This window comes from Sturnira hondurensis, unplaced genomic scaffold (assembly GCF_014824575.4).
Source record: "Sturnira hondurensis isolate 20B ecotype Veracruz unplaced genomic scaffold, ASM1482457v3 Scaffold0009859, whole genome shotgun sequence".
In the NCBI taxonomy this organism is placed as follows: domain Eukaryota; kingdom Metazoa; phylum Chordata; class Mammalia; order Chiroptera; family Phyllostomidae; genus Sturnira; species Sturnira hondurensis.
This window is the reverse complement of record NW_028082490.1, coordinates 902,760-974,848: the sequence shown is the minus strand read 5'-3', so window position 1 is coordinate 974,848 and position 72,089 is coordinate 902,760. Positions and strand designations below refer to the sequence as shown.

The 72,089-nt window shown below is 35.8% G+C and overlaps 1 pseudogene; it reads left to right on the top strand.

Annotated features, from left to right (window-relative positions):
- Positions 1-23,019: 23,019 nt before the first annotated feature.
- Positions 23,020-51,101, top strand: LOC118995146 (serine/threonine-protein phosphatase PP1-gamma catalytic subunit-like; annotated as a pseudogene).
- Positions 51,102-72,089: the final 20,988 nt, after the last annotated feature.

Below are 72,089 nucleotides of genomic sequence, written 5' to 3'. Positions count from 1 at the left end.
TGTGTACACTAATTCATTTTGATAAGCAATAAATAAATGTCAGGATATGAACAAAGTATACCTGAGCAGCAATATTGAAACTTTTTTCCTTTTGTGTTTACTTTAAAAATCAAAGTGGGAGAATTACCTTCTAATTGTTTCTCACTCTAATAGTGGAACTTTCATTGTTTTATTTAGGTTTTTCCATTTGTAACATTGATATTTCTGAGGGTTTCATAGAGTATCCTCAGGACATTACATTTACTTAAATGGTACCAAGAAATTGCTGAACAGGGACTTAAATTCAGTCTCTTGATTGAGATAACTTAGCAGCAAATATGTATTCAGCACTTACTGTGGGAAACACTACACTAAGTGCTTTATATATCAACCCAATACGCTGTCCAGATATGCCAAGGTCATGGATTTGATCCCCTGTCAGAGCACATACAAGAATCAACCAATGAATGCATAAATAAGTGGAACAACAAATCATTGGCTCTCTCTCTTTCTTCCTCACTCTCTCTACAAAATTCAACAAAATAAGTTTAAAAATATAATACAGTCTCAAGAAAACAAAAGAAAATCTGTATATAGCAACATGTATAATGAATAAATTCTTACATTTTCATCCAAGGGCTTATATACTACATGAGAGTAGAAATGTTTTAATTCAGCTATGGTAATCACAGAATTTTGAATGGTACTTGGTACCTATTCCTTATGCACTCAAATCACAGCTATACATTGAAAATGCCTCTCAAATACACACTGTAGTGTTTTCACAAATGTAAATAGTACACGGTTGCATTCATAAGACTTGAGTCAGTGTATGTGTGTGTAAATGATATACAATTGCATTCAGAAGTCCTGAGTTGAAGCTACAACCCTACTCATCTCGTAATTGTATATGACCTTGGATGAATGATAATGATTCTCGGTCTTAACAATAAAATAATACAATAAGGCATATAAGAAGGTAGTTGAGAATAATAAAAGAAGATAATGGGAAAAGTGGTTTCTAAAATGCCAATGAATCTACAATTACTTCTTACTATAGTCTTATCATTTCATATGCTTTAAAAGGTATGGCCAGGAACTCATCCCAAAGGTGGCAGGAGATACACTGAAGAGAGACTGAGAGGAGATGCTTCTGTAGGGAGCGTGCAGCAAGTGCTAGAAGACAGCATCTGTCTACTACTCAGAAAAGCCATACAGCCTGACAGAGAAGAGCAAAATGGATGAGTTCACTAATGAGCACTAATTAACCTGCTTAGGTGGAAAATTTGGTTTAATTCAGTGGATCAACCACATGCTGACAAACTGAATTTTAACACTAAGTAACTTTCACTAATTTAGCTTCAACCCTAACATTTTTAGAAATAAAATGTTTGATTTTTGCTTCAGTTACTGTTAGTACACAGTGTAAAACCTCTTTTATGTTTTTACCTTATTAGAAATACTTAGAAATGGAGTTCAAATACTTCCTGTACATAAAAAGATTGGGGGTTCAATTCCCAATCAGGGCACATACCTAGGTTGCAGTTTGACCCCTGGTTGGACCATGTACGGAAATCAGCCAATCAATGTTTGTCTCCCATGTTGATTCTTCCTTCTTTATCTTCCTCCCTTCTTCTCTCTCTAAATTCAATAAACACATTTAAAAAGAAGAATCAAGATTTGCAACTTTGGAAACAAATCTTGAGAGGAAAAAAAAAAGAAATGTTACAGTATTTTTAACTTCCTGGAGTCCTGTTCCGTTCTCCCCAGCTTAGTGGTGACCATGAAAGTAACAGCTTGTATTTCTGGCAACAATAACTGAAGAGACACAGTGAACCTTGTTTTCAAAGAATTGTCATTTTTTAAAAATTTGGCAGATCCCCGAAAGACTAGCTCCGATGGGTTGCCTTTATGTTGTCTGACTCAAGTAAGCTGGGCCCTAAAGCTGCTACTCAGGAAATGTTTGAAGAAATCTGTAGCAAGTGCCCAGGATGGCTATGAATGAGGCCCACTGCAAAATCGTAAATTTACTTAAAACTTTTTCTCTCTCATTTTTCATTACTGTTTGTGTATTTAATGTGCGGTCCAAGAGAACTCTTCTTCTTCCATTGTGGCCCAGAGATGCCAAAAGATTGGACTCCCATGAAAATTTTCACTTGACATCATCAATAGGTTCTACAACAACAAGCAAAATGACTTTTAACAAAACCCATTATACTATAAGTTAACTGATAAAAACAAATGTTAAATTCCAAGAACATCTCATCAAAGTCATATTAAGATGAATGAAACAATGCTATTTGAGGACATGCTGTATAAGCAAATGTTTTACCAAATAGTTAGCTCTATGCGAGGTAGTAGATGAAAGTTGAAGCAAAAAGCAGATCAAACAAAAAGATTGGGAGGAACCCCTGGGAAATGAGATGTTGGGGAAATAAAGATTTCAAAAAGTGTTGATAAATTCTTGGGAAGTTTTAAAGCCTGGTGTGTGCCTAGGATTGGGTGCCTCCTCCGGACAGACCTAAGGAAGTCCTAATGCCTTCCCTCTGGTTGGCCCTGAGGATACGTGAAAGCAGGAATCAAAGAATAAGGCAGGGCTCTAATCTGTCTGGCTAAGTGTTGCACGCATGCTCAACACATATGCAGAGTCATTCTGCGGAAACTGGGAGTTAATTTTTGCCCCAGTCATTTAAGGTATCTTCTGTCCAGTCATTACATGGCTTTAAACAAATGGAAGCAAGATTTCTCTAGCCACATGCAATAAAAATATAGACTTCACAAAGTTAGTTCAAAAATCACTAAACAAATGAACAATAGCTATGACAGGGAGAGGGAGAATCTGATTTTGAGAGCTCTACATAATAGTAATCAAGATGTCATGTTCTCAAAAAAGTACAAGATATGAGAAAGATAAAAATGTATGATCTAGGCTGTAGAAAAATCAAGAGAAACTAAATTGTTCCTGATGATTTGTAAATGTTGGACTTACTTTGAAAAAACTTAAAATCATCTACTTGGAATGTGTTCAAAGAGCTGAAGGATACCACATGTAAAAAAGTAAGACACTGCATGTCTTACCAAATAAATTATGAATTATTAATAATTAATTATGCCAACAAATAGAGAGTATCAACAAAGAAATAAAATGATAAAAATATAAATTTAGAATATAGAATGTATAAGAACTGAAATTAGAAAAAAATAGAGAAACTCAATTACAGAGTTTAGCAGATTAGGGGAGAAGAATCAGTGAACTTGAAAATAAGTCAATTGAGATGGTCAAATTTGAGATTTACCAAAATTAAGAAAAAGGAACAGAATTGAAGGCAACTATAAAATAGTCTAAAACATATCAACATATAAAAAATATTTGAAGAGATGATTCATGTAAACACCCCAAATTTAATGAAAAACATAAATATACAAATTTAAGAAACTCAAATAACTCTAAATACAAAAACTTAGAAAGCTATGTACAGACATATCATAGGCAAACTGTAGAATGTTAAAGACAGAGCCTGGAAAACAACCAGTGTCTTGTGACACGTAAGTTTCTCATGGTAAGACTAACAGCTAATTTCTCATCAGAAGCCAAGCAGGCCAGTAGGCACTGGGTTATAATATTTAATGTGCAGGAAAACAACAACAACAAATGAAAACAAACACTGTACACCAATACCGTTCTCTTGAAATTTTTCTTTAACAATGCATGAGGTAATCTCACCCTCTTTAGTGTGGATGGGTTTGTGAACACCATACCACTCCTTTGATAGGTTGCAAAATATGGTACAATGCATGGTACAAGTGACTTTAATAAAGAAAGATTATCCTACTCATGTGAGCTCATTAAGAACATAGTCTTTTTCTGCAGGTGGTTGCAGAAGAGACATGATGTTCCTTATGTGACGATCTGACCCAGGCATGGACAAAAGTCACTCCTTGGTTCCTACTAAAGCTGAAACTTCTTGGAAATTTTTTCTTCTTCTTCAACCTTTTTATCTTTAGGAAGGGAATTTTTAAAAAAATAATTAATTTAAGTTTGTAAATGAGTAATACATAATTATGGGGCAAAAATCAATGGAACAAAATATATAATGAAAACTTTCCCAGCCACCATTACCCTTTAGATTATGGTTCTAAACTGTTTCACTACCCAGGTAACCACAGCAGTTAATTTATTGATATAGTTCTAGAGATATTGAAAAATACATGTTTGTGGAAAACACTCTTTTTTTCTTTTTTGTATAATACAGTTTATTGATTATGCCACTATAGTTGTTCCATTCCCCCCTTTCATTCCTCTCCCCCCTGAATACCCCTCCCACCCACATCTCCCCCCTTTAGTTTATGTCCATGTGTCATAAGTTCTTTAGCTTTTACATTTCCCACACTACTCTTACCCTTCCCCTGTCTCTTTTCTCCCCACTGTCTATGCTACATATTCTCAGTACCTTCTCCCCACCCCCCGGCTCCTCCTCCCACTCTCCTTTGCTAACCCTCCATATGATCTCCATTTCTGTGGCTCCACTCCTGATCTAGCTGTCTGCTTATTTTGCTTTTGTTTTAGGTGTGGTTGTTAGTAACTGAGTTTGTTGTCCTTTCATTGTTCATATTTTTTATATTATTTTTCTTAGATAAATCCCTTTAACATTTCATATAATAAGGGCTTAGTGATGATGAACACCTTGAACTTGACCTTATCTGAGAAGCTCTTCATCTGCCCTTCCATTCTAAATGAAAGCCTTGCCGGTTAGATCAATCTTAGATGTAGGTCCTTGCATTTCATGACTTGGAATACTTCTTTCCAGCCCCTTCTTACCTGTAAAGTCTTTTTGGAAAAATCAGCTGACAGTCTGATGGGAATTCCTTTGTAGGTGACTGTCCTCTTATCTCTTGCTGTTTCTAAAATTTTCTCCTTTGTTTTAATCTTGGGTAATGTAATTATGGTGTGCCTTGGTGTGTTCCTCCTTGGGTCCACCTTCTTTGGGACTCTCTGAGCTTCCTGGAATTCCTAGAAGTCTGTTTCCTTTGCCAACTTGGGGAAGTTCTCCTTTATTATTTGTTCAAATAAGTTTTCCACTTGTTTCTCTTTCTCTTCCCCTTCTGGTACCCCAATAATTTGGATGTTGGAACATTTAAAGATATCCTGGAGGTTCCTAAGTCTCTCCTCAGTTTTTTTTTAATTCTTGTTTCTCCATTATTTTCTGTTTGGTTGTTTCTTTCTTCTTTCTGGTCCACTCCATTGATTTGAGTTTTAGTTTTCTTTCCATCACTACTGGTTCCCTGTACATTTTCCTTTATTTCACTTAGTGTAACCTTTATTTTTTCATCTTATTTGTGACCAAAATCAACCAGTTCTATGAATATCCTAATCACCAGTATTTTGAACTGTGCATCTGATAAGTTGGCTATCTCTTGGCCACTTAAAAATATCAGCTCTGGGGCTTTGATTTGTTCTCCTGTTTGAGCCATAATTTTTTGGTCAGGTCACACCTGTCATGTATGAAGGGCGGAGACTTAGGTATTCACCAGGGCAGGGCTACCCAGTTGCTGGGTTGTGACACAGTATGTGGGATCAGGGTCAGAATTTCAGTCCCCTCTGCTGTTTTCCACAAGCAAATTGGGCCCTTCTTGTGCTGGTTCCCAGGTGGGTGGGCTTATGTACATTCTAGGACCCTGTGGGTCTCTCCAGCAAATTCTTCTGTGAGTCTGGGAGTCTCTCCTAGCACCTTTTCAATTGGTGCTTTTAGGCTTTTTTAGGCTTTATTTCCCAGCACTGGGGCCCTGGGTTGCACGGTCTGTCTCACTGCCCATTTTTGTCTGTTTTATCTGCTCACGAGTGTGTGACCACCATCAGCCAACCACCTTGTGTGCTCTGCTAGTTTCCTCCCTGTGCTTCGGGTCTGCTAGCCCCGTGCTACCTGTGCTCCCTAGTCTGGCGGCCACTGCCTTTTCCTGCCACGACTCCTCTCCGCCGGCCTCTGACTCTGCCCCTCTTACCCGTCCGGTTGAATGGTTGAACTGACTTCCGTACAGTTCAATTTTCTGTCTGTTCTGGTTGTGTTTTTGTTTGTAAGTCTTTGTGGTCCTTAATTTTGGTTGTGTGAAGAGGCACAGTGTGTATACTTCTGCTTCCATCTTGGCCGGAAGTTGAAAAGGCTCTTAATTACTACCGCTATTCATTCTCTTCATTTTAAATAATACTAAAAATTTTAGTTGGACACACAGGTGCAAAGAAGAAATACTATACGCCCTAGGTTCCTTTACAGTTAGGTGTGGCCACGCTAGATATAAAGATAAAAATTAAGTGGCGGCTCCCAGGAACATTCCTTGAAATATGCTTTTGGCTTCTTCTGTTTTCTCATTCTTAAAAAATATATACATATATATTTATTTTTTGAGATATTATATTTGATATATATAGATTTGAGCTATGTGTATTGAGATGAAAATAAATATTATTTATTTATATTATTTTGAGAGGGTGATGGAGAACGAGAGAGAAAAAGAGAAACATCGATTTGTTGTTCACTCATTATTCATCCATTGGTTAATTCTTGTATGTGTCCTGCACAGGGATCAAACCCACAACTTTGGCTTTTCTCCATCTTGCTGCCTTCAAAGTAAATATCAGACTGGACCCAAAGACAAGGCCATGATCTAGGGGTGGTGCCTGGTGCTCACAAAGTAAACTGGCCCCTGAGCATAGCTTTAATCTCAGTCTTGTCTGTCTTCCCCTGGACATTAGCAGAGAAAAATCAACCTACCTTTAAAAAGTTTTCTGAAATAAGCAAATCCATAGGAACAAAAAAACTATTAGTGATTTTCAGAGTATCAGCTGAGGGGAGAATTGAGAAGTTCAGGAAAAATTTGGAGGTGTAAGGAAAATTGTTCTAGAATTAATAGTAGTTATAAATGCATATGATTATGAATTTGCTAAAGCGATGAACTGTATATTTTAAATGGTTAAAATGATGAATGTAATCTATGTAAATTTAGTCTCAGCATACAAACTAAAATCGAATTCAGTGGTACCTCGGTACTCATCATTACTTTGTTCCAGAACTCATGACGATGAGTGCCCAGACCAACCAGTGGTGAGCAAGTGAGGAGTGCTGAAACATTTTTTCTTGTGGGGTGGTGTGGTAACCCATATAAGCTCCACCAAGTGTGAGTAGNAGCTGAGGGGAGAGTTGAGAAGTTCAGGAAAAATTTGGAGGTGTAAGTAAAATTGTTCTAGAATTAATAGTAGTTATAAATGCATATGATTATGAATTTGCTAAAGCGATGAACTGTATATTTTAAATGGTTAAAATGATGAATATAATCTATGTAAATTTAGTCTCAGCATACAAACTAAAATCGAATTCAGTGGTACCTCGGTACTCATCATTACTTTGTTCCAGAACTCATGACGATGAGTGCCCAGACCAACCAGTGGTGAGCAAGTGAGGAGTGCTGAAACATTTTTTCTTGTGGAGTGGTGTGGTAACCCATATAAGCTCCACCAAGTGTGAGTAGTCCCTAGCAAGTGCCAAGTGCTGAAACAATTTTTTCTTGTCAATGTGACAAGTACTGGGTTTGAAGAGGTCTGAAGCCAAGATGTACCAAGATATGACCGTACTAATAACTCCCTCACTTCTATCCAGTGTCTGTATATGATGTGTGTGGAAAGATAGTACCACAAAATCACTATTAATAAGAGACTCATTAATGTCTAAAATAACATATTTTTAACCATTGCAGACCTGAGAAATTTCCTGTAATGTGGGGCTATTATTCCTGTTTCCCATGACACAGTTTCTTCCCTAATTTAAGGAAATTCAGGGAACAGGAGGAAAAGATGGGAGACATCTGATGTTATCAGATTCCTCCTTCACAGGGGAAAAAAGACTGTTGCTGTGTATGTTCCAGTAACATTTTAGGATATCGACATGCATCAGTGAGCAGATATATATCCTTGTCCTAAATGACGTTATAGTATCATAAAGAAATAAAAACAATACATTGAAACAAGAAGTTGGTGTCGTATAAGATGGTATAAACTGGTAATAACTATGAAGTAAAAGAAAACAAAACATATTAAATGGGCATTGGAAGAACCTGGCTAGCGGGGAAACGAGACATGAAAGAAGCACAGAATTTGGTGCTTTTGTTTCTGGATAAGATGCTAAGGGTGGCTCAGACCAGCCAAAAAGTTTTCCTCTTCTAGGAAGAGAAAACTTATACTCTCATCCCCCACATTCTTGATTATGCTCATTGACACTGGTACCTGAATCCCAGTATAACAAGTATTCTCCACTCCCTCTAGATTGTGTGTACAAATCCTTCTTTCTTCTCTGGCTTTACTGCCTAAGACAGGTTTTGAGGTTTTGCAAGAGCATCCTGATATGCCTTCCTTCCTCCCTTCTCACTGTTTTTGTTTGTCAGACTTTTAGTCAAAGTAAATAAAAACACAAGTTTGATATGAATGTCTCTCTCCACTTACTTTGAAAGCATCCAGTAACTAAATTGCTCACATCAAGTTTTAAAGGGCTTCACAAGGCACCTGTGGCTCAACTCATTTCTTGTCACAACCCATTTCACACTCTTCTCTCTCACATTTACCTCCTGCTGAGATCACATCAAATCCTATTCTCCATTCCATATCAGTGTTTTGTCACTTTTTATATTAGGAAATTATTGTCCTTATACCTGCAATGACTTCTTTTTTCTCAATCTTTGTTTTATGGATTGTAAAAAGGGTCACATTCACTTATTCATACAATTAAATATTTAATATTTAATATTAATATAATATATTAATATAAGTTATTAAATATACTAAATACAACATCACTAAAGTGTAATTATAAATCATACACCCATGGACTCTCCTCCCAAGTCAAGAAATAAAACACAGATTCATTTATTTCAACGGTTGAACATTTGGGTTGTGTCTCCTTTTTAGAATTATGAAACTTTCTGATATCAGTTTCTTGAATGAATCTATTCTAAAATTTCAAATATATGTACTCAGCATGGGTTCTCCAGATAAAGTAAGGACTTGCTCAGCCATAAAATGTGCATATATTCTAACGTTCCCCAAATTGGGTGAAAAGGTGTATACTACAGACTACAATGAATAAGAGATCTCAATTTTTTGGCATTTCCATGAGAGATGATGTTAGAAGTTATTATAAATTTTCAGTCTTGTGTATTTGCAATAGAAATGAATTGTGTTTTTTACATTTGAGGTATAATTACCCACTATAAAAGTAACCCTTTGAAATATGCGATTGAATAGACTTAAGTATTTAAAAATATTTGCAGAACCACCAACACAATTCTAGAAATTTGCCATCACTTCAAAAGGAAACTAAGTATGCTTCAGTGTAGAGATCACCCCCTTAAGCTTGATTTTTTAAAAAAAGTCCTTAGGTGAGAATTTAAAAAACAACCACAAACAATATCATTGATGTCACAGTGTGAAAGCTTGAGCTTGAATTGTATAAGTGTACATTTACTTTATATTTGAATTCCACCTTCAAGAATGTTAAAAGATGCTTTAATATTCATTCCATTCACTTCTGTCATATTATTATTAAACAGAAAGCTTAATAACAGATATATTAGAATTGGCTTACTCAATTTTTTACTGAGTATCTTTTGGTCTTTATGTGTCTAAAGGGCTGGGGATTAAAAAAAGAAGGAAAGAAAGAAAGAAGTATGGAAGGAAGGAAGGAAATGAAGGGAAGGAGGAAAGACGGACAAGAGAGAGGATAAAAGAGAAAAGGACTCATCCTACGTATGCCTTCTAAACACTGGGATACCCTCTTGCCTACTGTATTATTATGAATATATGTCAATGAACCCTTTATGTTTCATATAAAGAAAATGAGTCATTGACATGTAGGTGATATGTATGGAATGATTTGACAAATTTTTCCCCATAAGAAGTTAGATGGTAATATCTTACACATAACATAGCTTACTTTTTTCTTGCTCAAAACATTTTATTTTTAATACTTTTCTCTTTAAAAATACATTTATTGAGGTGACATTGTTGACTAAGATGATATAGGTTTCAAGTATACAGTTCTGTGATCCATCATCTTATTTTGCATTGTGTGCCCACCACACAGTCAAATCTTCAGTCACCATGTATTTGACCCTCTTTCCCCTTTATTATCCCCCCCTTCTCTCTGGTACCACAATGCTATTGTCTCTTTCTACGACTTTTTGTTTGTTTTATTTCTTCATCTGTTGCTTTCAGCTTTATATTCCACAGATGGAGGAAATCATACGGTTCTTGACTTTTTGTTCGATTTATTTTGCATAGCATGATAGTCTCTAGGTCCAACCCTATTGTCACAAATGACAGTATTTCATCTTTTCTTATGTCTGAATAGCATTCTATTGTATATATGTGCCATGTCAAACTACAGTGAGCTACCACCTCTCACCCATTACAATGGCTATTATCACCACAAGTGATAACAAGCGTTGGAGAGGTTGTGGAGAAAAAGGATCTCCCACTCACTGCTGGTGGGAATGTAAACTGGCACAGACACTATGGAAAATATTACTGAGGTTTTTCAAAAATTAAGAATACAGCCCTGGCTGGTGTAGCTCAGTGGATTGAGTGTGGGCCTGCAAACCAAAGGATCACAGTGTGAGTCCCAGTCAAGCCACATGCCTGGGTTGCAGGCCAGTTCCCAGGAGGAGACCCATGAGAGGCAACCATACACTGTTATTTCTCTCCCACTCTCCTTCTCTTCTCCTCTAAGGATAAATAAATAGAATCTTAAAAAAAAAACAAAAAAAATTCTCTCCAAAAAATTAAGAATACCCAAATGACTCAGCAACCCCTTTTCTGTGTATCTACCCAAAAATTTGAAAACATTTTATTTATAAAATTATATGCATTCATATGTTCATTGTAGCATTATTCATGGTAGCCAAAACATGAAAACAACCAAAGCCTTACTCTTAAAAATAATAATAAAATATTATACATTGCAACTACACAACAAAAATCACAAACTTTTAATACCTCCATATCACACTATTCTTAAGGTAATTTATAGAAAACAAAGAATATTTTCTCAATATTTTGCTTCCTCTGAGCCTGAGTTTTTCAAGTTTCTGTCACAAATGTTAAGAGTTATGAATTCTCTTGACTTTCAAGGTAACTGCACACCCATGATCTTTACACAGACAAAAGGAAAATAAATATTGTGATTTTTCTTCCATTGCTTGATCTATCAAAGACCAGTAATGATTGTCAAAAGTTTGCTTGCATGATTATTGTCTAATCTTTGCATAATTGTTTCTAGGTCATTGCATACATTTATATTCTTTAGCATTAAAATAGAAATTTGACAACAGAAAAAATTGGTCCTCTCCTTTTAGATCTTAATTAAAGTTTTAGCATATTTTGAAAAATGTATAAAATGCTATAGGTGGCAGTTAAGAGGGCCCATATGGACTTCTAAAATATAAATGATTAAGTCATTTTGTTTTATGGGAACTATATGACCATGTTACACACAGTCACATGTGTAACTCACATGTTTGTGTCCTCACTCATGCAAGAAAAAAGTCACATAGTGAATGTCCTTGCTCATGCAAGGACACAAGTTTCTGAACTATCAGTATGCTGTTCCATCCAGTGCCCTAAGTGACTACAATATTATGTGCATTACTATAGCTACCTTACCTACCTTAGTATCACAGTTATGTCCATGTTTTTAGCAGGATGTATTTGTATCTTTGTCATCCTGCATGTGTTCAGAATGTAAGTACTTTCCATTGGTATCCCATCTCTGTTATTTTTATGTGATTAATTCCATCTTTCATATAGCAGCTATGATCTCTCTCACACATGCTCCCTTTATTATTTTCTGACATGTATCTTTTATTTACCTGTCTATAGTGCACAAAAGCTTTATCTGTTATAGTGATAATTTTTTAAACGCCAATAATTACCTCCATTCAACAAACTTGTAAATACATATCTTTATGTAGACACTCTACCTGTTCCACAAAATACATTTAAAAAAGATAGCTTTTATTTCACCTAAGTGTCTTTTATTTATTTTTTATTTTTTTAAAGATTTTATTTATTTATCTATAGAGAGGAAGGGAAAGAGAGGAGAGAAATATCAATGTATGGTTGCCTCTTGTAAGTCCCCTGCTGGGAACTGCAACCCAGGCATGTGCCCTGACTGGGAATCGAACTGCTATCCTGTGGTTCGCAGGTCCGCGCTCAATCCACTGAGCTACACCAGCCAGGGCAATTTCATCTAAGTGTCTTTTAAACCTAGAATTAATACCTTAATATGTTTTCAACATTTTAAGACAGAGGGACTTGAATAACATGTAAATGTCTGGGGAATATTCATAGGTAAGGCTCAAATGGGCATTGCTAATGTTTCCATCTATATTTAAGGATATCTTAACTCAAAATCTTCATAAAGAAAGAATAGTCTCTCCAGTTATTATTTTAGTTTCAGAAAAAGTGGTACTTTAATGGAAATACAAAATGTAGTGGATTTTTTTCTCTGTCCATCCTCTGGTTATTTTTTTTCTTCAGTGTTCTGAGAATACAATATAGAAGCACTAAATTGGAAGTATTGCTTGGCTTAACCCATAGGGAACAAAAACAAAAGATGAGTAAAAAATTAAACTCAGTAGATACTAAAAGTAATTCTAAAATGATGTATATTTACAGTAGTATTTTCAAATGTTCTTTTAAGTACAAAGTAATCAGATGTTTTCCAAAGAAACAGGTAAGCTGAAAAGATTAAATTTAAAAATAGCCCAGTTTAAAACCAAAAGTATAATAAAGGACTAAGAACTCATGTTAGGTCATATATCAATTTTCACATTGGAACTGATACATTATTCCAATAAGTAGTAATTCACTGAGTTCCCTCACTGTGTCTGGCACCTTTGGTAAACTACAACTAAGCTAGAATACAATTTCTGAAGTCATATTCTATCTATGTTTTATATCTTATGACCTTACTATTAAATTGTTTAATGTGACTGCATCAGCATAGTACAATGAATCTATGTACTCCATTTAAAGATTAATATGAAGATATTTATTGGTCCAAAATAAAATGTATGATATTGTATAAGATCTCTACAGGCAAAGTTGCATTATCTAGCACAGTTGGAAATTTGGCTTCTGTTAATAGCATGGTTCAGAAAATGGTGTTGATTATTCACATTGGGAATTAGTGACTCAAAGTTGCATCTTCTTGTTAGGCACAAACACTTAAGCCATGTCACTTGCATGCTGGCTTCTCTGGCTGCACCACTGTATTGATTAAACTAATGATCTGTTAAATCAGACTATAGTTATGAAGATTTGAAATGAACATTTGCAGACTGAATAAGAATGTGGTAGAAATAAATTACGGTAGAAAAATACTCATTTTTTTGCAGTCTGATATTATGCAAATTAAAATTCATTTTATTAGATGGTAACATTTTAAAATGTTATTTTAACAAAGTGAATGTGTGTTTCTTTTGCAATCACATATTTATGATGTTTTGTATCCTTACTCCTTCATAAAATAAAAAAATAAAACATAATTTGAAGTAAAATAATGTCCTTTCTGTAATATATGTAACACCAGTTTAAGTTTGCCTTTTACCATAAGATATTTATATTTCTGTTTCTGTTCACAATTTCTAATAATTATGTTATATAAAATATTTTATATTCTAAGAAACTAGAAGGATCATAAATACATAATTATATTAATATTTATTGTCAAATAAGTGGGAGTCAAAACAATTATTTCCATTCCATAGCTAAGAGATATAATGTGATCAATTATTTGCTAGTGTCTAATCATAGGAATATTGATATGAATATTGTCCCATAATTTTTCATATTCAATTCTTGTTTTTAATACATCCTACACTGAAATAGTTTTTTAAAAATATTTATTTATTTTTAGAGAGAGGGGGAGGGAAGGAGAAAGAGTGGGAGAGAAACATCAATGTGTGGCTGCCTCTCATGAGTCCCCTACTGGGGACTTGGCCTACAACCCAGGCATGTGCCCTGACAGGGAATTGAACCAGTGACTCCTTGCTTCACAGGCCTGCACTCAATCCACTGAGCTACACCAGCCAGGGCTGAAATAGTTTTAATATTATACATCAAGGAAATTTTACTCTGTCTGCAAACTTCACTTTAGCCTTGGTGCTATACATTACTATCATTTTTCTCTCTACTAACCTTTAGCTCAAATCAGCGATACTATTTCCAACAATTAAACATATTTTAACCACTTGTCAAAGTCAATTGATGAGTCCACTTAAGATCAGTCTAAATATTAGCAACTACCATCTAACTGGTCACTTAGTTTAAAATAATACAGTCACTTATTTTGTTGACAGCATTTGTAAAGAGCCTAAGCTAGAATACACAAATGATTTCAATTAAAATACTGGAAAAGAAGGGGGAAGGGTCAATTCAAGGACTGTGTATGAAGAACCCATGGACAAAGTAAACAGGGAGATTAGATGTGGGCAGTGGGCAGGGCAAGTGAGAGTAATGGGGGAAATGGAGACAACTGTAATCGTACAAAAATAAAAAAATATTTAAATATGCACTCTGAAAATCTACATAAGCAACTTCAAGGTTAATTTAATTTCCTATTATATAAAAGTTCTGACATGAGTAAGGTATGGGACCATAATAATTTCTTTTATTAACCTATTCAGGAATACAGTAAGTATCAGGCTTCCAAAAGACCCAGTGAATGCTACTTCTGAATTGTAGTAACAACTTGCAGGAGGAAATAAGACTCGTATGGTATATACAATTTTTAGAAAGGAGCACAACAAAGACTAGAATCGATCCACAGAAACTTTCTCTCTTTGCCTCTCCCCTTTCATGTCATTAGGAATAAAATAATGTTGTAAGCTTAGCTACAATCTTGAAATCATTCAATGGTCATACAAGTTTTGCTGTGTTCTTAGGTAATTACGAAGATGCACTTCTCAGACATTACTTAAGTTTTCCAAAAATAAGATGCCACACACAATTTTCTAAAGCTTGCTTTTTGTCCATCATCATCAATACAATGTAAAAAAGCCCTTATGCCCTATTAATAATGATTAATAATGAATCTGTCTGCTTAATAATCACATGATAGTCCCTAAAATATATGTAGCATATTTATCAGCTTTTCCCATATTAATTATATTTTTACTTTTATGAAAAAATATTTCAATAAGTTCAGTTATATATGTGTTCTGGTAAAAATTGATATATATTACATTTTCTTAAATGTACACCCTATTTTTAAATATAATAAATTTCAACTAAAACAGCTACAAATTCATCACACTTCACTCAGCAATGTATAGGGCATTATTTTTTCCTCACTCTTGCCAAAAAAATGCAGGTATTATATAGAAATATATTGTAACATGTTAATCTTATAAGTATTAATTATTATTAATTATATTATAACATGCTAGTTTCATTAATAGTAATATAGTATTGTTGCTCTAATTTGTATCCCTAATTATCAGTAAACTTGATATGACTCCATGTTTGTGTTGATTATTTGGCCTTGGCTTACAGTAAAAGTCCTTTGCATATATCTTGTCCAATTCTCTTTGGATTTAGTTATTTTCTTCTTGTCAATATATATGTGCTATTTGTGCAGTGTAAATGTCAAAGTGTGGTCATATTTATTACAACAATACTTTAACATTTTCTCTTGACTTTTTATGTGCACATTGAGTTTTATATTACATATCTTACTTTTTTATAGTTATCCTAATTCATATAAAAACTCTTTCATACTCGCACTGGCTTTACATATCTTGAAAATATTAGAGAAAACATCTGTTTTTCCAAGGCCATTTTATGCCAAGGAATAATACTTACCGCATATCCTATGAGGTTGACTTTAGGAATATATGTGAAGGTCAAACAGATGTTGACTCTAATTGAACTTGTCATTAGATAGATTAGGTCATTTTCTCCATCAGAGATAAGAAAAATAATATTTTAAATGTACCTCTGATTACTGTTCTTTCCATCAATCACAAAAATGTCCTGTCATCTGATATTACTGTACCCTGAACCTAGGCAGTTGCTCCAAGAGTCTCATACTAGCCCATAAAATCCAGGTCTCCTTAGTCAATCTGCTTCTTTCTTCTCAAAAGGTCAGTTGAAAGATTCCGAAGATGGTAGAAATATATTCACAAAAGAACAATTAACGTAAAAATTTTGAGAGTATGTTTAAATGACTTTCTCAGTATCTACAAACATGCATTTGAAAGAATATACATGATCATCATCTCTCACAGAAATACCCATGTTAATAACATTTAGCTATTTAGTTTTTATAGCTGCATAACAAAATTCAGATTTTTAGACCTGGTTTTCATAAATCTCTGCAGATTATTTTTTGGGAAAACATACCTGAAATTACTTAATTGTGTTTTAATAAACAGGCACAATGTAAAAGTGTATAATGTGTTAATTAACACAATCCCCAAACTAGGGCAATATCTGAGATAGAATTGTACATGAAAAATTTATATTGTCATACACAGTGCCCTACCCAAATATAAACTGAGAAGTGTTATAAAATATGTTAATTACATTAGATTTATAAATATTGAATCTAAGTAAATAATAATCTTAAACTATAACAATGTTTTTTATTTTTTTAATAATTTTTTTCTATATTTTATTTATGTTTAGAGGGGAAAGGAAGGAGAGAGAGAGAGAAATATCACCTCTGGTGTGTCCCCTGCTGGGAACTGGCCCGCAACCCAGGCATGTGCCCTGACTGGGAATCGAACCTTGATCGTGTGGTTCGCAGTCCCGCTCTCAATCCACTGAGCTATGCCAGCTAGGGCTCTTAAACTATAAAAATGTTTTTAAACAGGATGTGTTATTTGCCTTGTTCAAGAGAAAAGTGATATTGAGGGTAGGAAGGAAAAATGGTTGAATTCTTTCATTTATATACAGATTACTTATATGTAATATTTAACATATATATATACACATCTAATACATGCATATTTTGTTTTATATGTTAATCTGTATAATATTTAGACATCTAATGCATTTTTAAAAGATTTTATTTATTTATCTTTAGAGAGGAAGGGAAGGAGAGAGGGAGAGAAATATCAATGTATGGTTGCCTCTTGTGGGTCCCCTGCTGGGAACTGGCCTGCAACCCAGGCATGTGCCCTGACTGGGAATCAAACTGTGATCTTGTGGTTCACAGGCCTGTGCTCAATCTACTGAGCTACACCAGCCAGGGCTAATGCATGTTTTTATAATATATATAATAATATATTGTTTGATGACATTGCATAAATGTAGTAATATCGAAAGAAAGTAAAAATTGGATGTAAAGAGTACTTTAAGATTTAAACCAACCATGTCCTCTGTCTCATTAATGTGCTAAGTGTTAATAAAAGGCAAAAAGTCACCCAGTGGTTATTACTTTCAGGCATGAGTATACATGGCATCTTTCTAAGGTATAAAAAGTTCATTTCTAATCTGACAAGATAGTGATGAAAATTAACATATGTGAATCAATTAAAATGATTAAATTGTTTTAGTGATAGCAGTGTGGTGATTGCCAGAGGGCTGGGAAGTAGAGAGGGGTGGAGTGTGGGATGGGGGTGTAAATGTTGGTGGACGGAGACTTGACTGGCAGTGGGGTCCACACACTGCACAGAGCACAGATGATGTGTTGTGGATCCGTGCACCTGAGACCTGCATAATTTTGTTAACCAGTGTCACCCTAATAAATTCCAAAGAAAAAATGAAAAATAATTCTTATTGAACAATAAAATAACAGAAATACATTCAGATACCTAAATAACTAAGATTTAAAATAAATCTTCACTTGAGGAAATTTGTAATAAGTGACTAATAATTGTCTTATAAAGCTTCAGGACATACTCATTTTCAAAGAGATGGTATAAGATAAAATTACGTTCAATATTTTTCTAATTACTGAATAGCTACAGAAATGAAAATTTAACCTGCTTCATAATTAGTTATTTTATAAGTTTATGATATCAAGTAGGCACAATTTGGATTATTATTTTACTTTGTCAAAAAATCTGCAACTTTTATTTAAAAATATACAAAACAGAATATTTAATAACCCCCCAAAGGAACTTCTTTCTTATATTTTTGGACCGAAACCAAGCAGAGAACCTGGGAGTCAAATAGACTGTGAAGATACTGAATGCCTGTGCTGGTCAACCAAATCCTGTGCAAGGTAAATTCTCCATATTGACATTAAGTCCAGATACTCAGGTCCCTGGCAATGACAATTAAAAATTTGTACTCGATGTGCAGCTTTCAATACAAAGATATATTTTCCACTAAATAGAAATGCTTTTCTATTTCATGTATATCAAACTCATTTTTTAGTGCCCATAAGCATCTGAAAATCAAGACTGGGTAAATATACACATACTAGTCATGGACTCAGAGATTATGCACACCAAAATTTAGTACATAGGCATCACTGCCCTTGTGTTCTGTGTGTGCGTGTCCATTTACCACAGCCCAATATACCACAGTTCAATATAGCCCACATTGATATAGTTTATTGATCTTTATTTGAACAGATGAGGCATCCATGGCTCAGAGAGTTGAAATATCTTTCCAAGCTCATACAGCTTGTAAGACCCAAGAGAAGAAGTTCAAGTCTCCTGCCCACCTGAAACATTCTAGCTTTCTTCTTTGGCCCAAACCACAAGAACTTAGTGAAAAATGGATATAAGAATGTCAAGTCACTGAAATGGAACTTGACAATCTTAAATGTAATTTTATTTCTCTCATTCCAAACTTTTTAAAAAAATCAGACACACATCCATCGTGCTCTACAGAAGAGTCTGGTATTAGAACACTACTTTTCATTGGTGATATGTCTCTAACAAGATAAGTGACTATTTATATTAAAGCTGCCAGTTATTTTTTCTTTTTTTTAATTTTTTTTCTTTTTTTTAAAGATTTTATTTATTTATCTTTAGAGGGGAACGGAAGGAGAGAGGGAGAGAAATATCAATGTATGGTTGCCTCTCATGCGTCAGCTGCCGGAAACCGGGAACCAGGAACCAGGAACTGGCCTGCAACCCAGGCATGTGCCCTGACTGGGAATCGAACCGCAATCATGTGGTTCACAGGCCCGTGCTCAATCCACTGAGCTGCACCAGCCAGGGCTAAAGCTGCCAGTTATTTTTTCTTCATTCTGACCCAGCAGACATTTTTAAGTCCACATACAGGTTTTTGTTCTCTCTCCAAAATCTCCAGCATCACAAAGATAAAAACTTCTTATCACAGCACATGAATTTAGCTATTGATAATGCCCAAGTGTTGAGTCCATTAAATCCATATCCCCCTTCCAATTCTAGGAATCTCCTTCATGTGGAATAAATGACTTATTAAATTACTTATAAAACCCACTACACAGTGTATACATTTACATATATAAATGATTAATTTATTTGTTGAAAGTACCAAATAAAATTATGGCATTGCATTATTATAGTATTTATTGTATACATCTAGGTTCTATAATAGTTGTTTTCCCTCTGGCAACTGTCTAGGAAATTTTCTGTAATATACCTACATTAAAATATCTGATCTAGAAAACACAGGTAAGATATCCAAAGAATACATCTTCTTGTGCACACATTGCTTCTAAAATACATCCCTTTGGGAGAAAATATCTTTCATTTATGAACCCCTCCGACTCTCTGGGATTAACATTCTCAAATACCCACCTTTTAAAATGAGTGGAAGAGAAGAACCAGAAGACTTAAGGATAGACCTCTAGAATTTACCTGAGACAAAATCAAGTGCTTAGACAGCATTAGGATGAGGATGGAAGTGAAAATGCAAAGTGACTTTTTGGAGAGGCTGAGAACTCTGATATGATCTCATATCATATCTGATCCGGAAAATTACAAAGTAACTAGTTTGTTTCCCAGGTCTTACTGGGATGCTCCAGTGTCTACATTCTTTTTTTTTTTTTTCATGTTTACTATAACAAAATTTACTCCATTCCTTACTTGGACTATTTGATCACCAAACTCTTTGCAAAAAGTAAGAATGACTAGTAAATAAAACAGAAATGGCAGTCTCATTCATTGTTAACATTACATTTGGTTTTTTTACGCCATAACTTATGACAGCTGATCATGGATTATTCTGTTAGGCATATTCCATAATTCTCCTCTAACCCAACCTCCACCACAATCTCAGCCAGAGACACAGACTTGATTTTTTCCCCGTAATCAATAATTGCTGGTAGTGCCATAGGTGACTGTATACTCTCGGGCATGCACATTACAGTGTAAAGGACATGGTCTAGACTTTTTTGAGATGCTTTTGTTTCTCTCCTTGCCCTTACTATTGCCCTCAGTGAGTCTTTCTCAAATATCAAACCTTGGTGTTGCTAGGAGCTTTGATTGCTGCTTTTAACTATTTCTTATATTTTTGTGGCTCTGGAGTAGAAGAAATAAACTTATGTAAGAATTATGCCTTGTGGACTGTTTTCAAACTAATATTATTTTGAAAACAAAAACAAAAGAGTAGTGTGTTTTGAAAAGGCTTAACATTCTTTTTGTCTTCTGTCCTTCCATCAATAGTATCTGCCTTTTCCAACTTATAAGCATATGAGGAAAACAGCTAATGGACTGAGCTTGGCTCCACATTTACTAATATATTTGAGAGAGAGAATACATCTAAACTAATACAATAAGCAGACTTCTACAGAGTCTGACCACTGAGAGTAACTTCTGTATCTTCTCCATTTTAAAAAATTCTTTTGCTGGAAAGGAGGTTGGGGAGATTAACCGATGGAAATATGTGCATAACCCACAGACACACACAGCAGCATGGTGACGGCTGGAGGGAAGCAGGGATACAGTGGAGGGGAGATGGGCAAAGGGGAGTTGAATGGGACAAACGTAATACTGTAAAACATAAAAACAAAGTTTAAAAAAGTTTCAAAAAAGTGAAGATAGAATTTTTTGAAATTTTCCTTTGGCTCTGTTTGGGAGGTCGGTTGGCCATCACTTCTGTGATCTATCTTTGTCTATATAATCGCATGACCCTGGTGTCAAGCATGGATGAAGGCTAGATAGCTAACGCTAAGTAGAGGAGAGCTAGCAGAGGCACATTTGCTCATTCTTGTTAATTGAATAGTTCTTTTCTCTGACACCAGTGAGTTTGTCTTCGATAAACATGCATGCTCAGTGCAGTGCTGAGTTCTGAAAATCTGATCTTTTTAGAGGGAACTAATTATGGGCCTGTGAGAAATCCCTACCATTTTAGGATTTGTTTCAAGAAGAGGTGACTAAGTAACCAAGAAAAAAAAAACTGCATTTGGGGACAAAACACCTACACAACTCTTGCGCAGACAGTTGTGACAAGTTTAGCTTCATCGGCACAAAATATTTTGTATTAAGAAGAGGATTGCATTTCAGTGTCACAATATGTTTCACAGAGAATACAAAATGAGTATAAATAGAAATTCCTTCTCTTCAGTTAGGAGGTTCTTTGGGACCAAACAAAGTAAAGACAGTCTCCTTCTCTTGGACGCTTAAAGGAAATTAGACATCTTTGGAATCACAGTAGATTGCTCAAAACAGGATCCTTGCTACCAGTCGGGAAGATTTAACAGCAACTATCAATACAAGACAATAGTTAACAAAATCTCTTCACTGTATTCTATTTTCCTGACTGACTTTGCAGAAAATTAAAATAGCCATTGAGTGCAAAGCCAGGTACTACCACTTGAATGGTATTGTAACAACCAGATTTCAAAAAATAAAAATCTGTGAAAGTATTACTTCATTAAAAATTATGGACATAGATAATCACTCCTCTTTATGTTGCAGAAGACATAGACTCTTGTTTTTTTTCAGAGTACAGAGAAATCTGGTGACAGCACAATTAATTTCTTCAGAGGAGATTCATTTCAATTAAATTTATATATTTAAATTTTGTGGGGTATATGAAAAATAGTAAAAAGGTGATGTTCATAATTCTTGTGATATTAATTTTGTTCTTGCATTTAGTTTTCTAATTTCTCAGTAATAAAACAAATTATTTTATAGTAACTTAGCAATTTATGGAATTGGATAATAAGACTTAATTTCTACATCTGACTATGATTTTATTATTTTATATTTTTAAGTGTTAGAATATAAGACTCTCTAAGTACTTTTAACAACAAAGAAAATATTTTTCTGTGAAAATCAGAGGAAAAATGTTCATTGAGCTTTTTTTTTATTTTGAATAGCAGAAAAAATGTACTACATCATATAGGGAATAAACAAAATTTCCAGATAATTATTTACTTGACAATGAATTTCAAATATTATTAGGCTACATTGTAAAAAGCACTAAGAGAACATAACATTTTTAATTAAAATGTGTCAACTGTCTTATTTATTCTATTATTCTCTAATTTGTTTTTAGCATTTAATTTGAAAACATACTCAAGTCTACTCTAAGATTCAAAATAAAATATTTTTAACCCTGGCTGGTGTGATTCAACTGATTGAGCACGGGACTACCAACTGAAGGGTCACCTGTTTGATTCCCAGTCAGAGCACATGCCTGGGTTGCAGGCAAAGTCCCCAGTAGGGGGTGTGTGAGAGGCAATCACACATTGTTGTTTCTCTCCCTCGTTTTCTCCCTCCATTTTCCTCTCCGAAAACAAATAAAAAAATTTTCAAAAATAAAATATTTTTAAAGTTTTGTAAATGTTATATATTTACCTTCACTATTCCTTATTATTTAGGGCTATTTAATAAACTGGTTTGGGTGTTTTGCCCAGATTACAGGCTAAATGAAGATGCATGGTGTTATTATAAGTTATAGATATTGAAATATCTTTCAATAAAATATTATTTTGGAAGGTTTAAAAATAATGTTATGAAGTCCTTTAGCAAAGAAGAAAATTAGAGTTGGCTTATATATTTTCTGAATCCTCGTTCATGTGTTAAAGCATTTAACGTTAGTCCTACATGCTTGATGACGAAACAGTTCCAATCGTACATTCAGCTACAATTTCCTCGGAAGCCATTGGTTATTTCACCATCTCAACAGTTATGAAAGCTGCAGGTAGTTCTGTGGTTTCTAGAATGGTGGCCTCTAACTCAATCTAAGCCTGAGTGACATGAAAATGTCCTCTAATACACATGAAATGTGCTTAATTACAGTAGGAATATGGAAGATAAGTTTTATCTAAGAAAATAGTGGTTCCTGAGACGTCAGTGCAGCTGGTCATCCCCAACTGCATGATATCCAAATGCACACAGTGAATCACGATTAGGTGATTCCACTTGGGAGGGGAGGGGAGAGCAGGGAGCTTCCGTGTTCCTGGTGTAAGAAATGAGGCATGAGTCTCCGGGCGATAGCAGCCAGCACTGCAGGAGTGTAAATGGGGGGAGGCAATGGTGATACAAACTCAACAAGGATTGCATCATCCAACAGCTGCTGGAAGTGAGAGGGTCCAAGCCCGAGGACAATGCTTAGGAATGAATCAGAGGGCTGTGATTAAAATCCCAGCAGATCTTTCTCAGCAGGAAAGATCTGCTAGAATTTGAAGCACCGTTCAAAGTATGCGGTAATATTCATGAACAACGTTACTGGGGAGACCTGAGTTAGGGGGCTCCCTCCTTCTCCGTCCTTGTCTTGGTGAGAAATGAATTAAGCGAGAGACAACGTGTATACTAGACATGAGTTAGCATGATTATTCGTGAAATACACTTGAGCATGAAGCTGCAAGTGGGCACCAGGCTAGTCTGAGTGCACTGCCTATTGGGGTTTTGGGGGTTTTATGCTTGCAGCCAGCTTCTGGGATCCCCCTCCACCTCCCTTCTCTGGACCTTAGCATAAACACACAGTTTCGAAGTCTTGCTTTACCAGATGGTGAAAACAATACCCACAGTACTCCAAAGGCTTTCCTCCTGCACTGTTATGCTCTCTTTGTGATTTTTACAACAACTTTCAATCTTACCTGACTGGGCTGAGGACAACGGACTTAATGGGTGAGACGTGTCTCTCTTCTCCTCCCTGCCTTGGCTTTCTATCTGTTCTGCCTGAAGGCAATAATAGCACTATGAATTGTTTTGACTTTTTGTACATGGTGGTTTTCCACCACGAAGCAACTACCTGTTTCTTGGAGACTGTGTGGATAGTGAGAAACAGTCACCAGAGACTACTTCCCTCTTAAAGGCATTCAAAATCAAATATCCTGAGAATTTCTTTTTTCTCAGAGGAGACCACAAATGTTCCAGCATCAATAGAATTTGTGGGTTTTATGAAGAATGTAAAACAAGATAGAACATGGAAAACTTTCACAGAGTGCTTGCACTATTTTCCAATAGCAGCCATTATGGGTAAGACAATATTTTGCTGTCACTAAGGTTTATCCCCAGATTTTCAATTTATGGAGCAGATTCAGCAATTTATGCAACCAACAGATGTCCCAGATCAAGATATGATTTGTGACATTGTGGTCTGAGCCCAATAAATATGCCTTAGGCTTCAGTGAAAATGACACAGGAGTGTCCTTCACATTCAGTGCAGAAGTGGTTGCAAAATTTCTCCACAAGCACGATTGGAACCTTATACGTGGTTGAAGATGGATCCCTTTTTTTTTTTTTTTTTTTTTTTTGCAAAGAGGCATTTGGTCACTCTGTTTCCTCCACCCAGTTGTTGTAGAGAGTTTGACAATGCAGGTGCCATGATGAATGTGGAGAAAACACTGATGGGTCCTTTTCAGGCTTTAAAACTTGCAGAGAAAAAGAAGCTGAATGTCTTAAGACCCTTTAACACCTCCAAAGGGTATGGTCACAAAGCAAGTAAAAAAAATGTCCTTTTCACACTGCCTAGTTGGGAATTGTAACATATAATCTTCATTTTAAAAACATAATGTGTATTGCTCAGCTTAATCAAATTGTGTGTTTGTGGTACCTTCTCTTTCACTTTTTGAGTTAGTGAATGACATTTGCTAGTTACACCAGCAAATAAAAAACTTCACTCCTAAGGGGGAAAAAGTTTTGTTTTGAAATTCTCTCTTCCTCTTGCAAACAAGTTTAAAGACATTGTTAAAGCTGTACATCCCAGGACAGGTTATCCTGTCTGAGAGGTAAGTGTGCAATTTACTTCTTTTTTTAAATTCATTATAACACAGGAAAAATATAAATGCTTGTTTCTTTTAGCATATAAAAGGCACCTTAGGGTATTCAATCTGTGCAGATTATTGTCATAAAATGCATACTATTGATTAAAACCACTGTGAACTTTTTTTAATTGAAGAATTTGTTTCAAAGGGCATGCTTATTTCTCTCATTGTCTTGTCTTGTACAAACTGGTTTTTATAGCTATCAACATTATGAGTCACTTTTAACCTTGCCAGCATCACTGGCATAATGTACATTTAATCAAAGTACTTTCCTCTGCTGTGTACTTAAAATGGTGATTAAACCTATTATTTTTTTTAAAATCACAATTATAGATAGACATAAACCCAAAATGACTATCAGCTAGAACTTTGTATCTAGTTTTACAGAATCTGTTTTATACAACTTAATATATTTTTATTCAACTTGAACAAATTCTCTTAACCACCGAATGACTAAATACATAATCACTTTAAAAAACATTTATTTTAAAGGAAAAATTTATTTTTACTTATTCTATGTTTCAAATATAAATTGCATCTTAAATATGTGTAATTTAGAAGTAGAGTATGATGTAAAATTATCATTGCTGAGGTTGAACTATTTGTAAGTGAGAAATAGAGGTAGCAGGAAGACAGAAAGGCATCCTGTTTACCCAATACAAACAAAGATTTAAAGGAACACTTTTTGGAGAAATTGTTGTAGATAACAAGACTGAAAGAGACAGGGGTGGAAGAGATCAGAGAAGGAGAAGGAGACTCTGAAGGAAGAAAACAGGCGGTGGGGTGAGGTTATGTGCATTGTTGCGACTACAGGAGTGTACGTTGCTAAGGTCCTAGCGTTTTTCCGTCTGAGAGCCCCTGGGCCCAAGCTGCCATATCCCATGGCTCATTGTCTTGGTAATAGGAACCCCACTTGGTGGCAATGACATTACAAGGGGAAAACCAATGTCAATAAAGCTGGAATGTGAGCAAGTCTATATACGGCCTGTTTAGTTGCACCTTCTGAGAAAGAATAAAGAAAAAGGTTGGTTAGAGTTTTCCATGTAAAAAGGTGCCACCCTCTAGAGGGGAAATATGACTTATGTTTCTAAATATGTTGACTGGAACCTGTGGGCCAGGGGAATTCTTCCAAGTATGGTCCTCTTGCTCTCTTGCACGGGAAAGCTTATTCAGTGTAATGTTAAATCTACCCATAGTGTATTGTGTGACCGAATTTTCTCACTGATGCTTTTCATACATTGTTTTTCATAAGTAAAACCTTAAATATTAGACACAGTGTTGGGAAGACATGGTGCTTCCTGTCCCAATAGTCAGTGCGGAGTGCAGAGTAATCTAAGCAGCCTTTGACTCAGAAGGTCTTCTCTGCTCTCATCTTTACTTTGAAGGCCTGGGTCTGCTCATAGAGAGGACAAAATGAGTCCACAGCTTGGAACAGTGGACACACTGATGGTTACCCAGTGCTTACAGACTGAAAGCCATCCTGTGCTGATGGGAATAGAGATAGACTCTGTCAGAGTCCAGCAAGCTTACCTGCGATGTGGTTGCATTGGAGATTCTACACCCAGATCCACATCTTATTAATTTATTTCAGGAATGTTTTAGAAATGGGAGACATTATTTTCCCTGAAGAAACTATAGAGGAGGAGTATCATGTTATTAGAGGAGAAAGTATTTTATCAAAGGAGGAAAAATTCTTAAAAGGATAGGAGTTATAAAAGTATTTCCTTGTCCAAGTTATGACCCTCATGATGTCCAGGAACCTCATGGTCTGTCTAGCATCCAGAATACCTGTAAGGTAATAGGAGGCTCTTTTTAAGTGATGTGTGGGACATAACCACTCTCCTACTTTTCCGCCTGTTCTTCCCTGAATGTGTAGTTTACTAATTATCTATGGGGTTGCATTATTGGCTATGTTTAATCTGCATAATTGTTTCATTATTACATAACCATATGTCAACTTAAATGATACTTTCTGCTGGTTTTATTCCTCAACATGTTTTACTACTAGCTAATCTTCCTGCTTTTCCCCTCCTTCTATAGAATCGTCTCCCTGTAAAATATCTCACAAAGTTGTTGCACTGCTATATCAAAAATAATGAGAAACTACATTTTAAGATGTTTGCATACCTGGTAGGGAAATCATATTTTTCAAAAGCTGTTTTTATTTAAGTACAGCATAAAGGTTATAAAGTGCACATATATTAAGTATAGTGTTCAAAGAATTTTTAGAAACTTAAACCACACATGTACCTACTTTTATTCACCCTATGCATGTCCACTTGTTATTTTTCTGTCATTACCTCACCTCGGTACTAACTGCCATTCTATTTGGAATATTTTATGAATGTAGTAATCTCAATACGTTCTTCTGTATGTCTGACTTTACTCAGGCAATATTATGTTGTGAAATTCATCTATGATTTTTTTTTATATTTCAGATTCACATTCAGTTATAGGAATAAACCTCAGGTATTGTTTTAATTTATTCTGCCATTGAAAGTGTTAAATACAAAATGGAGACCAGAATTGAGGATTCCCTGAGCAGATGAAATAATTTAGACACATAAGCAAAGCTAAATCTAACTTATTACATAGACAATACCCACAGTACTCCAAAGGCTTTCCTCCTGCACTGTTATGCTCTTTGTGATTTTTAGAACAACTTTCAATCTTACCTGACTTACCTGACTTATGAAACTTAGGTCATTTCACAAATGTCTCTGATAATCATAAAAGAAACTTAAGTCATTGTCCTCAACAGTGGTATTATTTAAGATAATCACTTCTAACTAATCCCTTCTTGTCTAGAATCCCCCAATGTAATGTCCAATTACTGTAAAGGTTAAACAATTTCCTCATTTTACTCTATCATAAGCCATCAGATAATGTGGTGACTCTGAGTTTCGTATGAGGTTTCAGTTTGAAGACTCCCACTTCACAAACTGTTCTTACATGCCGAATAAACTCTTATTAAGTACTTACTGATCTAATGGTTTTAATTTTGTTATTTCTGAATTTCGACAATAGGGATTTGAAAGTTTCAATTTTAAAGCTGTATGAATATTGCTTTAAACATTCTTACACAAGTATATTGGAGCAAATATTTATATATTTCTCCTTCATATATGTTTGTAAAAGAATTCTGAGCCATAAGGTATACACATGTTGGTCTTTACTAGTTACTGCCAATGGGTTTCTAAACTGCCTATATAATCCATAGTCCTAGTACTGTTACACTGGTAGTCTAGTTAATATGTTATTTAACACGGTATTCAAAGCTATGTTTTGTTCTAAATTTAGCCATGTTAGTAAGTTTTTATAATTTATTAGTTTATGTTTTTCTGTTTCTCCATATCTTTGTAAAACACTACATGGATTTTATAGAATTAAATTTAAGAATCTATTGTTTTTAGTTATAGAATCTTACTTATTGACTTATTTTTCATATTTTTGTGATATTCTAGATATCATGATATGTATGATATTTTAATAAATTTTTAATCTATTTAGAAGTAATATTTGTAAAGAATTTATTTATTTATCTTGAGAAAGGAAGGAGAAAGGGAGAGAAATATCAATGTATGGTTGCTTCCCATGTGTCTCTTGCTGGGAACTGGCCTGCAACCCAGGTATGTGCCCTGACTGGGAATTGAACTGTGATCCTTTGGTTCATAGGCCCGTGCTCAATCCACTGAGCTACACTAGCCAGGGCTATTTAGAAGTAATTTTATACCACTTCACACAACATATGAAAAACTTCAATCATACAGATCCTTGTATGGTATTTTTAATGCTATAGTTATCATAGACATTACATCTATAAACATTGTAAGCCCCACCAAACATAATTTTTGCATTAGCAACTATATAGATTTTAAAGAAAATAAAAGAAAGCCTAGCCTTTCATATGTATCTGGCTATTTACATTTGTGACACTCTTCATTCATTTTTTAAAAATGAGTTTTCTCCTGGTGCCATTTCGGCAGGACTTTCATCACTCTAAGTGTGTATGTGGTGACCAAAACTATTCTTAGACTTAATTTATCTGAAAATGTGTTTATTGAATTTTCATCATCAAAGGTTGTTACTGGATGTAGAATTTGGGGGTAAGTTATTTTTTTATTTTACCACTTTAAAGGTATTTTTGGACCGTTTTCTGGCCTGTGTGGTTTTTATTAGGAACTGCAGTCATTAGAGATTTTTCTTCTGAGATAATGTCATGTATTACTCTTTGTCTGCTTTCAAGATTTTCCCTTAATCCCTGTTTTTCAAAGATTTGTCTATGTGATGTCTAGAATTAATTCTCACTGAATCTGTCTTATGTGCAGGTCACTGGGCTTCTCAAATCCATACGGTTACACAATTCAACATATTTTGAAATTTTAGCCATGATTTTAAATCTTATTTTCTAATTGTTAGAAGAAATAAATGTTATAATTCATTCAAGATCTGGCCACCAGACCTGAAAGTAGGATTAATTCTCATCACCTCTGAAATTTGGTGCTCCCCAGGTTTCTTGAAACTTTTATATTATGTTAGCTCTCTTTCTCTTTTTCTCCTGTCTTTTAAAAATGTCTAGGTCCATGAAAAGTGCCTGAAATATTAAGGGTATTATATATTCAGTGAATAGTTTAACCCTTCCTACTATTTCATATTTAAAATTAGTTTTCAAGCTGCTAAATTTTCCCATTAAATATTTTCATTAAAATTTTAACTGAATCTACTACCTGATTTCTTTTTCAACGTAAAAGATAGCAGAGAAAACACATAGTTTAAGATATAAACTGATGATTTATAACAAATTAAACAAGCATACAACGATTACTCCAATGAAAAAATTAAACTTTAACTGCATTTAAACCCATCTTTCATGCCTATTCCAAATTGCTTCTACCTCGGGCAGATTAAAGCAAAATTCCATTTCCTTGTTTCCTACTCTCATTACACATTGTGTCTCTTCTATTTTGGGGAATCTTTCTTATTACTGTCACCACTATAACAAGGCAGAGATACAGCCCGTGTCAACTTCTGGGCCTGGAGCATGACCACTGCAGCTTACGCTTCTTAGCTTTTGGAAGACTTATACTTGGGAACCACCTACAATGTAAAAAGTCTGTGTGCTATGTGTGAGACAAGCAGGCTATGAAGAGACAAAGGCATGTAAAAGACCCTGAAGAATGAGAGACGGTGGCAATGAGGATGAGCAAGGAAAACTGAGTGAAGGAAACAGCTGGCAAGTAGGTTTTCCAAACCTAGCCAACCCTGCTGAAGGAATATAGTACAGAATATGTGAACCACGTGGTCAGGTTGCCAGGAAGCCCCTGAGCCCAAAATTTAGCAGAAAAATAAGAAACTTCTCTGAGCCATCTTGTTTACTAGGTAGCAACAGGTCACTGGAGTGAGATAACAAATAACTTGTATGCTACTTAGTCCTTATTTCTCACAACCCAGAATTCTAACATCATGGCTTAATCTGGTCCTTAAAAAAAAATGTTATGTAATTGAAGTATACAAACATGTTTATTGGTATGGTTTGTTTAACTCAGTTCAGCTATAAGATGTATATGTGTGTTTGTCTGTGTGTGTGTGGTTCTTTCTTCTTTTTCCTTGTGTACAATGAAATACATTTTTATGTATACACATATACGCGTTGTAGGAATATACAAAACTTAGTATCAATTTTCCTATGATGAACATTCCAGTTATTCCACAATTTGGATTATTATGAATAAGACTTCTCTAAATGTTTATAAATGTTTTATTGCAACCTCACATGGGTTTTAGTTTATTATCAATAAGAATAAAATCATTAAGTCTTAAGAAATTTACCTAGATTTTCAATTCTAGGAAGCAACAAGTATAGAGATGTGCCAATGTACACCCCCGCTACCAGTGTTTGAAATGTCAGTTGCTCCAAATGCTTGCCAAATTGAGGGTTATTAACTTTTAATCAAATCTATTCCTGTGGATATCTCAGTGTGACTACATTGTTTTTCACTGATAACAAATGAGAGTGGTTACCTTTCCATGTCTTATTGGCCACTTGGATATTATGTCCTGTAAGTGATTGTGTAATTGTTTAAGTCTCTTGTCCATTTTCCTTTGATTCTCTGCCTTTGATTTAGAAAATCTTCTCTATATGAATTTTTAAAACATACATTAGACATAAGTCCATTGGTTATATGTGACTCAAATATCTTCTCTCACTCTATAACTTATATTTTATGCTTCTGATAGCATCTTTTGATGTAAATATTTTCTTCATTTTAATATCAGACATTTTCAATTTTTCATGTTTAGTACTTTTGTGTTCCATGTGAGTATCTTTCTTAACACTAATGGAATTGTTATATCCTCATATATAACATGTATTATCCATACATCTTATTATTTTTGTTTCACATTCACATTTAAATCTATAGACGAGCTTATTGCTCTTCATTTTGTAGTGAAGCAAAGGTCAATTTTTTCATGCTTTTCATATGAATATCCAGTCCTTTGTTAAACTGTTATTGATCCAAAACTCTTTAATGGGCAGAAGGACCCTAGCTGTGTTCTGTAAGGCCACCTCGTTTTAAATAATATAGCTATAGGCACTTGGTATTGCTTCAGGACTCTTTTCTGTTTCACTGACCTATTCATTTGCCCTGTGTCTATGCCAATTTTCTGAACCACTTTAGTGGATGCCTTAGTGTACCGCAGAGTATTTTCACCCTCTGTGCCTTTTTTCAAGACAGCCTTGGCTCTATTTGCCTATTAAATTTCCATATTCTTTTTAGAACCAAGTATAATATTATCACAAAATCAACTTGAGATTTTGATTATGGTTGTTGCATCATAACTATATATAATTTGGGGAGACATATGAACTGTGTAATATTGATGTTGCTAATCAATGAATAGGCTGCATTCTTCTGTTATTAAGGTATCAATTTACTCTGAAAAGTTTTATATCTTCCTGTGGGAGAAATCTTAACTGATTTCATGTTTAGTCACATGGTGATGATAACACTCTAAATGTTGTATTTTTAAATTTCACCTTTGAATTTTTATAGTTCCTCTTTCAAAAATGAAATATATTGGGTACATTGTTGTACCCAATATATGTGCTGGTTGCCTTAGATTCTAACAATTCAGTTGCAATCTTACTGAAGTTATTCATTTTAATTGAGAAGTACCAATCACAGATCTCTTGATTCTTTTGCCTCTCGTCTGATGTATTTGTCTTCATCTTTGTACCATCACTGCAGTTGAAAGCACCTATATTTCATTTCAATTGCTGCAATACTCTCCCTATTAATATTTTACATTCTCTCCTATCCCCTCTAGTTTCCCTGCAACAAGGCTAATTCTTTCAAATTTCAAATTGGAACATATTTCCTTGTTTAAAAATGTTAATGGCACCTATCACTTTTTTTTAGCCCAACATATTGTTTTCTGAATTTGTCCCTGCAGAACCGTGAAGCCTGTTAAAGGCATTATGACAGCTTTGTCTTTCATGGTGTATGTGTAGGGTTACCATTATACATACAGAATGCCCAGTTAAAATTGAGTTTCAGGTAACATTATATATATATATATATATATATATATATATATATATATACACACACACACACACACATACATACATACATATATGAAAATATATGCATATAATCTATAGTGCATTTTATATCCAATATATAGTTATACATTACATATACAACACACACTACACACCATTATATAGCATATACAATATATAATGTGTACTGTGAATATAACATGCATATATTATATACACATATAATGCATAATGCACAAGTAGTATGCTAATGTATATGCTATATAATATACTATAGTATTGCATATACTATAGTATATGTAGTATATATAGTATAATATATACTGTAGCATAACACATTATTATATAGTATAATATGATGTGTTATAGTATAGTGTGTATATAGTGTATATATACTATACTAGAATATATATTATAGTGTATTATATAGCATGATATATGCTATATAGTGTATATATCATGATATATACTAACATATATTATAGTGTTTAATAGTATATTATATTATGCGCATTATAATATTATATAGCATAATATGATATATTAATTACATCATGGTACATAGTATGTGATATAGTATATTGTAATATAAGATAGCTTATAATATACTATAATTATAGTATGATATAGTATAGTATAGTATATGCTATACTTAGTTCATATGAACCAAGTGCTAGGGGGAATGCTGGGGAGTGGTAGGGTGCAGGGAGGAGGGGAATAAAGGGGAAAGAAGAAAATATTTTAGAGACATAAAATATACATCACATATTATTTTAGGAACACCATTTATATATTTTTTAAAAAGCNATGATATATACTAACATATAGTGTTTAATGGTATATTATATTATGCACATTATAATTATATAGCATAATATGATATATTAATTATATCATGGTACATAGTATGTGATATAGTATATTGTAATATAAGATAGCTTATAATATACTATAATTATAGTATGATATAGTATAGTATAGTATATGCTATACTTAGTTCATATGAACCAAGTGCTGGGGGGAATGCTGGGGAGTGGTAGGGTGCAGGGAGGAGGGGAATAAAAGGGAAAGAAGAAAATATTTTAGAGACATAAAATATACATCACATATTATTTTAGGAACACCATTTATATATTTTTTAAAAAGCACTTATTGTATACCTAAAACTAAGTATTTTTATTCCCCCTGGATATGGTTATCTTATACACAGGTGAACTTATGAATCCCAGTAACAAATCACACTCTTGGAAACCATTATTCATTCAGAAGTTTGACTACAATGGGACTATGATCACCTTGGACATTTTCCTGGGTCTGTCTATATAGAAGTGCTTAGTTTTTGTTTGTGATTTCTATTTGTATTTCTATTTCTATTTCTAATGTTATTCTTAACTTGCTGATGAACATCTTTGTCTTATGAAATAAAATAAAATGAAAGTTGAGAGATGGAAATATGTAGAAAACAAGAAGAGAGCCAGATTATTGATGTGAATCCCTGAATCCAGTTGTGGAAATAAAGATGAACTAAATAAACAGAGACCAACCAAATGAGAACAGGCAAAGGCAATCTGTTCAGATTTACTACACAAGGAAGTCAGCCACCATCACTAGCGTTTTGGCAGAGACTCCAAGGCAGCGAGTGAGAAAGCTTTACAACAGACAAATGGGAAGGCTTCAAGTGCCTCCTGATTGGAGGTTGTTGGCATGGGGGAGCTATAGACTGGCTAAGTAGAAGTGAAGCATCCTATGCAATTAGCTCTTGGGTTGGTTCAAAATTGGAAGTGGAGAAAAATAGGGAAGCTGCCACTGATTCATAAGCATGGGCCATTTGGAACTAGTTGTTATAGGAGTTGTTATTTGGTTTCCTGGACTGTCAATACAGATAACAACCTGGTGTTCTGCAAGTCTGATGTATAGCAGGCCGGCTTCCTGGGTTGGTTGCTATTGATACTGGGATGGTTCCCTGGGAAGGTCACTGCATGTTTGGGGTCAGAATTCTGTTTTTATCTATGGTCTGGCTATTGCCCATTTCTGTATTCAGTCTTTCACAGTCACATGGGAATCATATTTGTTAATATTGTGAATCAATACATTCCCCTTCATGCTTATTCTAGCTGGAGGTGTATGAAAGTCATTTGCCTAAAGAAGAATTCTGGCAAATAAGAAACCTTCAGATATTTTCCACCCATTTTTGTAACATAACAAGATGAATTATGGACATGACCTACAATGCCAAGCATAACTGGTTTCTGGCTCTTTAGTGTATTTCTGCATCAATTTAACAGCGATTTATCAGCACACAAACCCCATCTTCACTCTCTACCACCTCCTTTAATAAATGGAGTATCGCCACCCACGGGTATGTCGCTCCTCACATTTCTTCCTGAACAATTCTGCAGGTAGCCCCTTCCCTGCCCAAATTCATCATTATTGTTTAAAAATTAATGCTCACATATTCTCTATCTCTCAATTAAAACATCTCTTCTTCAGGGAAATTGGCACTGACCTCTAAGACAACTTCAGAGACCTATTATACTGTTTTTATAAACCCGAACTGCTCTATTAAATACCACACCACACTTGCAATCAATCAACTCACCGTTTAATTTATTCTTAAATATCTTTTTATTCTGCTATGGGTGAGGCACCTAAACTTTTTGTTACCCCTTAACCTGTGCAGATCATTTGCCCAAAGGCAGTGATCAACATATATGCACTGTATGAATGAATGGACTATTTTTCTATGTATTTTTAAAATAAATGGATGAAGTATATGCCTCAAAATGTTTAACTATTTACTATTATATTTAAAAATAATTACAATTATAATTAAATATAAATTAAATCAACTAAGTTACATAACGTAGTAAAATCACAACGTAAAGCATTTCCTTAGAAACATGGAAGAACATTGAACACAGAATTGAAGCATTTTCTAACTCTGGCCTCTCTATAATATATACATAGAATTACTCTCTAGTAAGTCATCTGCAGTTGTGCTTATATGTATATCAGCATAACGAAGTCACATATGCTCTTCTTCACGTGTGCATATTCAATATTAAGTTGAACTTTTTTTTTTTAATTTTTTTTTAAAGATTTTATTTATTTATTTATTTTTTAGAGGGGAAGGAGAGAGGGAGAGAAACATCAATGTATGGTTGCCTTTTTGTGCATTCCCTGCTGGTAGTTAGCCTGCAAGGAACCGGTGTGCAACCCAGGCATGTGCCCTGACTGGGAATCGAACCGCGATCGTCTGGTTCGCAGGCCCGCGCTCAATCCACTGAGCTACGCCAGCCAGGGCTAAGTTGAACATTTTAAGATTATCAAATAGATCTAGAATTTGTCTGGTGTTTCTTTTATATTACATTTCTCCCCTATCTTATTTCATGCTTTATTTTAGAGAACTTCCTTCAATTTACTCTTGGGTACTTATCTAAAATGTTACTAAAAATCCATAATTCAAACAAATTTCATATTATATTGTGAAAGGAAAATGAACAGCAAGAGAAAGAAAGACAGAAAGGAAGGGAGGAAGAGAAGTGAGACATATAATTTCTTTAAAAATTACTTGGATTTACAGTGTACATAGAGCTAGGAAATTATCTAATTTTGTGTCTGGAGGAGCATAATATACATTCTGGTTAAGCAATTTCTTGATGGTCATTTAGTTCTGAGATTTTATATGTATAATGCTGTTTATGAACTCTCATGTTTATGATATAATATTTATAATTATAATAAATAAAAATATATAGTTTTTAAAAAGAAACAACAGTCTCCAAATGTAGCCTCCTGTGTGCATCCCTACATCAGCAAACCAAGCCTTTTTAATATGTAACCTAATTGCAGTTTCAGCCTCTCTCAGGAGTGTGACTTTTAACCAGTTAATCTGGAGTGCACTGCTCAGCACTAGTAATCTGCTTGATAGACCCCTGCCTTCTCTGAAAGGAAAGGTGGCTTCTCCTGAAACAATTCATTCTTGGCTGGTAACTTCCTTGTCTCATTCTCTTACACCTGTAAAAGTTTTCCATCTGTACAGCTCTTCAGAGTGTCTGTCTGCTAGATCAGATGTTCCCCCATTCAAGAGTCAGTAAATGAATCCAATTAGATCATTGAATTTACTCATTTTTTCTTTAAAAATATTCATTCATAAACATAATAGTTTTCATTAATATAAATCTGGGGAGACTGATGCTAATGTGAGAAAGCTACAACTTGGATATTTTATACTCTTTAAAAAATAAAATAGGGAAAATCTATTTATTTGTACTGGAACTTGCACTGGTCTCAACTTTTAAGAAGTGATGTCCTGTCCAGTGGCAAAACACCATTGTTGCTTCTTGGATTTCCTAGTTGTTACCCTTAGCCATAGTTAAAGTAGTTCATAAGCTTACTTAGAAATAAAGACCAATTAAGAACAACAATTGTCATTTATATGAAGTTATAGACTTCTCTTGACAAATTCCATTTGAAGGGTTAAAAAATAGTACTTGACATGTTGCTACATGAAAGTTAATTGCTCTCCACTTCCAATTAGAATGACACACAATTTAAAATGAGTTGCTTAATATGTTGTTCTATAGAAAAAAAAGATATATAACCTGAGGTGACCATGATTTAGTAATTCATTGTCACAATTCACACAGAGGGCAATCAAACTAGAAATTTCCTGCCTGATAAAGATTAGAGATGTCGTTCAGGGCAATGTATTCATTTCTCTGTCTGCCAAAGTTTGGGGAGCACCATGTACGTGTTCTAATGTTAACTAATATTAGCTTTGGGGGGAATTTCCTAATTAAAAGCTCATGATAATAAGCCTTAACATTTAGCAATTGATAATAATAGTGATAGAAGAAAAAAGATCAAGCAAAAAAAATGTAAAATACAATTTTATTACATTTTAGATTCACTTAGTTTTCAATGATGCTTGCCTTTGCTTAGCTAGCTACAACATACCTTGAAAGACAATAACACAAAATCAATCAATGAGGTCTATGAGACTAAAAAAAAAGAGAGATTAATGTAGGCTGAAGCAGCGTGAAAATAGTTGGTTTTAAACTAGACATTAAAAGATTTAAGAAAAGGCAAAAATACTGCAAGTCTTTGTGAATGAAAAGGGCAAATGGAGCAAGATAATAGCAGACTGACCTTAGGAAACAATTACAAAAATTAATTACATAAAGAAAAGCTTTAAGATTTTTTAATAATTTTCACAAAAAGTGGTAACACTATTCCATTTTTCTTTTAGTTTGAAAATATAGATTGACAGACATAGTTTCAACTCTTCTGTTCACATAAACAGTCCATAAGCAGTAGAAAATAAAGCAGGTGTTAAAATGAAAGGGTAGGTCGAGATTCAGGAAAGAGAGGAGGACAGAGGCAGCCTCTAGTTGGTGCAGAAACACAGAGCAGGTGGTGTTAGGAATCTGTCAAGGTTCAGGCCCAGCTGCCCAGGACCTGAGGGTGCAGAGAAGACAGTGGGAAGGAAGAAGCCACCACCTTCCCATTCTGCTCCTTGAAACACAGTGTCAGGGTTCTTCTTACCCTAACTGTGGCAAAAGAGAGTTGACTTGATTAAGATAAGATGCTAAGTGAAGTGTCCCCAGGAGCTTCCCCAGAGAAAGAGACAGTCACCTTTGTATCTTAAAGCATATGGACAGAAGGATGGGAGGAATGCCACCTGGTCAATCTACTCACTATCCAAGACAATCCATGGAGCCAATCTCAGCGAGCTGAAGCAAGGGCAGCCACACCATTGGCAGAGACTGTAGGTCGAATTGAATAATGGGCAGGGTGAGCAAGAACAAGAGCTGTCCACAAGCAGGCACGTTCCTTTAGGGAGAGGATGGAGACCATTGGGCACTCAATGGTCTTGAGTTTTCTTGAGTCTTTCTTGTGACCTCCATATAGCATAACATATGGCTAAAATATGCCACTTTCCCACTAAGAAAAAGACATTTTTTTCTATTTCTAGGTCGAAATAATTTATATGTTGAGAATCCTTATCAATATTTATTCCATATCCTGAGAAACCATGAATGTTTCATGCTATCAAATATTATTATAGTTTTATAATTTTAGAATATCTGTGATGTTTAAAAGAATAAAGTAGCCCTGCTAAGATTTGGTCAAGGAGAAAACAGATATTTTGAAGTGATACAAATTTATATGAGCACTTTAATAATTTAATATTCTAAAGCAAGAGAGCTACAAAGAAAAGTAGCATAATAAAGAATACAGGTGCAAGGCTAAAAAAAAAATACTTCCTAACAATCACGTCCTAGTTACGGTGGTCTAAATGAATTAATAGCAGCCATGAAAACAATCAGAGTTCTTCCAACTCTGTACATTTAGAGGACACCAAGAGGAATGACTGTTTTGCTGAATCATAGTTTTATGAAAGAGTTTTCTCCAGTAAGGGCTAGCTCAAAATAGTAGAGCAGTGGAACAGCTGGTTCAAATTCTGGCGTATATAAAATCGAGAGACCAATGTATTATTTGTTGCTTAAATGAAAGTTAAATGGCACACCAAAAATGTCCATAAGAAAGCTGCTCACAGAAAGTGGCAACTTGTCCCAGGCTCAAACATGCCGCAGTTTATTCCCATTGCCGGTATGCCTGTTCCCCACCTAATCCTTCTTGAAGTCAAGGTCCTGTACAGTAAGCCACCCAGGTTGTTAATGTCACTCCCTTTCTTTCACAGAACACACTTGAGATATTGCATTCTCACCAGAATGAACTAGATACCATTAGACTGTTGCCCATTTCTTGTTTACGTTCATGTGCCACATCAATTAAAATAGAAGTTTCCGCATGGAAATTGAATTAAAAGCATTCATCAAGGAAACGGAAGAGTGAAACTGCTTTCATAAGGTTTATCCCCAGATTGCAGCTTTTCATAGAAATTCATGCTCTATATGCAGTCCTGGGAGTTTAAAATCATGTGACTGATTTGGATGCACGGTATGGGAAACACAAAAACATGACTGAAAGTATAGACCGACAAAATATTTTTCCTTGGAAGTTATAGAAAAGTTTCTCTTTTACAGTCTATGAAGATCTTTAAACTCCATTTTCTTTAGCCATGTATTTTTTGCTTTCCTGCATGTGGCTTCACAGTATGCTCGTTAGTGTAGAAAGATGTCTTTGATAAACCCTTTTAGAGGTGTGAAGGGGGAGTCTTTAATTAAGAACCAAATATAAACAGCCTGCCTGTCAATATTTGAGGTGCACTATTCAGAATAGCTCATAATTAGGTCCCTAGAGAACATGAAGCATTATGCCATTATCTGCCTGGAACATTATGCTCACCTAATTTTTCTGTCCACTTTCAATATTTTTATTACTTTGCACAATTTAGAATTGAACTTTTAACATTATCACATCTGTCTAAACCTTTGTCTTTTTTTTTGCCCTCTTCCTTCCAAGTCTCCTCTTGTGAACAAATTTATAATCCTCTCCAATTATTCAATGAACAACTCTCATCTAGTTTGCTGGATGAAAAAGAAAGCTGATGAGCCTCAGTATAAAACACTTCCTATTTTTCCTAGCAAATTTTGGTCTCATTTAATGTTGGTTAAAGACACAATTCTTTGTTAAAGCAATGTGTAGCCTAGGCCCCGAATGAACCGATTATGTTTTAAAGCAGTTTATGTTAGGAATCCAAAAAGCTGAGCTATACAGGATGAAATCATCATTTAATCTGTGTATATTGTTGCTAGTGGTTTTTTAATCATATGGGTGTCACTGCCGATATAATGCTGGAAAATGTTATTGCTTCTGGGAACAACCCTATAAATGACAACTGAGAACTCCAACTTCTGAAGCCATTACTGTAAGACAGCTTTGCTAGTTCAGCAGAGCTTTCAAAATATGCTCTTATTAGACTAGATCCACATTTGTTTAGATCATAGGCTTGTAAATAGTGGCTGGGATAACCTTCTGTGAGGTTATCCTTCTCCCACAGAAGGGTTGCCTTCTGTGGCTGACAGACTTCTGTGCTAGACTGTAAATCCAAAAGCCATTAAGGGTTGGTTTAAAACAGACATGAATAATAAACTACTTAATGTGTACACATCACCCATATGCATATTACTTAACACTATCTTCCAGTGTCTACCATATTTACCATGAAGATGATTTTTATAAGATAGATAATAAATTGTCCTCAGAAAGCTTGTACTTAATTACATGGTATAAATTTGCTTGCTTCCCATTTTCTGGTTAAGAAACTCATGGAGCGCCCATCTGTTTTAATCTTTTTAAACTCTGTAGAATATTCCTTCCAGCTACTAATTTCCACTTCCAGCTAGTAACTGTCCTCTCTCTTTCTCTCCCCTTTCTTTACCTCTCTGTTAGTTGGCTAACAAACCTCTAGACTTTTCTTTCTGTTTTCTTCTAACCCAAATTATTTAATTTCTGTGTATGGCTGTGTCCTATGACCATTCTATTGCTAAATCTTAAGTCAATATCACTAATTCCCACATTGTTGATTTCATGTGAGAGCATATTTTCCTAATGTTTTCACATCCTAATATTAATCACCATCCTTAGAATACTTCCTAAATTCTAGTTTTATATTCCCAAATCTCATGTAATAACCTGCTTGATATTATTTAATAGGATCCTATTCTCTTGTCAAATGGGGAAACACTTGAGGTCATTTTTGTATTTCATTTCTCTTGGCCTGTATGCAAAATATTAGCCACATTTTGCTAAGTTTATCTTTCTAAGAGTGCCTACATTTTCTCTGTTGCATTCACTCTGTTGTTTCTCCATTTGGTGGCCATTTTAGGTTTTGAGATCTTTAGTGGCTGATATGGAGAAAATAAATGCAGTGTGATGTTTGCTGGGTCTTTGAATTTCCTGTGGGAGAGATTATATACATACTATATTTAGATGTACATTTTGAATTTTAGATATACATTTATGTGAAATTTAACCTCCATAAGGAAGACTTTACCTTTGTATTGTTTGAGATTCTTAATTTGAAGAAATGCAGTTGAAAAGGTGTGAATAACCCATTCTTTGCCCATGGTTACCCGATACACATATGCTGTTGGATTCTAGTTCAACTTTTCTTCCTTTCTCTCTAAAGGAATTGATGAGTACCGTCATCCTGGTAAATTCTGATTATTGCTGCTCATTTATCGGCTTTAGAGTGTGTTTGACAAAGAGTACAGCCTTAGTTGTCCTTAGTTGTCACACTCCTTAGCTGTCATAAAGCAAAGTAATGGTCTGACATGGGCAACACTGATGCCCATGTCAGCGCTTTCTTTCCTTGATATTTTGGCTTCTGTTTCTTCCACAGTCATAACATTACGTGGTCAGCATTGTTATTCCTGAAGTACTTTTTTCTCCCAACGACTCTAGAATCAGTAATGTGTTCCACAAACTGCATTCACTGCCACTTGCCAGCTGGCAATTTACTCCTTTATGTTGTGGCTACTAGAATATTTAGTAGGACTTGCTACCACATCTCAAGCCAATACATCAAAGCTAATGGTTTTTGAACTAATCTTTTTCCATCGGCTTTCCCTCTGTAAGAATTAAAATATTTAAGTCATATATAAATGGGGCTGTGTCAGTTTGAGGATAATTAACATATATATTTAATTTTTCATTTAATATATATATATATATGGAGACAGACAGACAGACAGAGACACAAAGAGAGACAGAGAGACAGAGAGAGACAGAAAGACAGACAGAAAGACAGAGAGAGCTCTGATCTAGTTACTCTGTCTCCTGACAATAAACTCAAAGAGTAGAAAATATGGCCACTTGCTCAAAGTTGAGCTTAAAAATGACCCTTATCTTTATTGATGTTATTGTCTAGTGGGAGAGAGTAAATGTAAAGCAGAAGCAAATGTAACAAGTTACTATGTCAGAAAAGCTCATAGTACAATGAAACCTATTCTAAGGAAAATTGACCAAGTCCGGGAGGACAGGAAAGACTTCCCTGGAAAGCTGAGGCCACACGACAAATAACGCAGATGTGTGTATGTCAATCTAGATGAAGAAGAAAGGCAGCTCTCTTGACAGCCTAGAGAATGTGTTGTGGAGGGAAAGACCGAATGGGTGCAGATAGATAAGGTAAGGGGCTACCTGCTATGTCTAACTGTGAAATGACAATAGCTTGGAACTGGGGAGGGTGGTTTTGGTGATTTTGAAGAATGGTTGAGTTTGAAGTAATCTTGGAGTTCAGGTAGCAGGGACTGTGTGGCTGGCGAGGACACTGATGGAGAATCACTTCTCATTGCCCTTCACTAATCTCTAGGAGTTAATAAATCATTATATTTTCTCTTCAAACTAATTCTTCTCCCTTACTTATCTCCATACCAATCAAGTCATTTAAAGGCTTATGTTCAATTGTGATTTTTGCTTCTTGGTATTTTCATTTCTCATTAAGCCCAGTGCGTCTGACTCTTAGCAATCACTCAGTGTTCACTTGAATTAAATTTAATGTTACTTTAATTTTCATCAAAATGTTGTTAAACATCACTACTGGCCAAAGAGCACAACTGGAAAAAAGCAGGAAAATAATTATCCTTGCATCTAGAATTCTGTGGGTTATAGCACAAATACAGATGAGTGGAAGCTGTTATTATAAACACACATATTCATGACAATCTAAGTCCTTCAGACAGGATGCAGCCTCAGGACATTCAGAAACTTAACTACCATCATTAGAGGGGGTCACCACTTGAACCAATTAATCCTTATGTCGTCATACGAAACCACAAGACAGAGAAAAGATTCTTGAATTATTTAAAAAATACCTTCAAAATGCATTATATGTGGAATCTAGACAATCAAAATAAACAAACAGAACCAAGCTCATAGATACAGAGAATATTTTGATTGTTACCAGATGGGGGTTTGGGAGCAAGAGTGGAAAGGGGAAGGGATTAAGGTGTGCAGCACGCCGATTATAAAATATCACAGGCACGTGAAACGCAGCACAGGGATACAGAGTCAATAATGTTGTACCAAGTATGTGTGGTGTCACATGTGCACTAGACTCATCAGGGTGATCATTCTGTTAAGTTGCACAAATGTCTAATCAAAATGGTGTACATCCGAGACTAATACAATATTACATGTTAACTGCAATTGAAAATAAAAAATAACAATTTTAATCTTATTATTTTATTTCTTTTCTAAAGGGGTAGTAGAAGTTAATAATAGACTTTGGTAGACTTCAGAGTCTTATAAATACTTTAATTTTCCCCCAATAATGCAACATCCTCAACTTAGTTGCATGTTTCTTTTTCTTTTCACAGTTTCTAGTCTTAAACACTCAGAGATTCATGGAATAAAAGAGCAGTGAGGATGATATGATGGAGGGTATTTCACACATTTTGGAGTCAGACTGACCCAAGGATAATGTCCTGACTTGCTGACTATGAACTGTTTAAAACTGAAAACACCCTTTCAACACTTCAGTTATCTCCTCTCTAAAATGCAGAAGCCATCTGATTTAACATATTATTAAGATTACAGGTAATTTATTGTAATATAGTTAGCAAAATCGCAGCTGAAAGAAAGGGCTCAAGGTGTGCTTGGTTTTTTGTCTCTCTGTTTTCTTAAAAAGTTCCTCTCGTTCTAAAATCCCTCCTACTTTTATTGCCATTTTAAAGTGACTTTAACAATATATGCATATGATAAAAGATTCCACTTTAGCAGCTGTCTTCATTTTAAGCACAACTAATTGCAAAAGATCATGAATAATATTGCTAGTCAGGAAGCAGTACATCCATGCTGCTCTATGTGTGCCACACTGCCACAATGATGCTTACGCATTCCGTGCAGGGGAGACAGCTGTGGAAACTGTCTTTTCCATTGAAGTTAGTGTTTCCATTTAAGGCAAGTGAATTATTCCCAAGGCTTAAGTAGGTTTAAAATTTACTTTTTAAATAAATTTTGAATACAGAAAGAAATGTACCTAAGTTCTGTTACATTTTATATTTCAAAAGATCATTACACACACACACCAATCACACTGTTGGGAACCGCTCTGCTTGGCTTCAGGAGTTGTAACTCCCCCCCACCCCCCCNACTCCCCCCCCCCCCCCCCCCCAACCATGGCTAAGGCTGAGTGAGCGATCTCCGGAATTCGAGCCACTAAGGAGACAAAGCTTGCCCCCTGCCCCTAATGCTTGGTCGTTTAATCTATGACAGTATGACCCCTCAGAGGGGGGCAACCTAAGCTAGACACGATCATTTGGGAGGCCCTCAAGGAAGGACTCTGGGGGCAATAACAAAGAGGTAGTGATGGACCCTTACCCTCTGGGCTATGCTGACACAGCCCGAGTCCCATTTCCATCTGGGAGCAGCGCTTCCAGGCTCTAATCCACCTAAGCCTAAAAGCCTACGATGGGGAAGGTGGTGCAGCCCTTCGTGGGCTAGAGCAGGATCTGGGGTGATCAGGCCTAAGAAAGAATATGTAAAATCCTGTGAAACCTGCTTTGTTTAGAATGCTCTCATTTAAATAATAAGGGTCCAACCAAGAAGTTTGTTCCTCAAAGTTTTATGCCTCATTAGCTATCTGACCCTGACTGAGAATAAGCCCTCATAGTTTTTTGAATGCTATCTATTGTTTAGTCCTTACCTGTATTCTTGTGCAAATGAACCCAGTAAAAGCCCATTGAGGAAAGGGCTCTTGGCCTTTCTCCTCTGAGAGAATGATCACTTCTCCTCAAGCAGATTATGTCTTGGTAGTTTCATTTTCATCCGTGGGGGATGGGGGGCACTTTGAGGACAAAGTTCCCCCCCGCCATCACACCTTTTTATCATGAGAACAGTTGACTGAATGAATTACCAGGATGAATTTCAGAAATAAAAAGGAGACTGGTATTGTCAATAACTATAATTGGGATTCAGTTCCAAAATCATTCTTGTTCAATTAGAGTATTATCGTTTCTTTCCTGCTTAAAAAAGAGAGAGAAAGAGAAATAGGGCAAATGGAGTCACTTTGCTAAGCCACATCACCAAATCAAAACTTAATAGCATTATTAAGTATAGTTTCAGCTTCTCCCAGGAGAGGAGTTTTCAACCAAATAGTCTGGAATCTCCTGATTAGTATTAGATGACCTGGCCTAAAATTTTTTTTTCTATTTCTTTTACTAAAAACTCCCCTGCCACATCCTTTTTCCCATAAAAACCTTTTAGTTCGTATGACCTCTCGAGAGGCTTTTTACAGGCTAGATCATGAATGGCTTCATAAAGCCAATTAGGTCTTCAAATTTACCCTGTTCCATTTTGTTCTTTAATATTTTTGTCCTCTTCAGTAAAATGAATAACTTTTTATGTTGACAAGGTTAGGCATTCAATAATTGTTGTTTCTCACTGACTGATCCTATAAGCAACTTTTTTTGTTATTTTCACTTTTTTACTTCAGTGTGTAAATCATTATTATCAATATATAATTCAATATAATTCAATGTTAAATGCACTCATTTTAACTGTAAAGTGTAAACTGTTCTGACAAATGCATTTGATAAATACCACTTAACCATTGTGAAAAGTTGACATAAAAAGTTGAAAAGCATAGCTATTCTTTATGATCTCAAAAAACAAATGCTTGTTGTCTCTCATTTTGACCCTGTTTGTTCAGGTTAACGCTGTCATAACAATGAAGATACAGATATTTCCATCACAACAGAAAGTTCCTTTTGCAATTAATCTCTCACATCTTCTGTCCCAAACAACCACACCTCTGTTCTCTGTCAATGTAGAATAACTTTAATTATTCTAAAATGTCACATAAATGGAATAAAGCAGAATGAATGAATTTATACATGAATTCTTTGACCCAGTTTAATGCAACTAACATTCATCCATATTGTTGAATGAATCCATTGCTCGTTTTCTTTCATTGCTTAGTAATATCACATATTATAAATATATGGAAATTTGTTTCCTCATTCATTAGTTGATGGACATTTGGTTTTACATCCCCACTTTGGGGCTATTAATTATAAATGTCTACATTCAAGATGAAGAGTGCCTATTTTAGTATTTCCTTTTGTCTGTTCCAAGTTATTCTGGATCCAAGCACATTTCAGAGCACCTTTAGAAGAACAGATTCTAATTTTGGAAGTACATGTACCATTTTGAGTGATTTATCATACACACTGTGATAAAATATTGATAATACATATAACTGAAAAATACTTGATCTCAGATCATACAATATTGGGGTTCAGAATGAGTCACCCTAAGCTGTGCCTCTGTGGCAGCCTATTGTTTTGAGCTAAAGGCAACTTTAGCTCTGAGTTCAAGAGAAACTCCTTCTACCCCCATCCAAAGGGCAAATTATTAATTACTAAGTGTGTTCTCTCCCTGAAATGAACTTCTGAAGCCCCAGGGGACATTACCTCATCCTTAGTTCAGAATGTCATATATACCCATTCTCTTGTCTATCTTTGAACTTCTTGCACATTAAGGTCTCTCTCTCTCACATGTACAGGGTATATATATATATATATATATATATATATATATATATATATATATGAATGGTGGGGGCAACTTTGCCAGCAAAGTGCCCCCTGTCCACCATGGATGAATGTGAAACTACCAAGACATGATCTGCTTGGGGAGGAGAGGTGGCCAATCTCTCAGAGGAGAAAGACCAAGAACCTCTCCTTCAATGGCTTTTATTAGCTTGTAATACACAGGAATACAGGTGAAGCTCATCAATCAATGTCAGATGTCAAGGATCAATCAGGAGATATCATTTCAAAGAAATCTGAGGGTTTAGTCTGAGTCAGTGTCTGTCAGGAAAGGGGGTTGCAAAAACTTTGGGAGACATACTCATTTCCTGCTTGGACCCTTATCATATGAATAAAAGCACTCTTATCAAAGCAGGCTTCACAGGACTTTAGGAACTCTTTCTTATGCCTGATCACTCCGGATCCCGGGCTGCACTGCCTTTCCCATCATAGGTTTTCAGGCTTAAGTGGATTAGAGCCAGGAAGCACTTCTCCCAGATGGAAATGGGGACTCGGGCTATGTCAGAATATGTCAGAGGGTCCATCACCCCTTCTTTGTTGCAGCCCCCAGAGTCCTTCCTTGAGGGCCTCCCAAGTGATCATGTCTGGCTTAGGTTGCCACCCTCTGAGGGGTCTTACCCATCATGGACTAACCAACAGGGGCAGGGGATGAAGCAGAAACAGCACTGCTGCCAGAGATAAGCTTTGTCTCCTTAGTGGCTCACAGTCTTGAGGTCACTCACTCAGCCTTAGCCATGGGGGGCAGTTACAACTCCTGCAACCAGGCAGGGCAGTTCCCAACATATGAACATGCAGGGTTAATGCATATATATATGAACATGTACAGGGTATATATATATATATATATGAACAGAGTATATGTGTGAACCCTTTACATGTATAAAATGTAGTTATTTTTCTCTTGCTTATCTTTCACGTTTACTTGATTAGATCAGCCAAAAAAACCTTAAAGGCATAGGAAAGTTTTTTCTCCCTCCACAATAGGAGCTCCTTCTAACTCAATAAGAAGAAGCCAATAAACCAAATGCATAATGTACCATTATAGTTTTTAGTGCTTTTCAAAGACCAGAAGTTTGTTGTGTGTGTATGTGTTTGCTTATATCAATGTACCTAATATCTTCTCCTATATAGTATTCTAGACATTATATAATTTTAGCATTTATATTTATATCTGTGTACAATTTAAAATTATTTTATTTTATGGGTAAGGTAATACTTGATATTTCTTTTTCTGTATGGATAGTCATTTGTTCTAGTGACCTTGTTGAAAATACTTACCTTCACATGCCTCTGAATCTTCAATTGACCCTTTATTATGGGTCTGCTTCTGACACTTTACCCGCTTCTGTTTATTTATGTCCATGATTATGGATATAAAACATACTGCCTCGAGTACAGGAATTTCATTGCAAGTTTTGAAATGGAGTCGTGTCATCACTTTGATTTGTTTTTTATTTCTAATTTTTTTCTTTTGTATACATTTTACACATAAAATTCATAATCAGTTTCTCAATCTTAAAAAATATTTCATTTTAGAGAATAACTTCTGGTCATTGGCTTGATAGCTGCATGGAACCTCCCCCACTGAAACAACCATACCTAAATATGAATATCATAGAAACAAATTAAAGCCTGAGAAATGCTCTGTGGATGGTCATACAGGAAATGAAGAAATGTTTAATCGGGAAAATCTACTCTTTGCCTGAAATCAATGAGTGTCTGTGTCCTTCTTGCCAAGACCTGACCCTTCCTTCACAGAGCTGTATGATAAACCTTTACTCAACAGTCGATGCAAGAAAAAAAAAGGCTCACCCTCCATCCAGGTTTCACTCTATACTATACACAACTTCCCTAAGAGAGCCAGGCCACCCCATTTTTCATCAGTCACCAGCTTTGAGTTTCAGAGCCTCTGTCCCCTGTAGTAACAGTCGAGAACAGAACAGTCAAGAACTGTTAACAGAACAGTCAAGAACAGGGAACTGGGGCTCCCTTTGTTCTGCCAGCCCCCACTTTTCAAGCAGAAGCTCTAACCCAGGATTTGCAGTAATAAAGAAGCGCGAACTGCCTTCTCACCTCGTCGCAGTCGTGGAATGGGAGTCTCATGCCAGAAGAGAAAAGCCAAGAAGATCAGAGTTTACCCCCCCCCCCCCATTCAGCCCTCTTCACATAAACTAAGAACGCCGCTCTAAGAAAAGGAAGCTACTGTCCTCATGCTCAGCTCTGGATTAGTGACACAGAGGTTTTGCCCAGGATATAAGAACCCTGAGCCCTTAAATTGCCTTTATTGGAATTGACTTTATTCCGAATAGATAATGGAGAAATTTTCACCTCATGGTGCTGTTGAAAACAATAGAGGTTTTGTTAATGAATTGAAAGAAGGTTGTGACCACATGAGGGGAGCTAAACCAAAGATCATGAAGAAGCATAACATAAACAAGCACAGAAGGCAACAGATGAAAAAGAGATTTCTGGGATTCTGTGGAAGAAAAGGGGCCATATACTAAACCTGACAAGCTCAGGGGAGGCCTGGAGGGCAGCCTTGCAAACTCAGAGACCTAAAGTAACCACATAGTATGGTCTGAAATTAAAACTTTCTAACTAAAAGCAGGTTGTGGTGAGCAGTCAATACCTGGGCTGGAATCTTTCCTGACAAAAGTCAATCTTTACCTTAATTGAGCCTGTCTATTGACTTTTTGAGCTACAATAACATACCTTTGAAATGATAAACATCTCTTTTACAGACCCCTGAAAGCCTCAGCACCCACCAGAGCAGAGACCACAAATCCCCTCATTGTTATTGTCCTCACGTTCATTGTTGACTGTTAACCACCCTGTACCCACCTGTAAAGAAGTATGAGCATGTGTCTTTCATTTTACTTTTCATCCAGTCCCCGAGGTTGCTCTCCCCTGCCTTTGCTTCCTCCTGCCTCCCTCGCGTAACACCAGTGGATTTCATGTAGCCCACGTATGTCTTCTCTTTTGATTGCAATGTATAAAATAAGGTACAAAGCTGCCACCTTTCTGCAGCATCATTGCTACGGGGGATCTGGTGAAGGGGGAGGGACAGCTGAAGCAGGAGGAGAGAGAGCCTGCCCGAGCCCCGGAAAAGGGAGTGGTCAGGAAGGGCTAGAGGGGGTGGGATGGAAGCTGCAGCCAGAGCATAATAGGTTTCCATACCCCCGGGCAAAGTGTAAACAAACCCGTGCACTACGTCCCACCCCAGGCAGAGACAATGTGCTTGGCTAGAAAACGCTGTGCCTCCTTCTGGGACATGCTGGCAGGGGGAGGACCTGACCTGATGGCCTAGCCCGGGATTGGCTAGAAAAGCAGGATGCTTCTGGAGTGCATTGGATTTTGGGCCCAGATTTTTGAACACAGAGAAGACAGGGACTTAGCCCCGTTTCTCTTCTGGTTTCCTTCGCTCGTCCAGTTGGAGGCTCAGTCATTCCCGGACCAGTGGGCCCTAGAGACCAGGTGGTCTGGCAGTGTTACCGGACCCCCACTCCTGGCCTGAGAAGCAGTGGAGGCATGAGAGACTGGCACTGCGTTGCTGCGTGCTCCTGCTTGCCTGGTAGCAAGGGTGCACTGGCCAGCCTGTGGCCAGAGGCACAGGGCAAAGGTGCTGGGCCAGTGGGCAGGAACAGAGGAAAGAGAAGCGTGCAGCAGGTGGACTCCAGTGAGCAAGCATGCAGACTCCAAAAAGTGCCTGGACTGGTCTGCGACCAGGAATCAGCCAAAGCCGCCTGGGTGGATGCTCCGGCTGCAGCTGCCTGGTTTCCCAAAGCATGGGATTTTACCTGGGAAAAGAAATTCCCGGCACTGCTTTGAACTAATCTGGCCAAGGGTGCCAGGGTCACGTGTCCATGAGTATTGAAAGTACATGTACAATGTGTGGTTGGTACATCTCTCGTTTTCACCATGCTCCATATATTACTTTATAATCTTTCACTATTTTCATTTTAGTGTCACTCTGCTAAGAATCTGGGTCTTCCCTAAGCTGTATTCCACAGTATTAATTTTCTTCAGTGATTTTTCTGATTTTGCTCATCCCATGTGTGCAGTTCCGTCTGTTTGAGAATCTCATGAGCAGTCTTTTAGAGATCTACATCTTGATACAATTTGCGAGCGTGGTAGCATCTGCAGCTCTCTCAGCCAGCGTTGTTCTGCCTCCGTAGCTGCTCTCACACTCCCCTGGAGGCATGCCGAAACATGTTGCTCTTGTGCCGAATAACAACATCGTTTCCATGTTGTGAGAAACCTCTTTTCGTTAGTGCCATTCTATTTCCCTTAACCAGGGCGTGGGAGGAAAAGAAGCACCAGCCGCTAAACTAGTCCGGGTATTTCCAAAAGTGCCCTTTTTACTGCCTCCTCCTCTCTCTGGCTGTCCTTTGTTCTTGTATCACCAGAAAGAGGGGTTCACTGATTTCAAAGGAAAATACCTCTTATTTCATACTCTAGGCTTTTCCTACCATTTGCATACTTTGAAAATCTATGATCCGAACTGACCAAGTGTATCTTCAATTATGCAAAAGGAGCCATTGGAATTTAGAAAACCGATTTTCCTCGGTTTCCATTACCTTTTGCTGCACAACCTGAAACTGGTTTAAAACAAGACCCATTCATTATTTGTGAATGATTCTGTCGGTTAATGGGCACAGCTGGGCAGTTCTTTAGCTTCATGTGATGTCTAATGAGGCTGCAGTCATCTGAAGGTTCAACTGTGCAGGAATGTTCAAAATGACTTCTGCACATGGGTGGCTGGAGATGTTAGCCATTAGCGTGGAACTGAGAGCTGTTGACCAGGAATCTTTGTTCTCCCTGTGGTCTCTCCACGCAGCTGCTAATTTCTTAAGCCCCAGTCTCAGAGGCTAAGTAGTATCGCTCTTGCCAAATTGTCTTAATCCAAGCAAATTAAAGAAAGGCCAGACTCACAGGGAGTGAAACTATATATTCTGCTTCTTGATGGGGAAATGGCAAATAATTTGTTTCCATCTTTAATTTCTAAGTCCTCCTTAATCAAATCTAATTCCAAAGACTACTGAGTCACTCAGGACCGTCCCCAAATCAAATCTGATTGTCAACACTCAGCATTAATTTTCTTGTTCGAATGTTTCTTCAAGAACTTCTAAGTTTTTTAAAATAATTTATTATTTTTTTAGATTTTATTTATCTTTAGAAGGGAAGGGAAAGAGAGAAGGAGAGAAATATCAATGTATGGTTGCTTCTCATGTGTCCTCTGCTGGGAAATGGCCCCTGCTGGGGACTGGCTTGCAACCCAGGCATGTGCCCTGACTGGGAATCAAACCGCAGTCCTTTGGTTCACAGACCTGTGCTCAATCCACTGAGCTACACCAGCCAGGGTGAGAACTTCTAAGTTTTTAAGTTGGTGTGTTTGCATCCAGATTTAGGAGTAATAAACATATCTGTTTCATCTTCAAACATATATACCGATCAGAAAAAAAATTAAAATCAGGACTGCACTTTTGATATCAGGAATTTAAGGCTGTTAAAATTAAATGAGAAGAGATACAACTATTCTGGGACTCCCTGAAACTGGTAATTCCCTAGCATCATAAATGGTTGTTTGTGATGAAGTTCCACTGACAATCATGCATAACAATTTGCGATGTTCCTACTAATTTCATACTCGATGGGAAATGGTGTAAGCAAGAAGAGCAACATGTTTCCCATCTGTTCTTTGAAAACATTCAGGGAAAGTCTCTCGTAAAGATGCCCTAATCACCAGAACAGCAGAAGAGGCATTTTAAAATCACAATTACAATATTTTCTGATATTGATTTATTGGAATAAAAATTATTACTCTCAGAACTACTTACCCTGTATGTCATTGCTTACACTTCAACTACTGTAGATGTACATGAGCGCATGAACAGATTAGGAAAATTCTAAACAATATATGATACATTTCTAATACTTCCACAATAATTTCTTAGGTCCCTATATATACTATGATTTTGAGAATTTCATGAGAATAATATTACACAGTATGCATCTTCTGGGGTTGACTATTTTTATTCAGCATAATTCTCTGAAGAGTCATGTGTATTAGTGTGCCTATTCATAGTTCCTTCTTATTACTCAGTAGTATTCTATTACATGGATGCACCACGGTTTGTTTAGTGATCCATTAAAGGCAACTTGGAAAATTATAGTTTTTGGTTTAACTGAATAAAAATTCTGTGAGTATTCATGTATGGATATTTTGTGAACGTAAGTTTTTATGGTTTGGGTATAACCCTGAGTGCAATTGCCATGGTATGTGGTAGTTATGTGCTTACATTTTAAAAGCAACTGCTAAATTATTTTTAGCAGCAGGTTTTTATATTAAATTATTCTTGAAAAATTGGATGTGAAAACTGTTTTTTTGTGTGTCAAAAATTGAATTTGTAGATGAATGTAATGAGAATTCTTGAAGCTCTTTTGACTTTTTAAATAAACTTTTTGCTGCATTATTTAAAAAATATTTTGCTAAGAAATAATTATGCCATACAATAAAGTCTTTATACGCCAAACAAAATGGGTTCTTGAAGCTTAGTCAAGAACGTTATCATTATTTCCTTATTTTTAATGACTTCTATTAAAAAAAACAACAAAAATAGTCTCTGTAATAATCAGGTTGACTTTGACAAGTGAAGAGAGGTAAAACAATTTATAAGATTCAAAAAGTAATCATATGCAAATAATATATTAAAGCTTTAATTGTAATTGGGATAAGTTCAAGAAAATAAATGGTGCTACATTTAATTTTTACAAGAATATTAAAAATTCTGTACAAGCTAATGTCACATCAAGAAGAATAGAAAAATACAAGTTTAAGTATGAAGGCATTATACATATTAAATTAACATGACATCAAAGAATTAACTTGATTTTATTTGTAAATTACTTAGTAATGTTTCCAACTTTTACTGTATGGTTCTGTAGTAATAATAAATTAGTCCATGCAACAAAGTTTATTTAAATTTGAAATGGGATCTGTAACTAAATAAATGATAGTTAAATGATACAGCAATATATAACAATATCATTCTTTGGAAATGTTTTTAAAAATAATATTTTCAGGTAATATAAGCATATTTATCTGGAGATGCATTATGTAGCACTTAGTTTTAGGATATAATTTCAAGGAACCCAAAGATAACAATATATACTGATATTCATTTTAATATTGGCCTAATTGCCATTAATATTCACAAATATATGTGTACACACACATTTACATACACAGACACAGTGCCCATATTCACAGATTTATATACACACATTAGCTACTTTTAGCTGTGAGTAATAAATGTTCTTTTTCATATATTGTCTGGGATTTGTGTCAAAAAGCCGGCATTTATTACATAAAGTAAATAAAGCACACAGAAGAGGATTTTGCATTTGTTTCCTGCATTCCAGCTTTCCACAAAGCGACACAGTGAGGGCTAAAGGATTGTGGGTTCCCGTGTGAAGTGGAACCCCCAAATTTTGAGATTCAAACTTTCTTAAGGGCTGCTGGCATATCTACCTCTCTCACCTCTGCATATAGAGAAAAATGCTCTATTTCTATACTGTAAACAAGTTATCACTGGGGAGTAGTGGGGGTGGTCCCTAGGTTTTTACAAACTGAATGGTAAACAAATGGTTCGTTCCAAAGGGTAGGTGGGGAGACATTTCCTATTTTTATCATAGCTTGTCAAGTTCCTTTGCCCAGACTGTATAGAGCATTCAGGAACACCTGGAAACACACACACAAATTTCTCCCAAAATATTCACTCTTTACTGTTGCATGGTTCTGAGCCCTGGCAAATTTTCCCAAGTATATACCACTCTGTCTACCACTCTGATTAATATAATCCACACTGTCTGGTACCACATCTGTTCGACTCATCGCATATAACTCTTATTTAGGGACAAGTGTGGCCATGAATCAAATTGGAAAGCTTCTGCACAGCTGAAAGGAAATTGCCAAAATGAAAAGGGAGCTGACTGCATGGGAGAACGTATTTGCCAATGATCCATCAGACAAGGGTTTGACATAAAAAATAGGTAAATAACTCATATGACTCAATATTAGGAAGACAAACAATCCAATTAAAAAATGGGCAAAGGGCCTGAACAGACACTTCTCCAAGGAGGACATATAAATGGCCCATAGACATATGAATAAATGCTCAACATTACTAGCCGTAACAGAGATGCAAATTGAAACCACAATGAGATATCATCTCATACCAGTCAGAATCACTATCATTAATAAATGAGCAAACAAGAAGTGCTGATGAGGATGTGGAGAAAACCAAACCCTCGTGCTCTGTTGTTGGGAATTCAGACTGGTGCAGTCACAGTAGGAAACAATACGGAATTTCCTCAGACAACTAAAACTGCAACTGCCTTTTGACCTGGTGATTGCACTGCTGGGAATATAGCCTAAGAAGCCCAAATGACCTATTCAAAAGAACTTATGTACCCTTATGTTCCTAGAATCATTAGAAACAGTCTAAGTTCCCATCAGTAAATGAGAGGATCAAAAACTTGTGGTACATTTCCACAATGAAATACTATGCTGGAGAAAGAAAGAAGGAACTCCTACCTTTCACCACAGCATGGATGGAACTAGAGGGTATTGTCCTAAGTGAAATAAGCAGGGCAGTGAAAGACAAATACCATATGAGCTCACATGTAAGAGGAAACTAGTGAGTAAAAGTACACTAACGAGCAAAATAGGACCAGAGGCATGGAAACACGGAACAGATTGAAAACAACCAGAGGGGAAGGAGGAGGGGGATAATGGTGGAAGGAAGGGGAAGGGTCTAGTCAAAGAACATGTATGAATGACCTATGAGTATGCACAACAGTGTGGAGACTGATGGTGGGAGTAGAGGGTGGGCTGGGTAGAGGAGGGCAAAGAGGGAAAAACTGAAACAACTGTAATCAAATTAACAATAAAAAATATAAAAAGCAAATAACATAAAACCCATTTGGAAAAATGTTATTGAATGATATAATACTGGTTTTTAATAACAAAGCAGAAGAAAACTATTTCCCATAATGGGCAGCACAGGAAAATACTTAAACAATAGAAAGCTATTATTAGTTTTGGATGTGCAGCATTTTCTTCTACATTTAAACACATAGCATTCAGTATGTCAATAATACTTAGTTGGTTTTGGAATCTATGAAATATATGTAGAAAATATTCTCTGTTAATTCTAACAATTGATCTTGAAATGTTCTTTGCCCAACTGAATCAATAAAATAGCTAAGAAATATTTCTATAACTTATTCTACTTTTTAAAGTAGTATCTTATACTGAATATGTGTTTTGGTGCCCTCCTCCATCTGTCATCATGCATTTATCATTGTTTTATTTTATTGCATATTTTTTTAAGTCTGGGCTTCCATTAGTTTTCATTATGCATGATTTTCTATTTAATGCTGCATTTAAAATAACAGAACCCAAGGGGGTTATGTGAGTGACATCTGGACAACTGCTATAAGTAATGCCAGCCCACAGATCTTTAAACACCTTCTTTAATGTCCTGTATCCAATAGACTAGATATGGTTTATTCTCTTATCATTACAGGAAGCCACCAATCTACTTTGCAGCAATAAAATGGATATACTGTTTTGAAAGTTTATTATTTAATATTTTTGAAATCAATTAATTACATTTTTTTAAATAGAAAAGTGTTAACATACCACAATATAGACAAATAAAAGTGATAGCTTTGCTAATAGGTGCATCTGTGTCCTGGAGTATCATGAAGTATTGAATAAAAAGCTTTGTCAAAACATTGTCATAAATAAGAAAAATGCAATTACGCCGAAAACATAAATTTCCATGTTGTTGTACAGCTTTAATTACCTAGAACACTCTCTCCACAATTGTCATCTGGTAAATGTTTACTCATTTTTAAAGGTCAATACATCTTTCACAAACAGTGTAAAACCTTTCACAATTATACCAAGTGGCTCTTTCCACGCCCCCTATACAAATGGAGACCTGTACCAATGACCTTGTACCTCCAGGTCATTGAGGTACTGCATGAAAGCAGTTATGAGTTCACCAAAGAGATGAATAGGATAATGTCTGTTTTGTTTTATAATATTTTCTTATTGTATGTGGAATCTTCCATAAGGAGAGTAAAATTAAAAACCAGCAAATTTTTAAAACAGGTAAAAGGAATGTGAGCAAAACACTAATATCCAATAAAAGCAACACAAATGACTGGTATAATTGTGAGTGATTGAAACTGCAAAAGTCCTGAGTAAAACACATAGAATGTAGTAATGTAGTGATCCCTCTACCAAATCCCTTTCCTTCAGTTCAGACTTAACACTTAGTCTCAGGTCCTATAACAATCTTTTCCTGTTTTCATCCTAACACACATGACAAAGTATTGTAATTTTTCTACTTGTTTCCCATATTCCAAGGACCATCTTTGAAAGATGACACATTTCTAACTTATGGTTATATACGTTCATTTCCAGCATAAATCTCTGAATAGTTTATATTCACAATTAATAGTGAAAAAATGAAAAAAATTATCACATGGCTATGCATTATCACTAAGTAGTAATGTCCTTGTAGAACCATCTTGCCATGGCATTTTTTTATGAAACTTCCCATCTTGAAAAGGTGAGAAGATAATACATTCTGAAAACTTTGTGTTTTAAATAATTTTAAATACTCTGTCAAAATTGCCTAGGCTTCGTAATTTTTATTCTATCCAATATATTACATGAATTTTGGGTCTATCACAAAATCATTTGAGTTATGTGTGGAAGAAAAGAATAGGGACAGATTTTTTAACTACTGAGAGATTTATGACTCTTTATAGAGGTTTTTTCTGTTAGTTTTAACATGAATATTGGAAATTTTATCACTTGATAATTTTTCTTTGTTTTAGTAACCAGGTTGTAAATTTAAAATCATTACCTCAATTGTAAATATTATAAATAAATGTGGGCTGTGGAATTTTTACTGATATGTTTCTGTTTGTTTTCTTGACCATGCAATCTTTCAACCCTTAACTATGCTTCTGATTTTTACCTTTTTATTGTATGTGTTTTTTTTATGCCATATTAGATCACCTGGTAGACCAAATTTGTTATTTGAAGGTAGGGGAGGGAGTGGTCTTGCAACAATGTTCTGTCCAAAACTGACATGTCCAAGTTGAAGTACAGTGTATTCTTTCATGCAGTTATCCTCTGTATCAGCATACACAGAAACACTTCCTTCTTGGTCCTTCTATTTTATGATCCAAGCTTCTTCATTTCTGTCAAATGTGAGGTATTCCTAGTTCCTTGCTCTGTGTCTAATTAAGTCAGAAAACCATTTTCTGTGCTGGCTCATTAGTTAGCTGCGTAAAAAAACTGTGGGTGAGTTTGCCAATGGTAAATGCACTTAGTCATCTTACAGACGTCTCTGCCCTTGTATCTGGATTAAGCATGGAGCCAGGTGCCACTTTTTCTGACCTAGTATTTCTGCTACATTCTATTCATTAAAGAAGTTACAATGGCTCAACCAAGTTCAAAAACCAAGGGCGTAAATTCCATCTCTTTACAACAATGTGGCAGGACCAGGAACAGCATATGCTCTTGACTGTATTAATTTTAAAAAGTTATTTTATTGTTGTTCAAGTACAGCTGTCTGTATTTAACCCCCACTATTCTACCGAATGAGTTGTTGCCGTCATTTCTGAAATTTGAACTCGTCACGGTACCCTCTCTCAATACACATACAAAAAAGAAATTTCACATTCTGCATCCTTGCAAAATACACTCTTTCCAAATCCATTCAAGTGGATTTGGATTTTGTCACATCTGGTGACATTAGGATTAGCTGAGAGGTTGAAGAACCTTGTTATTTAAGTCAGATCCAGGTGTGGAAGAATCGGCCCAGCACAATGCTTTGGCTATCCTCCTCGGGTACCATTTTTTCACTTGGAAGATGTAGGATTTAAAGACTTATGTATTTTTACACAGAGGCAATCAACACACACTGGTGGCACCAATGTAAGAAAACTGCTGTAGATACTCCCTCCAGAAAAGGAGACAACACAACGATCTGTGACCCGGACCAGTTTTGCAATCCCACCAGACACGCTGTACTCTATTTAATTAGGGCACCAGCCTTCTTGCTGAAGCATCTCTTGCTTAAGTCCCTGTGAAGCTGTGTAGGACAATGTCCTTACAATTCAAATGAGTTCTGTTATTTAAAGAGAGGATCTGCAAAGCACAGGCTTAAGATTCTTGAAGAGCTTTGGTCTATTTAAAGTAGTCTCTGAAGTCCTGGGAATTATACTGATGAATGAATTTCCATAATTCTTGGCTCAACCCTCTGGACTATTTATTTAACCTCTGAATAACACTCTTTTATATAAAACATATCCCTTTTTGTAATTTGTTAGTTTCTTCAGTCTTCTTATCCACAAAAGCCTAGGGGTCCAAAGACTATTTTGTACTATCCCTGATTCTTTAAATCCAGGTCGACCCAATTCCTTAGAAAGTTATTTGGGTTGCTCATGAAATAACAAATAATCTGCACTAAAGATTATCAAATTTATCTGTAAAGGGACAAAAAATGAAAACAAATTCTGTTTTTGCAGTCATACAGTTCTGTGTCACTACTCCTTACTCTGGCTGTCACACGAACACAGCATGGCCAGTATTTAAGCGAATGAGCGTGGCGAAGTGACTACAAAGCTTTACTCACAAAAATATTCAGTGGGCCCCACTTGAATTGTAGGACTAGTTTCTGGCGGAGTCACCCCCTAATCCTATAAAATAGATAAAAAGCCACATCCACTGATTTCTTTGAAATGAGATGCCTCTTGCCTATATACCTGTAAAGCTGCCCTGTAGGACAAGGTCCTTGCCATTCAAATGAGCTCTATTATTTAAAGAGACAGGATCCACAAAACACAGGCTTCGGACTCATGAATAGCTTTGGTCTATTTAAAATAGTCTGTGAAGCACTGCCTCAAATCTGGTTTCTTGACTAAAGGTTTTAGAGCGATTACCTAGGCTTCATATTTATACCACCTAAATTAAGAGTGAATGATAGGCTGGATTTAATTTTGTCCAGAAGTCATGTCTTAATTTTAACATTATTTGTCTTTTGGACAGGATGGAAATGGGAAAGCATTCACTTTCCTATCCTAGCAATGTCTGGCACCTTTATATTTCCTAGTTCTATTAGTAACTTACCTTTATTTCTCCAATGGTTCAGCTTGAAACACGGGCAACAACACATTGTGGGAATGCCCACATTCAGGTGTTCTGGCCAACATCCTCCACTAATGCCCCTACTGACAAGGCATCAACTCTACACACACACTTTCCTGATTCCAGTTCTTGGCCTTTGGGGCAACCAGCTTTTGCAGAATGGAGAAATGATGAGCCACACCTGCTGGGTTTTCCCCAACTTGCATATTCATGAGTAAAATAAATGTTGTTCCTCTAAGCCATTTCATTTCAGAGTGATTGCTTATTGCAGCAATAGATAGTAGATTTATATCTAACTTAAGATATCTTTAAATATCTCCTCTTCAATGCCCCAAATATAATTAATATTGATAAACATTATAAGTAAATTTGAAATTTCATTAAATACAAATTATTCAGGCAATTAATCATGGCAGCATAAAAGGCTACACATTCTAAGAAATGTTTCCCTGTATGGAAATCGGAATCATCTTCTATTACCTTGCAGGGAATTATCCACGATTCATTTATTCAGCAACGTGTTATCAACAGACTGGGAGTTTAATCGCTCCTTGATTATAACTCATTGAGCACAATGGTGGGACTGTAAAGTAGTTTAAAGGTAACACTGTGCCTTACAGGTGATATGTTCATAAATTTTAAAGGCATTTTCTCCAATGAGTAATTTAAGTAGCTTATTTTTTTTCATTGTTTAAACTCGTAAATCTCTAAGTCGTGGCTTTGTAGAGTAGTTATTTCTTAAGTTGAAATAACCTATGCCTCTCAAAGACATTTAGTTCCTCTCATAAAGAGTATGTTAAAGTAAAATGATGTTCTAATTTCTAAATAAAGTAAAAAAAAACACAACAAAAAATAAAACACTTCCACTGAGATTTTGGCACACTTTATTATTATGGTTTACAGTTAGATAAAACTTCATTTGACTCATAACATATTAAACAAAATAAAAATTTGTTCTATTACTCAACTTGACCCAGAAACAAAAAAGAATAGGAGCACAATCACAAACAATGATTACTACAGACATTTTAAAAGCTCTCAGTATTTGCTAGGCATTACTGTAAATGCTTCACATCTATGTTAATATTCTTTGCAAATTTGACTCATGGATTTGAACATGGTCAGAGATAAACTATATTTATGTGAGTCATACAAATAATACTCATTCTGTTTTCAAATATGAGGTACGTTTTAAGAGACAGACTTTAGTGTCAGACATATGTGAGTTAACGTGTTGCTTCAGCATATACCTTCTTTGTAACTGTCAGGAAATTATAAAGTTTTTCTGCGTTTCAATATGTAAAGCTACCAAATGGAGATAATATAACAATACGTGACTCATAGAATCAAATAGGATCATTTCAGTGGTGCTATAATGAGGAGCATCACAAATGAGATAATTTGCTATGACCTATTGAGATGAATACAATTCTAATCCAGGATAAGTAGAGACTCAGTTAGATATGTAAATACATTTAATACGGTATGAGACACCAATATATTATATTATAGCCTGAATTTTGTCCCCTGAAACCCAAAGTGACTATATTTGGAGACACAGGTCTCCACGAGGTAATAAAAATTAAATGAGGTCGTGATGGTGGGGTCCTAATAGACTTTATAACCTTATAAGGAGAAGAAATCTCTCTCTGCCATTTCTCGGCACACTGAGAGGGGATGCCACGTGAGGGCAGAGGAAGAGGTGGCTGGCTGCAAGCCAGGAAGAGAACCCCAGTCTGCTGGCCTTTCAGCATGGAATGTTCAGTCTCCAGAACCGTGAAAAATAAAATTGCAATGGTTTAGGCAGCTCAGTCTCTTTTGTCGACATTTTATTATGGCAGTCCTAGCAGACCGACCCAGAATGTAGTACAAAGAGCTGGGTGCTATGGCAGGAAATGATATAAAAATGAACTTAGGACAGATTGATTATTGGCTGAAAGTGCTTTTGAGGGAAATACTAGAAATAGGAAGTTTAAGAGCAATTCTGGTAATAGCTCTGTAAGAAAAAAGAGGTGATGAGAAATCTTCCATCTTCCTGGAGAAGATGTTCATAATCAGAAACAGAATATTCATAAAAATATGGACAGTAGAGGTGATTCTGATGAAGTTTAAGACAGAAATGAGAAACACGCATTGGCAACTGAAGGGAAGGTAACAGTGTTTATAAAGTGGCAAAGAAGTTGACTGTTGAAACATATCCATGACCTATTTTTTCTGGAACATAGAACTAGTGATCAATGAGATTCCCAAGCAGTGCTGAAAGAGCATTTTTGTTTCTCCTGACTGCTCACAGTGAACTGTGAGAGGAGATAGATGATTTGAAAAAGGAATTGCTAAGTAAAATGGAACCAGAATCTCAAGATGTAGGAAAAAAACGAGCAAGCATATTCTGAAGAGAATATCGAAGTTGTTGCTGTAATATCAATTGATAAAGATCTCATGGGATTATGCGAAAGAAACGCTGCTAGTTTGAACTGAAGGGGATCGAGATGAGATGAAAGGAAGGCTGTCAGACTCCTTGGATTTGGCAGACCCGAGTGATAGAGCTGTTCAGCTATGAACCTGTGCTATTCATGGAGATAAAAAATGACCCGGAGTTGATTCAGAGATCCTCAGGGCCAACAACTTGGTTTCGACAAGCCAGATATCCTTTGCTCCACACCTTGGAGACTGGACTGCCCTTCAGAGCCAAGGCAGGAGGACTGCCAAAGCCTTGGGGGCAAGGCACTGGCAAGGTAGATCTGCAGAGGCTGAAGCTTTGCTGAGCAGAGCCAGGGCCCGAGCACTGCCTGTGGATGTGGGCCTGAACAAAAGAGCATTGGACCAAAGGGGATTATTCTCAAACCTTAACATCTAGTAAAATCTGCCTTGCTAAATTTTGGGCTCACTTGAGCCCATACTGCTTTCTTCTTCCTTATTTCTTCCTTTGGTAATGGGAGCATCTATTCTTTGCCTGTGCCACCTCACAGGCAAAGGCAAAGTATTTTAAAAGGACAGAACCAGTCTTATTTCACAGGTTCATCGCTGAAGACGAATTTTGCCTCCAGACAAGTTGTACCTCAAGTCTTACCCATAATCAGATTTACATACTTTGATGAGGCTCTGAACTTTCCACTTTAGAGGGATTTTATTGTTGTTGTTGTTTTTTAAACACTTTACTTACTTATTTTTAGAGAGAGGGGAAGGGAGGGAGCAAGAAAGGAGGAGAAGCATTAGTGTATGGTTGCTTCTCATGTGCCTCGCACTGGGTACATGGCCCATAACCCAAGCCTGTGCTGTCTAGACTGGGAATCCAATGAGAGATCCTTTGGTTTGCAGGCTGGCACTCAATGAGCTACACCAGCCAGGGCATACACTTCAGAGTTAATGCTAGAATGAGTTAAAGCTTTAAGGCAATTGGAATGGAATGAATATATTTTGCATGCAAGAAGAACATAAATATTGAAGAGCCAGGGACAGAGGCTATGGACTGAATTGTGTCTCTCCAAAATTTATATGCTGAAGTCCTAACCCCTCGATGTGACTGGGCTTGGAGAATGTAATTAAGGTTAAATGAGGTCATAAAGGTAGGGTCCTAATCTGTTAGAACTGGTGATTTCCTAAGAGTGAGAGAGAGATCTGTCTTTTCCCTTCCAGAGTCACACACCCTGGAAAGGTCACGTGCAAGCACAATGAGAAGGCAGCTTTCAGCAAACCAGGAAGAATATCCTCACAAGCCACCCACCCTAAAGGCTAAATCAACTTTCCTGGCTCTAAAGCTGTGAGAAAATACACTTTGCCTGCTTGAATCACCTAGTTCATAGTATTTTATTTGGAGGCCTGAACGAACATAGATATTAGCATAGTATTTTGAAAATAATCAAGTTCCCCAAATATTTACATGCATTTATTAATAATTTTGAGTAATTTTCCTTTTCGTAATCTCGCTTCATATTTTTAATGTCTCCTTTTTACAACACCTCTGCTCTACCTCTTTTTATGAAATTTGTTTTCTCCCAAATTCTTCTGTCCTGTATGGCTACTGTGAGAATTAAATAATCAGAGACAGACAACGGGCAGTTCACAGAACATGGACTACGACAACCCTTTAATTGCACCAGGAATTTTTTTCTGCTAATACCTCTCAAGTGCCAACCTATGACAGTCATCTTTGCGACCTTCACTCCAACCCCAAGAAGCTACTTAAAATTCCTTTAATGAGCAGCGTTCTGCTTTATCCTGAATCCTTTGCAATAGGAGTTATCTCTTCACAAATGCATCCTCTTTGCAGGAACGTAGATGTCAAATTACTAATTCCTTTCTAGATTAGAGTTTATTGAAGTTCTTTTTTTTTCATTTTCTATGTAGTCTATGTTCATTTAAATTTCATTATATGTTTACTATTGTCCTTACCTGTACCATTTACTATTTTAAATTTGCCACATTAGAACATATGCTATGCTGTTATATTTTTTCTCCTCTACCACACTCAACACTCTGAAAGGCAGATCCTTCATGTTTGTCCAACACACACAGAGCAGGTTGTCCGGACCTAGTATGTAGTAGACAGTAAGTCACTTGCTGAATGAATTAATGAACTGAAATAACACTTCCTTTTTTCAAAACCTTCTCATTTTTTTCATTCCACAAACATTTTTAAATTCCTAACACTGGGGATGTTACAGTTACAGATAATGAAGACACAAAAATGAAGAAAATATAGTCACCATCATTAAAGATCCGTGGATTACAAGTACAACTGGGGCATTAAGACATTTGAGTAAACATTGTGAGATTTTATTCAACCCCTTGACAAGTAATTGGTTGAATGAGATTTAATAAAAATAATATACAAGCAACTTTTGTAACTGGTACATTTTTGTGTAGCTAATGAGAATTTTGAAAAGCAAAGGATGTATAGAAGTCAAGGTTTTTATATAATTTGTATTTGTTGTTAAATGGATAATTTAATAAAACACTGTACATAATAAATTGAAATGCCTCCTGATACAAACATTTTTATGTCTAATTGAAAATTGAAAGTACTGGGAAATGAAAGAAAACTCTGGAGTTAAAGATTTAGTAATTTGGCCATGGACTATTTATCTTTTAGTGAGTTTAAGATATTTTTTATCTAATACATTTGTAGTTTTAGATAAACAGATTTTGAGGAGGGATCTGACATCAGGAAAAATATTAGAAAATTTATTTATGGCATTATTCGTTAAAAATATGTGTACTATTGTATGTAGAGCCATTCCCAAGATGTTAAAATATTTAAATAATTTTATAAAATATACAGTGGAGCCCTGGCTGGTATAGCTCAGTGGACTGAGCATGGGTCTTCGAACCAGAGGATCGTGGTGCGATTCCCAGTCAAGGCACATGCCTGGGTTGCAGGCCAGTTCCCAGCAGGGGACGCACAGGAGGCAACCATACATTGATATTTTTCTTCCTCTCTCCTTCCTTCCGCTCTAAACATAAATAAATATAAATTATAAAATATACAGCAGAAGCTAAAATTATAAAAATAAATTACTATATCGCTAGCTATCAGAGAGATGCAAATTAAAACCACAATGAGATACCACTTAACACCAGTCAGAATGGCTATCATAAACAAAGAAACAAACAACAAGTGCTGGAGAGGTTGTGGGGAAACGGGGACCCTAGTTCACTGTTGGTGGGATTGCAGACTGGTACAACCACTATAGAAAACACTATGGAATTTTCTAAGAAAACTAAAAATGAACGTGCCTTTTGACCCAGCAATTCCACTCTTAGGGGTATATCCTAAGAACCCTGAAACACCAATCCAAAAGAACCTATGCACCCCAATGTTCATAGCAGCACAATTCACGATAGCCAAGAGTTGGAAGCAACCTAGATGCCCATCGGTCAATGACTGGATCAAAAACTATGGTACATTTACACAATGTAATTCTATGCTGCAGAAAGGAAGAAGGAACTACTACCCTTTGCAACATCATGGATGGAACTGGAAAGCATTATGCTGAGCGAAATAAGCCAGGCGGTGAAAGACAAGTGCCATATGATATCACCGTTAACAGGGATCTAAACAAAACAAACAAGCAAGCAAAATATGACCAATGACACTCAATTACGGAACAGGCTGACAGGGTCCAGAGGGGAGAGGGGAGAGAATCACAGGGGAGAAGAGGATGGACTCACATGAACAAGTATAAAGGACACATGGACAATAACTAAGGGTAGGGGTGGAGATGGGAGGGAGGTGGGGAGCATGGGGTGGGGGGTAGGGCTGGGAATATAAGAGAGAAAGCTGTACTTGAACAAGAATTAAATAAAAAAATTATTAAAAAATTAAAATAAAATAAAACTAAATAAGTTACTATAGAAATATCAAAATCTTTATTGGACACTAATTAAGTCAATTAATTAATTAGAAGGCCTTAGCAGGTGTTTGGATAACAATTTATTACTTACCCAGCCCTGGATACACACATGGTAATGCATCTTTGCACAAAACACTTAATGTATCTTATCTTTTGATCTTAGTTGACAAAAGGTACTGCTCAATTTTTTTAAGGCTTCAGAGTTCAAAATGAGATCCATATGTCTATCTATACATTAAATTAGTATTTACTGGCACTGCACATATAGAAGTTGAGGATCAAAGAAAACTCTGTAAGTTTCTGCATGTTTCAGTTGGTCTGGGTGAAGGACATTAATACAAATACTTGCATGTGACAAAAAGCAGCTGCATTTGCTCAAGATAATGATTGTGATGTACTCTGCATTATCAGTTTTTATGCTGGTCCATGGAGAAAACTATAGGCGTGGGGTCAATTCATCGTTATGCATACTTCTGGACTGTTGTTAATGCAAAATTCCAGAGCTCACACACTAAAGATTTTGTTATTAACAGAAGAGAATAAAATAAATATATTATCATTTATGTGATTATGACTTACTGAATACATTTTTCCATTTATGTTCACGGAACCACATCAGGAACCAAAGCGATTTGTTTTCATTTCAGCTTTTGGTAGGGTGGCTACTTTCTTCTTCCCCCTTTGGTCCCTTCATTTCAGAAATAAGTTTCTGTATATGTCGTAATTTTAGTTTGCTTTTTAATTAATCATCTCTCACTTGACCCTCCATGGTAAATTATATAGTAATCACTGAATTTTAAAATTAGCTCTTTTTCCACTTAAAGGAGAGAAGATTCGGAGCTAGTCAAGACCAAAGACGTAAACCCCGGTTAGCTCTAAAATAGTTAAGTGAAATTATGTTCGGGAAAGAGAAATGTCAGTTACATAGAGGTGCAGCTGCAGACCAGTAACCTGCGGAGATCTGTTATAACATTGTCCCCAACCCATTATCAACCTTCTACCCTCTGAGAACTTAAGTGGCAAAGTCCTTCTGGATAACTCATGGATCATTTGAGATGCTGAGTTACTTTAGATCTTTTTCAAATAAATAAATAACATCCATGTGAAAAATGGACAAAGAAAAAGAAAATGGAATGTGCTTGTTGACAGTAATACTTTTTTATATTAAAGATTTTTAAAAGGTCTGTGACTTGTAGCATTAATTATTAAAGTGCCCTCTTTTTTTCTCTACCCGTCCCTGTCTCTTCTTCCTCTCCTTTTTCTCTCTCTGTATTTTTCTTTTGTTGTTTTGCATTTGGATTCAGCATCACCTTTAATAACAGCCTAAACTCTGTCAATGACTGTCTGTGAATCATAAGATACAGCTAATAAAAAAATCGGTGTCACAATAAGCTTGGTAGCTCATTCATTACATACTGGAGTGGAGTAATACAGGCTGTCAAATTGTTACACCTATTTCCTGCTGTCACTGATTTCCTATATGTATTCACCAGACTTGACTTGCCTCTCCCTATTTGTCAATACAGGAGTGGATTCAACACAATTTCAGAGTCAGGAATTGGAGAAAGAAGTTTCTTTCCCTGAGACAGAAGAGTGAGAGTTGTAAAAGCACTATTTCCCAAAAGTTACCTACCTTTGAAACTATTTGCTTTATGTTCCAGGTAAATATTTATTCTTTCTCTTGGAAAAGCTGATCTGACAATACCAGAAAGTTAAGAGAGATCAGAGAAGAACTATGTGCAGTGAAACATGAGAGAGAAAATGAGAGGCTTAAAGAGAATTTAAAACTAGTTTCTTCTGTTTTCTTCTGCTCTGTCAATTCAAAAAAAAAATCAGATTTTGGTATTACGTGTTTAGAGATACTGGTAGGCAAAGACAGACTTCAAGAGTACTGAGTATTATTCTACTTGCAAAACCGAATTTCTCCTGAATCCATCCTATTTCCAGAGCCAACTCCTCAGTGCAAGCCCTCAATGCCATTGCTCTCATTGACTCTGGTAATTGGTCTCCCTGCATGAGTATCTTGTCTCAATTTACCTTCCATATACATAGTACATGTGGCTCACTCTTCTCACAGTGCTTCTTATATACTTTACTTCTTTGCTTAATGTATTGAATTAACAGTCTTTCTTTTCTTGTCTAATTATAAACTAATTATAAACAATTCTTAAGCCAGATACTCAAGACAATGTATAAAATTCTATCCGCTGTTCCCCATGTTATTTCCTGCTCTTCTACTATCCCCCCAACTGTATGTCATGCATCAGTCAAATCCAACTACTTACTATTACTTAGGTTTCTGATTCCTTTGGCACACAACATGCTCTCCACTATAACCCACTGTTTTTTCCTTTTTTCCTCTAATACAGAAAATTGATCTTTTGAAAACATAATATAAAGCTTTTGTGATGTTTGTTAATATTTTTTTAAAGTTTCTTATGTTACTCAAGCCTATTTTATATGTACCTCATTTAAAATGTTGTGAGGTATTTAAGAAGTTATTGATTGATGTGCATTCATTCAAAAATATTTAATCAGAAATCACTGGGTGCAAAAGAAGCATGGATTATGTTTCAGTCATAATTTCATACCAAAGGATGCTGTAACCACAGAATTCATGGACTGGTTGGAGTTTAAAATGAGCATTTGAGTCAGTTGTAACATCAGGCAGAAAGGCCATGAACACAGTGAATATTAACATATGAATACATATGCATACATTCTAACTGAAAAAATAAAATTTTGATAGCAGGTTTTTCTGTTTGTATACTTTTATGTTGTATGTTCTCCTTTACCTTAATGTTGACCTACATTTTTTCTTTTGTTTGCTATTTCCACATACAACCTGGTAGTACACTACAGCATTATCAAATAAAAGAAAATGATATTGTGAAATTAAGCCCTCCCATTCACTACCCAACATGTAAATTGTTGAATTCAGAACATCTGAGATTTATTTTGGTCTGAATCAGGCTTTAAACTCCTTTACCTGCGGATATGTATTGGTGGCATTTCAGAAGAGAGCATTTTTGTCAAGCCACAGTGTAAGACTTAGGTAAACCTCTAAAGGTTAGCAAATGGATTATGTCTAGAAGTATACAGAGAGCAAATCTTTCCTCGAACATGGAGAGCGGCTAAATTTTGCACAGTCATCGTATTTTCATCTGGTCCACTACTCTGCTCTCAAATCACCTGTAATGTAACCTCATGGAGTGTTGAAAAGTAGGAAATGTGGCCCTGAGGCGTGTACTAAATAAAAGAAGCTCTTTCTCCCTTCCCTCTATGGAACAGATGCCAGATGCAGCTGGTAATGATATCCGGGCTTCTCCCACTGTCCTGACATTCCAAATGCAGTAACAGATCACGGGAAAAGGGTGAAGCCACGCCTCTAAGCTGAGGCAGCAAAACCTCTAGTCTCTTTCTAAATGCTTTTTTCAGAACATTAAGTTATCGAGCTCACTTAATTTTTCTGAACTTGCTGACAGAATGAATTGAATAGGGCTACACAATTAGATGAAAAGAAAACGGGAGAATCATCTCAAAACCGTTAGCGGTAATTTTGTTATAAAAATCACCACGATATCATGACACATTTATATAGTTGAAGGAGTTATTTACTTTGAATTGATATTTTATTCATTTCTCTGTCCATTCCTCAGCAAGATAGCTTGAAAATAATCAATTTAAAAAGTTCTTTCATCATCCTAAGGCAATTTACCTCCTTAAACTGAAAAATTATGTCCAAATGAAAAGATCCTGAACTGAAGTGCTGATAACATATTAAATGAGAAACAAAAATATGATCTCTAATTTACTTATTTAGGGAATTTATAGGAAAAATAGCATTTGTGATTGTCCCTCAGTTTTCAGAATAATAGACCAATAATTAATCTAAAGAAATTTCATTAGGGAATAGACTTAATGGAAACCAAGGACTTCTGGGGAAATAGAGTAAAATTATTTTTAGTTCTTAAACCATAATGATTTCTAATTAAGACAAAACACATGGAATAAATAATCTCAGTATATTATTGTTTGTTTATATATTGATTTTTCTCATAATCTATAGTGTGTCTCAATTTTTACTTTATTAAATTGATTCTTGACATAGAGACTTTCAAGTCTTCACTATATAATGTACACAAAACATTTTCACATAAACAGCAATAATATACATTCTCTGATGTTCCAAATGAGCAAATTTGAAGTACTTTTTGAATCGACAGTTTCCAAGATTCTATGTATTCAAAATGATTGGTCCATACTTTTGACTCTACTGTCTTTTCACCCCTTTCTCATTAATATGTCACGGATTGATGACATCTCATTCTGGTATAAACACGCCTGTTACTTGTATTATTAAAACCTTTCTGCAAAAAAAAAAACCCTATATAAGTCCATGAACAGTTTATGAACATATAAAGTATCTTCAGCATCTACTAATTTGATAGCATGGTCACACCACTACTGAAGATATACCTAAAAACTTTCTTCCCCCGATCCGTGGTAAGAATCTTACGGAGACAATGCATATGCTTGTTTTATTCTGATTTTAGATTCAAATCTTTACTTTTTTTAACTCTATTTTTGCATTTAATTGTTTCGTTTTGTTTGTATTTTAATTGTTGTTCAAGTACAGTTTTCTGTCTTTTACTCCCATTGAAGCCTACCCACCCATCCCTTTCCTTCCTCCCATTTCCACCCCCCCGCCCCGCCCCAGTTTTTGTCCATGTGTCTTTTATGCTTGTTTCTGTAAACCCTTCCTCTTTTCCCCTGAAATTCCTTCTCCTCTCTCCTCTGGTCACTGTCAGCCTGTTCTGTATGTCAGTGTCTGTGGTTCTATTTTGCTTGTTTGATTGTTTTATTGATTAGGTCCCTGTTAAAAGTGAGATCATGTGGTATTTGTCTTTTACTACCTGGCATATTTAACTTAGCATAATGCTTTCCAGGTCCACCCATGCTATCTCAACTCTTTATTTTTTTATTTATTTTTTAAAGATTTTATTTATTTATCTTTAGAGGGGAAAGGAAGGAGAGAAGGAGAGAAATATCAATGTATGGTTGCTTCTCGTGAGTCCCCTGCTGGGAACTGGCCTGCAACCCAGGCATGCGCCCTGACTAGGAATCGAATCACGATCGTGTGGTTTGCAGGCCTGTGTTCAATCCACTGAGCTACACCAGCCAGGGCTCAACTCTTTATTTTTAATAGAAGAATCTTTGGGGGTA